Source organism: Ascaphus truei, chromosome 1 (assembly GCF_040206685.1).
Source record: "Ascaphus truei isolate aAscTru1 chromosome 1, aAscTru1.hap1, whole genome shotgun sequence".
Lineage (NCBI taxonomy): Eukaryota > Metazoa > Chordata > Amphibia > Anura > Ascaphidae > Ascaphus > Ascaphus truei.
The window spans coordinates 408,213,896-408,285,984 of NC_134483.1; the positions used below are offsets into that span (position 1 = coordinate 408,213,896).

General features: G+C 42.5%; 2 protein-coding genes and 2 long non-coding RNA genes across 8 annotated transcripts in view; 2 read left to right on the forward strand and 2 right to left on the reverse strand.

The window, feature by feature from the left end:
* Positions 1-11,969, forward strand: part of SH3D19 (SH3 domain containing 19) — a 128,821-nt gene extending 116,852 nt beyond the window's left edge. For 3 of the 4 annotated variants that reach the window (XM_075613593.1, XM_075613601.1, XM_075613609.1), the window contains 8 exons: positions 22-97; positions 1,089-1,219; positions 2,115-2,170; positions 2,627-2,835; positions 4,104-4,150; positions 5,025-5,211; positions 7,632-7,726; positions 9,794-11,969. In XM_075613593.1, coding sequence (XP_075469708.1) covers positions 22-97; positions 1,089-1,219; positions 2,115-2,170; positions 2,627-2,835; positions 4,104-4,150; positions 5,025-5,211; positions 7,632-7,726; positions 9,794-9,916 — 924 coding nt within the window. In that variant the 3' untranslated portion in view covers positions 9,917-11,969. Of the gene's footprint in view, positions 1-21; positions 98-1,088; positions 1,220-2,114; positions 2,171-2,626; positions 2,836-2,908; positions 2,990-4,103; positions 4,151-5,024; positions 5,212-7,631; positions 7,727-9,793 lie in introns of those variants that run through there. The other variant, XR_012803781.1, reaches the window with a different exon arrangement.
* Positions 11,541-13,870, reverse strand: LOC142502525 (uncharacterized). The gene is made up of 2 exons (XR_012803782.1): positions 13,208-13,870; positions 11,541-11,932 (listed from the first exon to the last, which is right to left on the reverse strand). It is a non-coding gene; the product is annotated as an uncharacterized LOC142502525 (long non-coding RNA).
* Positions 13,871-28,691: 14,821 nt separating this feature from the next.
* On the reverse strand, positions 28,692-36,261 carry RPS3A (ribosomal protein S3A). The gene is made up of 6 exons (XM_075613636.1): positions 36,107-36,261; positions 33,714-33,817; positions 31,351-31,538; positions 30,657-30,865; positions 29,506-29,615; positions 28,692-28,866 (listed from the first exon to the last, which is right to left on the reverse strand). The coding sequence occupies exons 1-6, from the start codon at positions 36,166-36,168 to the stop codon at positions 28,745-28,747; spliced, it is 795 nt and encodes a 264-aa protein (XP_075469751.1). The 5' UTR covers positions 36,169-36,261; the 3' UTR covers positions 28,692-28,744.
* Positions 35,747-55,995, forward strand: LOC142502535 (uncharacterized). 2 transcript variants are annotated; one of them, XR_012803784.1, is made up of 4 exons: positions 35,747-36,349; positions 38,710-38,877; positions 55,043-55,129; positions 55,807-55,995. It is a non-coding gene; the product is annotated as an uncharacterized LOC142502535 (long non-coding RNA). The 2 variants fall into 2 exon arrangements; XR_012803785.1 differs by having other exon boundaries at positions 35,747-35,959.
* Positions 55,996-72,089: the final 16,094 nt, after the last annotated feature.

Sequence of the window (72,089 nt, forward strand, 5' to 3'; positions counted from 1 at the left end):
TCCATATTTATTTTTTTAAAGGACTTAAACCATGTGAACACAGTGGAAGACAGCCATACAACACCTCGTGCCGTGGTGTTGCATGATTTTGCAGGAGGTAAGTACTTTGTGAGTTAATAGTTGCACACCCACCCAGCATGGGCTTGTCAGATTATTTACACATGGTTACACTAGGACCATAACCAGTAGACTTGCTTGAGTTCTTCAATCCCTTCTGTGTAATGTCACTGTTTTTTTAGCAGGACATTGCGCAAGCAAAATGTCATCTTCTCTCCTTTCCCTTGTCCTGAAAAGGGGGGTTGCCTGACAGCGAGGGCCGCTCTTCATGTGATTTGTGCTTTTCAGTGTCCAAGTTAAATAGAAAAGACAATTATTCATTCGTGTAAAAAAAATGGTCTTAAAGATTATTCAATTTCTTTAAGGAAGTCGAGCACTAACAAATAGTTCACAGTATTTTATTTTGTTTGCTTTGGTGCAAAGGATTTCCCCTTTATATATTTGGGGTTCAGTAATTGGTAAATTGATAACCAGGTGGCATATTGGTTAGTCAGCAAGAAAGCTTTGCAATTTACATAGTTACTATTAAATGATTAGAAGCGCTTCCCCTGCAATCTCTGTCTTTTAGTTAAGGCACTTTCTGGATTTTTGGGGGACAGGATCTGCCCTGTGCACTGACGGGTGAGAAGCTCACCGTGATTTAAGAAAATCGGTAACTACAAGGACGCCACAATCTTCCATACGGCAACAGAATCTGTGTGCTAAGAAAAGTGCAACTCATAGTCAGTAGAAAAATAATATTTCTAAAAACTCAGGACAAAAAGCTAAAAAGCTGGGCTTCGGAATAGGCAATAGTTCAGAATATTGTGTTTATTTTGTAGTAAAGAGCAGTATTGGGGCCCTCTGGTGCTGATAGAATGAACTACATATTAGGCCCATCTCATTTTCTGCGTGACCATGACTGAAGACGGTTATGTGATGCTGGCAAAGGGTGGTGAATTTAAATTCCTTTATGGGACTCCAAGGGTTCCAGGAACACAGAACCGCGGCAAAAAGCTTCTTTTTTTTTATTCTGTGTATACATTTTTCAGCGCATGCAGAAGATCTATGCCTGAGTTCAGGAGAGACTGTTTATCTACTGGAGAAAATAGACAGCGAGTGGTACAGAGGAAAGTGCAGGAGTAACACTGGGATATTTCCTGCCAACCATGTCAGAGTTATGGTATGTGCATCTATTTTTATAACCAAACCAAATCAGTTGTAGACCATGCTTTGAATAAGAGGATTTCTGATAATAAATAAATATATATTAAAAAAAAAAATGACAAACATACTTCACATGGTATGTATGTATCATACATATTCTTTTTTTTATATGTAAATATAATAAAGCAGGCATCCTAATCCTGCCCATTTGTCTCTTCACGGTTTTCCTTTTTTTTCAGGGTGGGAACCATGAAGTCTCCAGGGCTGGGCCACTGTATTCCAGACATACTTACCGGTAAAGGTACCAGCGTTACTACCTGGTTCTTAAATCTCCCGTGCCACGCAGGACAACAGGGAGCCACAGTTAACGATGTTGCGGCTTCCTATTGGCCTGTGGGATTTCAACCGCCATTTTGTCTTTCCAGGAGGGTACTGAACGCTGGTACGTTTACTGTTAAGTGTCTCGGGAACCAGTGCAGTTAGCTTCTGGTGTCTGAGGACACCATGATACTCACCCTTTAAAAAAAATGGTTGGGGAGGGGGGGGTTCAAGAACAGAAAATGAGCAGCTGGGATTTTCGGTTTTAAACCTTCACAGGAAGGGGACAGGATTGCCGCAGAGCTCTCACACAAGTCAAATAAAAAGGAGGGACAAAAAGAGAGGGGGAAATGTGCTGGTTTTAAGGTAGTATCACTTTGCAAATGGAATACTTTGTTGTTTGATTTCTTTTCTGTTTTTATTTCTTACTGCCGTGGCCACTCACTGAGCCCACTCGTTCCTAGGTAGTTACGCCATTTAAACTAAAAAAAAAAATCTATACTTGCAGATAAGCGAACAATGCCTGCAGAGCATGTATGGGAATTTGGGTTATTTCACTTAATTAAATACATTTTCTAAATGTGTTGATTTAGGTTGATGTTCCTGATAAGGTGCAGCAGAGGCAAACCTCTTTGACGTCCTGCACAAAGTGAGTACATTTGACAAGATAATAGCAACTTCTGAGGCATAGTTGCAGAGAGAACATCATAGCAAATACTAGTATTATTAAAAACCTGGTTTTCATGCTCTTGTGTAGTTTAACAAAATAGATGAGGCAGCAGCAAATATTCACTCCTCCAGGATAGAAAGGAAGGGAAGTATTACCGACGTGTAAGCTTTTTGGTCTATTAGATTTTTTTTAAGATGAGTAACTATTACAGAAGACACAGATTTTTGCATACTTTCTAATATGTCCTGCATGGTGTTCTCTGTGCATATTCTTATGAAATGAGGTATACTTCACATTCCTAGATCAGAATTCAGCTCTAATTCCCCCCCATCAACTTCTCAATCAAGAGATAATTAGCGCTGTTACATCATGAATGGCCAGGATAACGAGTTGATGCATCCAAGTGTAATTACTGTGTGCTTCCTTCTCTCCAAGGGGTCCGCGGTGTATGGCACGTTTCGAGTTTATAGCCGATCAGAAGAATGAACTGAGCTTCTCGGAGGGTGACGTAATCCTTCTGAAAGAATATATTAATGATGAGTGGGCCAGAGGCGAGAGCAAAGGCCACACTGGCATTTTCCCAATCAATTTTGTTGAAATAGTAGAAGATTTGCCTGCTTTTGGTCCAAATAAAATAGTTTCAGGTGATTATATAGATGTGTATAAATAATGATAGTAATAATATTTTTCCTTGTACTTGACTGACCGCGTATGCAGAGCTGTACACAGGGCCTGAGAGGATGCATTAATATGACTGCCTGGCCTTGCCCCGGAAGCAAGACAGAAAGAAAACCATCAGTAATTAATTTACCTTTTGACGTATAAAAGCAAAATAAAACAGGCTGTACCCAGGATGTATGGAAAATAGCTGAAGCGCTCAAATGCAGGATGTCACTGAAAGAACATGTTTAGTTAGCAGGATTGTAAGAATTTCTCTCTAAATTAATTTCGAAGGTGATTTTTGGCTTAAGTACCGTCACCGCATTGTCTGACTCTTGTGGCTGCATGGCTGGTATTAGACATTTTTGAGTTGAGACCGATTTAAAGAGGCAATCCAAGCGGGTGTTTTGTTTAACACCTGTTTGAAGCAGGGGATCTCCAGAGCTGAACCCCATTCATTTAATCTCCAGGGGCATCCTGATTTTGGAGATACTAGCCTCCTTAGGGGGTGCGGGTAGCGCTCTGGGCCAATAGGAAGCCATGTTAAAAAAATATATAGTGTAGTTACGACAGTTATTCTAAAACAATCCAGTGGCAATCACCAACAAGATACATGCTGGGTACATGCTGGGTACATGCTGGGTACATGCTGGGTACATGCTGGGTACATGCTGAAACATTTCAGTGACATTCTGCAGAGACTAATGGACTATCGGATTAACAGCGGTTGTCCCTGGCAGTCCCATTCAAACTGAATGGGACTGCCAGGAACCACTGCTGTGTTAATCCGATGGGCCATTAGCCTCTGCAGAAATGTCACTGAAATGTACCCAGCATGTACCTGGCGAGTTTAAGGCAAGTTTTAGAACACTTGTTGTCTGGTCTGTATATGCCCCTTGGATTACTTATTTAAGGAATACTCCTCCCAAGTAGGCCTGGTAGCCTCTTCTCTGTAATGCAGCATTCTCCTTTTGTATGGCTTCTTTTTATCGCAAGGCCCATTATACTCCGGTGCCTCTTTTTTTCACTTTTTGCGCCTCTCCCAACATCCCCCACAAAAAAAGTCTTTCATTTGTATGAAAAATCCCCAGCAACAGTTGTTACACTGAGAAGCCGCAAGAGGCAGCAGTGGGAACAATAATAGCCGAATGAGAATGATTTTAAAAGGAACCATGTGACTGTAAATTACAATAAGAGAAAAGTCCAATGTATTTCGGACGTGTGACCGTGCCATGCTTTTTTTTTTGCCTAGATGTTGGGGATTCACACAAGATTAGGTTGTCTGCACCAGCCGCACAGGTAAATTGCTTACTTCCCTTCCCATCTGTAAGGAACATATATAGTTTTACGTGTGATTCCTTGTGCTACTATCCTGTGAGTACAGTCAATAAGATTCTGAGAACCAATTGCCTTCCCGCACAGATCTTTTAGTTTCATGCCCAGATGAATTTATCCCACTGAGCCATTTATGGTTTTGAAATCCTTATTGCTCTAGGAAAAAGAATACGAGCAAAACATTATCATTCAGTCCTGGCATTCTAGAAGGGTTAATACCAGTGGACTAGTGGGTCTTTGAAGACATGATCCAAATACCCACTCACACTGAATTAATGACCAGTATAATTTAATTCTACTTGTTGGCCCTCAACGCACTAAATGGATTCAATTCCATTGGATAAAATGTTTCGGTTTAAAATGTGAAAAGTCTATATACAAAGAGTGAAGAATTCAGTTTGTACAATATTGAGGAAACGGTGGTAGAAATTGGCAAATTGTAGCTATTTTTATATACCGTGTGTGTGTGTGTATCATTTTCAATTAAGGAGTGCTAAAATGGAAGAAAATCCTAAAATAGGTTCATACTCTGAAGCTGGATATGAAATATGGGAGTAATTTGTCCTTTGCCGGAATGCTTTTCTATTTAACTACTTTCGGTGTGTGAGAAGCTAGGGATATACGCAAGTGAGCTCACTGGGGTTGTGAAATAGAAAGAAGTAGGATTTCACCTTTTAGTGTAAACGGGGAAGATGGCTGATCAGCTGTTTGTTTTAATTTCTTCAGCAAGAGGAACTTGTAATGGGGGGCAAAAGGCTACAAGACAACATAAACAAGGAGATATATCTCTTTATTGGCCCCTCGCTCACGTGTCAGCTTGTTGTCATTACTTTCACAGCAAATGAAAATGTCTGGGGAATGGTGTGATGCCCTGTATGATTACACAGCAGAGACGGAAGAAGATCTGCCCTTTAAAAGGGGCGATAAGATCCTTATAACAGAACAGCTGGATGCAGAATGGTATAAAGGACGGCTGAATGGGAGGGAAGGAATCCTGCCAGCTGCCTTTGTACAGCTCTGTTCAGGTATGATCAGTTTATAAAATGCTATAGTCGTTCCACTGGTAAAAGTAAAGTCCTCAGCTTTCACGTGACATTATCAGGTTTAGGATAGTGATTGTTGGTAAGAGTTTAAATTTTCAAATATTTGCAAGGATATGTTTTTGTTTGTTCAGGTGTAAGTCATTCAACATATGTTCTACGTTAGTTTATTTTTATATTAAAGCGGTGTTTCCCCCTAATAACCCCTCCTCTTTTTTTTTTTTTCTACATTATTGGAACCAGGGGATCCCAAGTATCGCTGGTCCAATTTTAGAGCAGTGTCTATAGCCAGTACAAAGCTATGCCTGGTAAACATGTCCTCGATGAGAAATTGGGTAGCGTTACTTATGGTGGCTATCCTACTTTGCTTTCAATACTATTTGTAAAAACAGGGTGATTGACTTATAATTTTTGGGGGGCGAATTTTTGGTTTGTTTCTTTTGAAATTAAGAATGGTTTGTTTTTTTTAGCAGAATGTTAATCAATCCTACATCCCATCGCTCCCTGTCAGAACCAAGAAATTGAAATCCTTTTCAAGTTCTTCTTATCTTGTTTACCATCTGTTTAAAAAAAAAAATGTTCAGAAAATCTGCTTATATGTTCAGTTTTGGTACGAAATATGTACATAACTCAGAATTAACCCTTAAAACGTGTCATTACCATCACTTCATTTCTGTACCAGGAGAGATAATGCGCCTTTCAGTAACTTGCTTCCCATATCTGAACTTGGCTTATAAACATAAACAGCTTCCCATATCTGAACTTGGCTTATAAACATAAACAGCTTCCCATATCTGAACTTGGCTTATAAACATAAACAGCTCCCGGGTGCTGATCGAGACCTATAGTTAAGAAAATGTAGTGAGAGGTGGCTGTGAAGTTGCATCGAAAGATTTGGATTAAGTAGTGGGTCTTAAGACGCTTATTTGTCAAGTATCTATATTTGTCCATGGCGAAATGCAGACTAAACGAGTGTGAATTAAGCTTGAAATAGAAGTTCTGTAGGTGTATTTCCTCCTTTCAAATAAAGATGGACTTTTTTTTAGTGAAGTGTAGAGTCATTGAAAAGGTTAGCCAAGTTGAAGATCACAAGCTAAATACCAGATGTGAACATATACGTCCTTGTCCCTGACAGGTGAAAGTTACTGCATTCTGAAATGACTTTCACAAAGGAAACATTACATGCAGCTCTTCATATCCTCAAACTATTTCTGCAAGCATTTCTTTCTGTGTGTCTGTATTCTGACAGCTTTGGTGTCTGATTAGACTTATCTGATGCCACGCAGAGTTTAAAAATGTGTTCCCTACATGATATTAATGCAATCATATATCACAATCTCATTATGTTTTAATAAGTGCATCATACATGAGTACAATTGTTTTAGCTGACATGGGCTGCCACCTAATTAAATGAATCAGAGGCATTAATCGTGTGCTGGGTGTTGCAGCTAATCAAGTTGAAGAATGATAGGACTAAGGGGCAGTTTACCTCATTATCGGTTTAGCTAATCCTATTCTGTTGAGGACTTTTGGTGCTCTCGTGACAGCACCTGTCTGTCTATTTAGCACAATGGAATCAAATAATGTCATTGCTAAGGGAATGGCTAAGCAGATATGGAGGGAAATGGCCCTTCATTGACTAACCAAGTAAGGTGCAATTAGGCTTCTTACGCTACAATGTCTGTGGTTTTAGGAAGACACCGGAGTTCTAAAGCCATTGTTCCACTGGTATGAACTGCTCAGAAGTGACAATAATCTACCATTTTAACAAATTGATTCTTAATTTAAGAAATGTTTGTTTGATTGATTTGAAAATGAAGGCCGTAAAATCTAAATGCAAAAAGTACAAGTTTCAGATATCATACAAAATGCAGCACCTACTTCTTACATTACAGGCTAGCAAGTTTCTCACACCGAACAAAGAAAAGAATGCAATAGCACTTCCAAAGCTGTAGTGATCTAGGGCTCAGTTCTGAATCATATTTTAGGAAAACACCATGTAAGGGTTCCACCAAAAAAGTTCCACATCTTGGTGATTCTTAATCGTGTATTTTAAGCAGTCCATTCCCAAGATATAACGAAACTCACGCACATGACTTAAAATGTCTATCACAGTATGTTCATTTTTAGCAGGAGAAATTCTCCTCCTCCACCAACTAGTAATGCACCTTTGAAATGTAATACTGTTTCACATTGTTATTTTGGGGCTTGATTGAAATAATATTAAAGAAAGGGAAATGCAGTGCATAAATCAAGTGGGCTACTGTTGTATTGTTAAAGGGAGAACTTGCTCTTCTGGTGACCACAGATTTAAAAATAGTCTGAAGTAAATACAACAAGATAATAAACCTTCTCTGCTATGTGACTTTTGATGTTTTATACAAATGTATTTTTCCATCATCTAGGATCTAAGCCACGGCAAACTCAGGGAGGGATGCCAGGAAAGGCTCGGGCCCTATACGACTTCTGTGGGGAAAATGAGGATGAACTCTCATTGAAGGTATCCTGCTAATGAAGCCCTTGTGACAGCAGAAGAATATGCATGCACAATGTGGTTAGATCTTCCAACACCTTGTTCTATATCCAGGTTCATTTCCAGTCGAACTTGATCTTCTTATAAGATTATGTGCCCTTTGTAGATTTTCACCACTGATATAGATTTTGCGGTGTGCCATCACTACTAACACCTGAAAAAGATTTGCAAACAGAAAGGGATGTACAGTAAGAGAACCTGGTGCAGAAGAAAACCCCTACCAAGCATGTCCAAATGTTGTAAAACAGGGATGCCCAAGTTCAGTTCTTGTGAGCAACCAATAGGCCAGGTGTTTAAGGCAAAACAGGAGATACAGACAACTAGAATAACTTGAATGAGCCCAAAATGTCTGTATTTCCTGCATTTTCTATGTGCAATAATTGTAACTAGAGTGGTGAATATGATCCACTTCTAGAACTTTTTGCACCTTGGTGTTAAATGTTCATATTTGCTCTTTTCTTTGTGACTTTTTCTAGATGTATTTTTGTTTTTAGTATCGTTGTTTCAGGGCAACAAATTATTGAGAGGGGAAGTATTGTAGTGGACACAAGGTAGTCTTTATCATACACTCATTGAGAAAAACAAGGTTTGAGATTTTTGCGGGTGTGTATAACAACAACAAGATTGTCTGCAGCACTCACTGGGGTATGGTATAAAAAGTATAAAATTATTAAGTAGGACAGGACAGAAATATTATGGGCGACGCCATCCATAATATTTCTGTCCTGTTTGATGTAATAAATTTATACTTTTGATATCATACCCCAGTGAGTGCTGCAGACCTTCATCTTGTTGTTATACATTATTTGGAGGTGGATGGTGATCCTGGCCCCACTGCACACACCCATATTTTCTTTGCTGCTGTTTTGAGTGCCCTGGACATTCTATTTGAGATATGTACAGTATGTATATGTGTAAATGTATGTGTGCTGTACCCCGTTATAACGCGGTGCTCGGGGTCCACATAATGAGACCGCGTTATAACCGGGATCGAGAAATGGCCGCCACGTGAGGACTTACCCAGCATCTGCAGCTCTCTCCTCTCGGCAGCTCTCCTCTCCCTGCTTCATCAGGCTGCGTGCGCGGTGCACATCTCCTTAGCTTTATTGCTAACGGACACACATAATACACACACACACACACATTGGTAGCAATTCTCTAGCTGCTACACCACAGGATTGGTGTGATGTCATTGACTATAAACAAACTTAACTGCTACTGCACAGTACTGAAAGTCAGTACTGTGCAGTAGAAGTTGTTTGTTTATAGAGTCCATTACATCACACCAATCCTATGGTATAGCAGCTAGAGAATTGCTACTAGTGTATGAAGGGTCATGGGTTCGAATCCTGTATGGTATAATTTATAAATTATTATTTTATATAATCATTGAAATGCATAAATTATAAAATAAATACAATCATTTTACCATACCATGCAGGAATCGAACCCATGACCCTTCAGCACTGTACAGTAGTACCTATAAAGTACTGTACAAAAATAACAAAAGGGATAGGCACGCCAAAAAAGAGGCCAATAAAATTAATTTTTTGCATATTTTGTGTGTGTACATTTTCAATGAATAGTTGCACCAAGTATTTATAGAAAAACAAAAAGAACGATTCCTGCGCTCCTACCAATTAGGCTAAGATAAAATTGCACTACTCACATAAGTTTATGCTTTATTTAACCCCTTCAGGGCTTTAACACTTTTTTCACTAGTCCATGGGACAATTATTACATATATATATACAGTATAGTGTAGGTACCTGCATTAAACGGGTTGCCTTGACGTGGCATGCAGGCTTACAAATGCTTTGGCCAAAGGGTTTAACCAAATACCCTTTTTCATGAGAATATTATTTTATCTTAGCCTAGGAGCGCAGGAATTGTTCTTTTTGTTTTTCTATATGTAAGGCCTATCTTTTTACCTGCAGCAAACTTCTATAGGGAGGAGCGCGGTATTATGTACAGTTTCTCCCAAGTATTTATAGTACAATGCATTTAACTTAAGTTCACCTGATTATCCTGCAGGCAGGAGACATGATATCAGCGCTGGAATCGATAGATGATGAATGGATGTGCGGTGAACTCCATGGGAGATCTGGAATATTTCCAAAGAACTTTGTTCAGATATGTTATGTCGATGAGGCTTGAGTGGCCACCTTCTCTGTACCAGCCCATATGCACATTGTGCCCTCTTATGAAATAGACTATCACCTTTGGTGCCAATTGAACTTTTTATATTTTAGGTATATTGTGTGATATTTTGCACTGTTGGTTTTTTTTTTTTTTATTATTATTATTTAGAAAACAAAACTTGTTTGTTAATGATCATGTACCCACTGTTTACCTGCTTGTTGTGTGTGAGTACTTTCAGTCCAACCAGAGATGTTAAATATACAGCAACGGCCATGTAGCATTGAGAAGGGCTTAAAGGTAAATTTACTCTCTATTGAATTTGCCAAGTAGTTGTGACTTCTGATCTAAATGACAGTGCCACCAAATGTGACCTCACCAAGGTTCTACAAATAAGTGTCAAGAAAGATGAAGGCCACGACTGAAAGTAAGCCCAATTTTGTACCTTTCTACCTATATGTGGCTAGTATCGGGTAGCAAGAGAACTTCCTGTGGACATTCGGCCTAATTTTTTTGAATGAAATCTTGTGTATTATGCAGATAAGCAAGGTTGACTTTGCATGTGTGTTCTGCATTTTTGTATTTTTTTTTATACTGCTCAACACACTGAAGACATCGCTGTTATTTTTTTTTTTTTACAGTTACAAAGTTAACACAAGTGCAGTTACATGAATCACCAAAAGAAATGTGTGTTATCATTGAGTGACAGCTGTATAACACAATCCATTTAGTGCCTGGAGATTCAAATTAAGAGTTCACTTCCCATCCACCACTTTTTGCTCCAAGAAGCCTCTGCATCTCTCCTCGTGCTTTCCTGTCCATTTTAAAGCGTGTGGATATCTCTCCCACCTTTAGTCATCCCTCCCACACCTTAGTTTGTGGTTCCTTTGCATCTCAGTTGTGGACTTCCTCTCCATCGCTCCTTTGTTGCCCTCTCCTGACCCATCCCATCCCTTCTTCAGCACACTACAGTCTGGAGTACTCCCAACATCTTTTCATGCCTGGGCTTGGGACAATGACCACGTTTTTGAGTAAGCGGGAATGTGTATGTAAAACTAAGTTTAACTACTGCTATTACAATTCTATCTACCTGAGTTGCGGAGTGCAGAAATAAAAATGTACCTTTAAAAAAGTGCATACCTGTATTTTGAATGATCATGGGGAGTATTGTTTAAATGCTTATTTTCAATATTTATACATTTATCAATAGTTCTTTTTTTTTAATATATATGCTGAACCTGTTTACTAAAAATTCGGCATCTATAAGTTCGGATTTTGAGATTGGCTAGTTATGGCCAAATGCAATGATTGCACTTAAAAGCAAACTGGTGAAATGTCTCCATTTTCACATTATTTGAATCTTCCTGAAATTTAAATGAGACATTTTCTATAGGTGGGGGACTTTCAAGCCCTTTTTGCTACAGCTGTGTACGCAATAGATACAGCCTGCAAATACTAACTCCCCAAACCCACTCCAAGCACCATGTTCTTTGACAGAGAGACAGAAACGCACTTTAAGGCCTCTGATGGCTCTTCTGAGACGGAATAAGAGGGAGAATGTGGGTAACGGATTTACAGTGAGTTTGTAATATAAAAGCATAGAATTGTAAACTTGAAGTCCAGATAGGAGAATATCAGAAGGTTATTAGGTTAACTACATTTTTAATTTTTATTTTTTAGACTGTTCGTTGGGCAATGCAAATGCATAATACATTTTCTTTAAAAGAAGTCACGTTGTGATTATAACAGTGTTCAGAACAAAACAAAAAATATAAACCTGCCAGACTTGTACATGGGTGGTGCCCAGCCTCACATTATATCACTGTACAATTATGCCTGGTAGTTTAAATCCATTGACATTTGTTAACTAATTTCTTCATCCTTTTGTACAATGTATCATGATTTCTATGTATGCTCCATTATGTATATTTCCCTCTTGTATGACTTTTGTGGGTGTGTCGCCTGTTCAAAAGAAAATCACCAGGCTTGTGGTACAGAGGTTTGGGTTTACAGGTGAATGGCTTCAAATCATTCCTGAAGAAAAAAAGACAAAAATGTTTTTTTTTTTTTTTTTTAAAGATATTTGTATGTTTTTGGCCAATCTTTAATGCATAAAATGTCAGCAAAAGTATTGTCTTTCAAATGTTATTATAATATATGTGAAATTGCAACATGAAGAATTGGAATTCAAATATTTTATTGTGTTTATCCTAAAAATTAGCAGTGTCTTCTACAACATAGAACAGTCATTCACATTATAATAGGATTCCTGAATTCCTTCCTTTCAGAATCTTTTCAACAGGTGTGTTTTTACACCTATCTAGCCCCTTTCACAAGAGAACTAAATCTATTTATGGAGAGATGGTCCATAAATGGATACTAAGAGCATGGACCTATGTGGAGGCACAGAATGAATGATGAGAATACCCAGAATCTTCTAGTACTTGCCACTTTGGGAAGCAGGATATTTGGCTTGAGGGACGTGAGCCACTTTTTCGCACTGTTCTTATGACCATTTTCTGGGGGGAGGGGGGGTTCCACCTATTTATTAGTGCTACCAAAATGTATGGAATTCCAGTTCTGGCAGTTTTAAGTAAGGAAGAAACAAATACTTTTTTTTTTAATTATTATTAATTGCAATGCATCTAGAAACAAAATCTGCAATTTTTACCTTTCTTTACCATCCGTGTTTGTTTTTTTTAATTTTTTTTTTTTTTTTTTTTTTGCAAGCTCACCAAACATGCTATACTTGTATATGTCATAACACTGAAAGGGTGTGTTGCTGCTTGTAACCAGTAAATGCAAGGCAAAAACATAACTGTAACTCACTATGGGGGTAATTCAATATACTCCAAAGCATTGACTTGAATGGGGGTTTCTGAGTATATTGAATTACATCTATATAGATTAAGCCTTTCCTGGATCTTATTTCAGCACAGTATTGGGTGATTTAGTTGTATATTTTGGCAAAAATTTAACAACAAAAAAGCCTGTTGTGTAAGGAACAGGAAAATAATGAAAGTTCTTCTGTAGTGTGTATGGAATATTATTGTGTTGTCATGCTTTTATTTACCGTAAGCCCAAAGTGATTTATTTTACTAGTTGACTTTAGTACAGTATATGTCTTGGTTAGCAGACGCAGGCAGTTGTAACACTGCCATTTACAAGTAGTAGTACTGTTCCTGATTTCAAGAAATGCTTAGGCTTTTAAACACGAGGGTAGTGCTTTTCTTAAGTAATTTGGGAAAGCTACATACAATATTTATGCTCTAAACTAAAGCAAGAATGGAGTGTACCTTCTTAACCCACCACAAGAGCCAGCACTCTAGGTGCCCTTATGACATTCAGGGGACGTCGTGTGATTATTGCTCATTTTCTGGGGGAGATCCTCTTCCATCCATTCTACAGGATGGCGCCAATGATGACACCATGCATCTGAATTCTGTGTGTGAAAACAAAATGCTCCACAAAGTAAATTGTGATTTTGTCTCAAGGTCTTCACATGGCTCTTTAAGTGTTGCACGAAACATGTTCAAAAGCTACTCTCATGTTAAAGGTACAGTTTCCCCCAATAAAGGACCCATGTTGAAAGTCAGCTTGTCGACTCTCAAAGGGCCATGGGCCCTCTGGCACTTCCATCACATGATGGTTTCTATCACTGATGATGGAAGAGGAGTAATCACCCCCCATTCATTCTCCATCAGATCTGGAACACAGGACACGATCTGTCCTTGCCAAACCAGAAGGATATTTGGACATAGCTACTGGGGCATCCAATGAGGCAGATCCCATCACATAGCTACTTCTTGGGGCAGCCAAAGGTTTAAAACAGTTGCCAACCTATTTTTTCCTTGCTGTTTTTGATTAAATAAAAATTCAGTGATCCAAAGCCTACAGGTTGTGTCCACATCAGAGCTGGTTTCCATGCAGACTATAGAGGATCTTATCAGAAAAAATGTCTCCTTAATCTTCTCAGATAAAGTTCTTTAAAGCCTATTATTTGTCACTATTAACGAGGGGCTTAGCAGCCAAATGAATTTAGACATTGGGCTCATTTTTTAAGAATACAAAACGAGGTGAAAAAAAGTCTTATTGTGAAGAAATCTAGTTTTAAAAAAAAAAAAAGTGCAGGAGAAACTGCTTCTTTTAAAGATGTGCCTGGCAAAAAAAAATGGAAGGAATTCACTCTTTGAAATACCAGTTAAGTATTATTAAAGTTAATTCATCTTGGAATAGATGTACAAAGTCAGCTCACAAACTATGGTTAAGATTGTTGTGTGGGGTATTCGTTTTTAGTTGGGATGTTTTGTGGGAGGACACTGACAATTTTGACCTGTGGATCAGTCCTCCCTCAAAGAAAGATTTATGTGTAGATTTTTGGAGGGTATGGTAAGACACAGTGAGAGCAGTTGACTCAAACGGATTGTTGCCCAGATCTATAAAAGGGTGCGGAGGCGTGGCACCCTTTTATGGATCTGGGCATATTGTTGAAGGAAAAAAAAAAAATTAAAGAGTTAGAATGCGTATTGATTTTATACTGTACCAAAGATAAACCTATGGAAATGAACGATAAGCAGACAGGAAAATGTGGGATAATTTGTGTCTTAACATTTACTTAATTAATTGTTTTGTAAACGGTTTCTCTAATTTAAAACACAAGACTAGTTTGTTTGTGGACGATAGGACTTTTGTTTAGTTTTACTAAGACTCGAATTAACCCATCAGGACTGAAAATGATTAATCTGCATGTTTGTTTAGCAAGGGCTAACTGGCGAGCCAATGTTGGGACATCTCATTGGCTTCGTCTTTGACATCTATATGTATCTCTCTTTTGGGAATTACTAGTTAGTGCAAATGTTTAACAGCCTTAGAGGGTTAAACATGTGGGCTCATGCTGTGTAATACCCCTCCCCTCACATGGTACTTGGTGACATTGACAGAAACTAAGCCATGCCCACTTTCTGCCTGGTAGTGACATCACCAGCACAGTGAGGAGAAGGTTCTGGAACGCAGGTTCCTGGAGGAGTAACAGTGGAGGAGCCTCACTGTATATAGCATATAGTATAGATATGTTCCCGTATATATAAGTAGGTAAGAATGATCTGTCCCTGTTTATTATGTTATAGTTGGGGCAAGTGTCCTTAAAGCTGCAGTTCAAGCTGCCGTTTGAAAAAAAAAAAAAAAATTTTATTCAGTATGTGCATCAATACAATCTGCACACTGACAAGTGATTAGCTAAATTGCCAATCAATCCATTCTCCTGTAATCGATCACCGAATCAGGGATTATTTAATTCACTGTTAGGGCTGCACAAGAATACCCAGAATGCAAATTTCTGTCTGGAAGATCATGTGAAAAGACAGTTACTAGATACAATTGGTGCACTGCTAGAGAGAGGGCAGGGCTCAAGAGCCAGAGCCTGTCTCAGACGGGGAGAGGGGTTTGACTTTGTAAATGGTTTCTATAGAAACAAAACTACTTGTTACATTATAATACATTAAAAATGTCTTTAAAAATTGTTTTTAAAAAAGGCTACAAGTATTTTCTCATAGTACAGAACTGATTAAAAAGAAACACATGTAGAATATTGCTTGAACTGTAGCTTTAAAGAGATTACCCACAAATATGGCCATGGTGACCACAGTAGTTCACAGCAGAGGAGGCAAATACCTTACAGAGGTCCCAATGAGAGGGAGTCCAGGACCAGATTTACAGGCAGGTCCATAGTGCCCTCAGTACCCATCTGCTGAAAAGGGGCTCATAGTGACAGAGCATAATGAACGTTATGCAGAATGCGGACAGGTCAGCTGATCCCAAGCGTCAATACCTCCCTAGGATGTCAAACGAAGGGCACCTAGTGACTACTTCTAAATTAGTACAAGCCACGTGATGAAAGGACATCGACTGATACTGCGTGGCTCGGATATATTTATATACAATGCAGAGTAATAAAGGCTCGTTTGTACTAAAAGTTTCTGGCACCCATCATTATTACACCCGCAAACACGCTAAGCCTGCGCGGATCCAGCACCTTGATAAGGTAACAGAGACTGAGCATTGCCATGTAAATACTAGTGCATGTAAACTCCTTTAGTGCCGGGCAGCAGGGTTACACACAGATCTAGTTAAAGGTATTATGCCTCCAAAGTCACAGTAGGTGAACTAAGGACAGCGGTAATAGTTTACATGTAGATGACGCCTATTTATATTGATAGAAAATAGAACAAGAAGTAGTACAACATTTTTAAATGTAACTTTTGTATGGTAGGACAAAAGCATTGGCGGGATTTTACAATCTTTATTGTCTTAGTAAAAAGCGCCAGGACCCGTGCCCGGGCAGTTCAGCCAATGAAGGCGAACCTGCCTGGTGACGTCATGGCCGCGCCCCCTGTCTTTCCCCCTGCAGCTCACTGCAGGCCAGGGAAACTTGGCTGCACGCACCGCCAGCCTGGCAGGCGAGCGGGGCTGTAGCCTTAGATGGAAACGTGAGTCACTGTGCAGAGCAAAATCAAATTGAAAGGTTACAATTAAAAAAATAAATAGAATAACCAGATATTGACCCGGCAGCAGTCCGTGCAGATTGCCAATTTTATTTATTTTTGTTTTTACCTTTTTGCTTGTTTTTAGATAGGTTATTGCCTTTTCCAAGGCTGTTTTTACGTTTAAAACCTGGTGCTTCATTCGGAAGTTATAAGCATTTGAAATATTAGTGTCCGGGAGGTGAAAATGAAGTCCTCCCCAAAGCCCAGTGCAGTCTAAAGGTTTCCACGAAAACCTCAAGCTAGAACTTAAGTCATTAAAAATATATATTTTTAACAATAAAAAAAAAAAAAAGAGCAGGATATGCTCACAGAGCAGGATATTAACAATGCAGGAGTTAAACTGGTACTGTGTATGCTTCTGTGGGATTTCAGTTTAATCTCTTGGAAATAATTTAATACAATACTGCCACCCAGAGGCTGCTCTGTAAAACAGAGACCTTAATGTCAAAACAGCTGATCTTCCTGTGTGTGTGTTGCGTTTTAAATAGCTCCTAATTCCTGTTCTATTTTGAAAACGATTTAAATGAATGAGAACCCCTAGTATTGCCAGGATCAGTGCTTTACCGAGGTGTAAAGGACAGAACTCGGCAAGATAAGGGGGGTTCTACACCAAAGGAAAAAATATGTTAATGGTAAAGTGCTCACTTTTAATGAGACTAAATTGAAATTTATGAGACGCTGATGCTAACACTCACAGAAAGTCAATGAGGTAACAGGTCTTTCTTTATATACTCCTTGAGAAAGGGCTTTTAGAGCCTGAAACACGTAGGAGGTTCTTTTTTTGTATTTTGTTTCTTTTTTTCGTTTTTATGTACAGTAGTTAAATAAACGTTTTTATTTGTTCCACACCTGGTGAGCTGAGGGTGCTTTATTCCTGGACCCTGCAGTCTCATACCAATCACTATTCTCCTGTATACTGCCTGCCGATTGGAGAGACGCACTGAGGCTGTGAGGGCACGTTATATGGGATTCTTTGCTACACCAACATTACTCGCGGAACCTACAGAGTGAGGGGAGCGATCCCAGACATACCGGAAGTGGGTGCACATACCACCAGCACTCGGGAGTTCCACAGGGTTTGAGAGAAGGAAGTAGCAGATTCGGAGTCTACAACGCCTACGCCCAAGACCGGACAGATATGCAGTGTTAACGGAGTGCTACACTACGGGATCAACAGAGGTAATACATTTTCCTCTGTCATATGCTTATCCCAGGTAGCGTTGTCCATTGGAACTCTCACCATGCACATTTCTGTCTCTGGTTACTTCACCAAGCAACACATGCTGAATCCCACATTTGAATTCTCCCTCACGTTCAACCACAGTTGTCCAATGTATCATTGACTTTATTATATATATCAATCTGCTCTCCGTTTTGAGCAGCCTTTTTCTTGGTTTCTATCTTTATATAGTTATGCCCATATGAGCAGTGTCCTAAAACACGCTATTATACCTGACTCATACATGACTCGTGTGACAATACTAAATCAATGAAGGACATCTGTGCTGGCTGTGCCAAATATGGGAAGTTGGAGTTAAATAGGAATTTTTATATATTTTAAACCAGAGACAGAACATGAAACACAGACAGAGCACAATGCACATCCAGTGAATCTTATACACGGTACAGTGCCTAAATATATATGTATAGATATCTATTAAATAAAATGGTCTTTTAGTTTAACATTTTGGCCAAAGTGTTGTAAGCCCCTGAGCCACTACACGGCAGACCACATCTCAAGGGTCCCTAACACTAATATAAATTCTTTATAACCTGTGCATTACCAGGAAGAATGATTTATAATAAATCTGTCAAAATTAGTTGCATAGTTCTAAGTCTGATAGAAGCTTTTATTAACTTGTACATTACCAGGAAAAGCACTCTGTAATAGATTTGTCACAATCACACTGCATGCAGGCAAGTTCCCCTGATAGTTGGAGATGCCATGGAGTGAGCTTTTAACCATTTAAATGTGGGAGGGAGTGAGCTTCAATTAGGTAGGAGGTTGCCACCCTCCAATCAGCCTGTACATTACCAGGAAAAGTACTCTGTATTAGATTTGTATTCGGAATTTTTATAACTTAAAAACAAAAAACAGTTAAAATATATATTTGACGGGGGGCATGGCTTGGAGAGCTGTAAAATGGCCGCTTAAGATTGGAGCTCCCTATCTAGTTTAAGTATATACATTGCCATCTCTCTAAAATTGCAGTACAACCCAAATATGAAAAGCAAATCCTGATGAGATAAGCTATGTACCGGTATCGCTCTTTTTGAATTTGGTCCAAAAATAAAAGAAACAAAGCTTGGCACCTTGAAGGCCTGTCAGGCCTAGTTGGAGCAGGGCCCACCCGTCCTTCCACCGGGACCGCAGGTGAAGCTGGTGATCTGACTGTGTCCCACATAACTACTCCCTGCTCTGGAGGTCCCGGCCGGGGGTGAGCGGGGTTGGCGGGGAGGACGTTTGGAGCCGGCGGTGTGCCCTGATGGGATGCCGTGTTACGGCTGCAATGCCCCATCAGGGAATAGTGACCCTCAGGACCTACCGTGTGCGAGCGGCAGTCTGCTGGGCGATGTGTGTACATCCTCCCCAGCAGACTTTTTCAGGAGTTGAGGGGGCGGGCTAGAGACCTCAGCTTAGGGATCGAAGTTGCAGTCTTGAAATCATTCTCAAGAATGATTTCATTGGCTGCCGAGGTCCCAGTGACGCTGCTGCAGCTTCAAAAAATGACTTGGGTTGTTTATTGAAACTGTAGCCAGCGTCAACTCCGTACTTCGGAGACAGGGCAGCTGCTACCCTGACAACCAATATTCAATTTGAATACATTGTTTCCGACGGCAGCTCGCACGTAAGCACGACCTCCCTCCGAAGCCTGCACCCTCAACGAGGCCTTAGCTGCAGGAGTTGGGTTGCGGCATTTGGGGGCGTGGTTGGGAACGTGTCATGGAGCTGGTTCGCTGACAGTTCACGTGACACGACTGCCCCAAAACATAATTTTGGGTTGTATTGGCAAAAAGTAGCAGCATCAACGTTGTACTTTGCCGCCGGTGGAGTTTTCAGTTTGAAAACTCCCGCCGAAAAACCCGAAATTGCGACGTCGCGTAGCATCCACCCTGAACTCAGCTTTAGGCGGGGCGGCCATCTTCCCCATGGAGACCCACTGGATCAGACTTGGTGGGGCGCTGGAGAGGAGGACTTTGCTTCCACCCCAGAGTCATGTCCGGTGTGGAGTTGGGGGATCCAAGCGGAGCTCCCCCGGGAAGCCTGATTTCAAATCAAGATGGCCGCCAGTGCCCAGTGAATAGGAGAAGTGCGGAGGAGTCCTTGAATCAGCCTGCCTCCTCTCCTGTTGGCAATCCCGTCATGGTACACGGCAGCGTGTCCGGTCTCTTCACTGGGGCTCGCTGGCTGGGGCTTGCTCTGGGCTGTTTGGTTGGTCTGTGAGGGACTAGAGACTGGTACACCTGTCCCAAAATCCAAAATGGCCTCCGGGATTGCACAGCGCACATAGGCTGTGTGGAGAGGAGCTTTGGGGGCCTCTCAGTGGGTGGATCTGGCACCGGTCAGGGTGAGACGTGCAGGAGGCATTTGGTGGGGCTCGGTCGCCCCCTGCTGTTGTGATTCCCAGCTTTGGGCAGCCGGTCTGGATCTAGTAGAGGAGAAAAGCTTACAAACCAGAGGTCACGTGGAGGAGGGAAAACCCAGAATAAGAGCGCAAGGAGAGAGGCTGCAAAAGTGCAAGACAGCTAAGAGCATCACACACACACATACGTAACTGGGAGATACACAGTCAGACTCTACATAAAACCCTACCAGCAACCTGGCTGCACAGTTCTAAACTATCTACCTTTCCAAGACAGAGGTGGCACAGTTCTGCAACCCCTTTAGTCCATGGTGGTAGGGAAAGCCCAGTGGTGAAGATTTATATTTAAAAAAAAAAAAAAATAAGGTTCCCTGATCAAACGAAATTCGCTTACTTCACCACTTCTTCAAATATAACACTCCAAGTAAAATTGACTCTATCAGATTTTGCAAGATACTAAAATCTCCAAGCAAAACTAAAAATACAACGGGGAAGCACACGTGGTACCGAGCAGTATGGCTGCTTAACTGACACGCTCCACTAACAACCGTGTCTCCAATCTAATTAATCCGATGCAAAAATCTACTGTTAAATATTAAAGAGGAAAAAAAAAAAAAAAAAGAGGAGGAGGTCTACTAAAGCCTGGGGATGTCTTCAAGATCTTTAAGGAGAACAACGGCCCCAGAGGTGGCAGAGATTTTTCGTACAAAAAAAAATAAAAGCCAATGTGGCCGGGGCAGATCACTCCTCCCAGTGGGAGATATAGAATCCAAATAAATCGAAAACGGAGCCTGTCAACCAGAATTCCACAAGAAAGGATATCGATGAGCCCTTCAGAAACATCAAATACTTCTTTCAAGTGGAACTAGCGGAGACCAGACAAGAGGTAGCCGAGGAGGGCTCAAGAATGGACGCATTAGGAAAAAAACTGACGAAATAATAAAAGATCAAGATACGGCCGCAAGAGACCTAGGGAATCTAAAGGCTCAAACAGCAGAGGTCTGGGAAAGACAAGAAGACTCTCAGAATAGGAGTTGGGGAATAATCTCAGGATAAGAGGGATCCCAGAGTCCATAGCGAATCCGGAGGCCTTAGTCCTTAGATGGTTTAAAATACTACTTCCAGAGAATCCAGAGGACTCCCTTGAAATCGATCGTTGTCACAGGGCCCTAAAACAAAGGCCAACAAACCAAGACAAGCCGAAAGAGGTGGTACTCCATCTGCATCATTTTAAACAAAAGAAAAACTCTGGCAGAAGTTGAGAAACACCCACAATCTGATCGATGAGAATTGATGCCTTCATGTCGTTTCTGTTTCAAGTCACTTAAAAAATTTAAAGCACCAAGACCAGATGTTTTTTCAAATATCTATTACAAAAAACTATCCACGCTACTAATCCCACATCTCCAAAAGCTTTATAATTCCATTCTCCAGGGAGCTCAGTTCCCCATAAATATGCTCCAGGCTTCAATATCAGTGATACACAAAGATGGTAAGGACCCTACATGTTGCATTAGCTATAGACCCATCTCACTTATTAACATGGACATAAAAAATATTCTCTAAAATACTAGCCATGAGATTAAATGCATATCTCCCGCCCTCATCCATAATGACCAGGTCGGCTTCATACCTGACAGACAGGCAGCAAACAATAGCTTTTTTTTTTTTTAAACAATATTCCCATGATGGTGTTAGCCCTGGATGCCGAAAAAGCGTTCAACAGAATTGACTGAACATACTTTAGAACCACATTAGAGGCATTTGGGTTAAGAGGCGCCTTTCTCACAGTTATTTTATCACTTTGCATATCCCCAGTGACTAGAGTGAGGTGTTTGGGTACGGTATCAAATTCAATTGAGATCAGAGGGTTACCCACTTTCTCCTTTGTTGTTTGCATTGTCTGTGGAGTCACTAGCAGCAACTATTAGAGCCAACATGGACATTTCAGGTGTTAATATAAGGAACTCTGAATACAAAATGTCTTTATTCGCAGGTATTTTTTTAACACTCTCTATACCTTCCCCCTAATAGTGAATGACTTTAACAAACTCCAAAGGAATATCACTCATTTTATTTGGTCAGGAAAAAGATCTAGAGTAAGCAAAAAGATTATGACACTCCCGTCAGCAAAGGGGGGATTAGCTCAGCCATGTCTGTTCTCCTATTATGAAACAGTGCAAACTAGCCACCTGGTCAATTGGCACGAGGAGGGGTCCCTGAAGAGATGGGTACAGCTTGAATCTGATCTAATGAGCCCAGTAAACTCCATCTATATTATGGTTGCCAGGGCCTAGGAGAAAGAAGATGCTTGGGATCCTTCCCGCTATATCGCATGCCCTGGGGTGCTGGAGGTCTTATGCCGCCAGGAAGAGTCTTACAGATTCTAACTCCCCACTAACATCCCTCTACGACAATCCTGAATTCACACCGGGGTAATCGAGACTAGATTTTCACCACTGGCAGAAGGTGGGAGTGACTCGCCTGAGAGATTTGAGAGGTAGAGAAGATACTAAACACATTGAGGACTTCTTTCCGGATATACCAAGCCAGAGAACGAAGACATTTTATTTCTTACAGCTTAGAGGGTTTTTCAGGAAAAAGAATCCTAGAGGGTGTTTAGGGTAATATTTGGACGTAAGGGATGAAATGTAAGGGGGGGGGCGGCATAGTTGAGAGCTTTGTAAATCAGAATTAGTATTTTGTACATAATTCTAGAGGATATGGGAAGCCACTGTAAGGATTTGTGGAGTGAAGTTAAAAAGCTGTGTGAGGTAGGTGAGCTTAGCAGCAGCATTTTGGGTGGATTAAGAGTGGGGACAGTCGCATGACAGAAGGTAAGTGAAGAGGCTGGTGTAGTAGTTGAGTTTGAATATGGAGTGTGAATTAAAATGTTGATTGCATCTTGCAATCAGCAATATAACAGGTGGAGGCAGCAGGACTTGGTGATAAAGTAGAGAGGCAAAGATGACCCCCTGGCAGTAGGTTTTGGGTGTTAACAATGCAAGGGTTACAGTGAAGAGAGGGAGAAATATTAGGAGTTATGTTATTGACATGTTGGGCTTCAGGTAGCGTTGGGACATCCAGGAAGAGAGCTGGTGCGACAAGATTGGCGACAAGGTATGGGTACCATCATCAGCGTAGACATTTATACTGAGAGACAAATAAATCTGTTAGGTCACCAAGAGAAGATGTATACAGTGAGAGGAGCAGAGAGCTTAGGAGGAAGCCTTGTGGGACCTCAAGTTAGTGGTGAGGAAGATATACCAGAGAAGGAAACACTGAAGGAGCAGTTAGAAAGGATGTAAGATTATCGTTGCTCCAACAGTAGCAGCCAAAAAGATGTCACCGTTTTGCTGCTGTTTTTGTAAGGCACCTGCCAAAACTCTCTGGAAACACCTACATCATGTAAAATAATAACTCCAGCTCCCTCTCAGCTTTGAACTATGGTTACGTTGCTCAGCCTTCTTTAACGCCGCTCTCAATTGCACTTTTGCCTGTCCCTAGCTCCCACATCTAGCCGCTCTCACTTGCACTTTTGCCTCCGTCCCTAGCTCCCACATCATCTTCCATAAAACCTCCTTCCTAATTTCTGATTCTCTACTGAAATCACCCTCATTTTGCAGTCATCAACTCCAACACCCAAACATATTCAGCAACTCTCTTCCCTATTCACTACTTACTATTACTACTGCAGCGACATATCCCCTAATCCTGATCCTAGCCACATACAAATCCCTTCTAATCCTACACACTACCCCAAAGTCTCATTTTTACCACGCACTGCCAATCGCTCCAACCTCATCCCCATTTCCTGCCTTTCTTTTCCCCTATGCACTCACTATACACTGCACAATATGTCTGCAACAAACTTACAGCAATCCATGATTTATTCATTTCCTACTCAATCTCCTAGCCATAACAGAAACCTGTCTCAACTCGAAGACCCCACCACGCCTGCTGCCCTCTCATACTATGGTGATCTCTCTCTTATCCACAACCCTAGACCCGGGAACAGGCAGGGCAATGGAGTAGGCCTCCTACATTCCCTATGCTGCACATTTCACATCATACTCCCCATTCCCCACCCCACCTTTTCTCTCATTCTTAGTCCACCTCTTTTCTCTCCTCTCCCTCCGTGTTATCTATCGCCCGCCTGGATGAACCTCTCAATTTCTTAATAACTTTGCCACCTGGCTAACTTCCTGGATGTCCCACAGTTACCTGAACATGTCCAAAACAGAACTACTAATATTTCCCTTCTTCACTGTCACCCCTACCACCACTTCCTCGTCAATAATACCGCAATCTCATTAACACCCCAAGCTCGCTGCCTAGTGGTCAGCTTCATTCCTCACATTCAATCCCTCACTAAGTCCTGCTATCTCCACTTCAGAAATATCGCTAGAATATGCAACTAAAATCTTCATTCACTCACACATCTTGTCCCACGTTAACTACTGCAACTTTTTCCTAGTTGGCATGCACCTTGTCCGCCTGTCCCAACACCAATCTATCCAAAATGCCGCTGCCAGACTCGTCTACCTCACTTGCTACTCGACATCTGCTGCTACACTATGCAAATCCCTACACTGACTTCCCATCTCTAGAATTAAATTCAAAATCCTAGCTCTGACTTACAAAGTTCTCATGAAGCTTCCCCCTAATTACATATCGGTCCTCATCTCCAAATACAACCCTAATCGCCACCTTCATTCTGCCTATTACCTCCACCTTTTTCTTCTCCCCGACTACCTCCTCACTCCCGTGCCACACCTTCTCTCTGGAATTTCCCCCCACCTTGAGACTTTTAAAAGCTCCCTGAAAACTCATCTTTTTTAATGAAGCCCATCTGGCATTCCTGTAACATACACACACCACCCCCCCCCCCCCCCTTTTTGTATCTGTGCTTGGTTTCCCCCATTGGATCGCACAGCGGAATATGATGGTGCTTTATAAATAAACAATAATAATATCTCCCTGTATTGTCTGGCTAAGAAAGATTAAATAGAGAGGCAAATAGAGAGGCAAGAACTAAATCAACCATGAAACCTGCCATTGACTTCAATGGCAATTAATGCGGGATACCGCCACTTTCCCAATGTGTTTATTTACCGGTCATTATCGATGATCTGGGTCTACATGTATGATGTGACAATGGAGTGAGGGAAAGCTGTTTGGTGACTTGTGCAAAAACATGCAGATTCCCTCAAAGATTTCATCCAAAGACTAGGTGACAAAGAATGAAATTATCTATTTTATATAAAATAAATTCACAACCACTGGTATTCCCCCCTCCCCCCCCATTTCATATCTATTTAAAAATTGGTTAGAATACTAGTTAAATATCTTTAAAAGAGGACTAAATCTATTAATATAAATGAAGTCTTAAAAAAAAAAAAAAAAAACTTCGCGTAGGATGGGCACATACGGAGGGAGGGGGTCAGTGGCATAACTAGTGCCTGCGTACATCCCGGTGGCCCAGTCACGACCCTTCCTCTGGACTTGATATTAAACCCTCCCAGCAGTTAGAGGCCCTGCGCTCTTCCTCACGGCAATGCTTGCTGGGGGACAGAGCAGGCCTCTAAGAGAGCAGTCCTGTTCCATTGACGTCAGTGTCATATGATGCTGCATCGCCATGGTGACATGCCACATGTCGCAACATCATGCCGGCACCGGACAAGGTTCGGCAGGTAAGTGAACTGCCCAGAGGCCCCTTAGACTGAAGTTACTCCAGTGGAAGGAGCGATGCTCAATGCTATGCTCACCCAGAAGTTTGTAATATTTTTCCACTGTTGGACCATTGAGTCTGACCTATTCTTGACAGTTCATCTGTAAAGGGAAAAAAATACTGCTTACTTTATTTTATTTTTTACTTTAGGTCTCCAAAATTGTGGCAGAAACTAATTCTTGCAGTCCTGAAAGAACAGCACCAATCAATAGTTGTCTGTTGTCAAAATAGATCTCCTGGCTTGCATTCACATTGCTCCACTGCATCTTTGATGGGAAGAATATGGCAAGTTGACCTACAGTAATATACCCTCCATAAATCAATGTCTAGATTTAGAAATGGAGCTCTGGTCAGCATGTATTGTGGTCAAGATGCCAAATCAGAGGTGGGAAATAAATACCTCGTTCAAGCAGCATTTTTTTTTTTTTTTTTACCACCTCTGAATCAAGGAGTCCCTTTGACTGATCCACGGTTGCTCCAACTTTGTAGACCACCCAATTACCAAGAATTGTTATTTTTTTTAATGTGCCTCTTTCAGGTAAGTAAAATAACAAATCGTGAGTAGATAAGATTGCTGCTCTAAATAAAGCATACAGTTCCACAAATGTGCATGTAACGCTGTATGAGAAAACTTGGTCACATAATGATGCAGTACTTGTGAAAAACAGCAACAAGTAGTAAAAGTACATGGCAGAAAAGCATTTTTTTTTTTTTTAATGTTATTACATGTACTGTGTACACCGCTTTTCTTTCTGTCATGCCCACTGAATGGACTATCTAATGAAGGATACATGCACACTTGTGTTGTTACATACAGGGCAGCAATGAAATATTTGTGGAAACACTGAAGGAAACTAAAACAGACAAAATCTGTTCAAGAAAAAAAAAAAAAAATGGAACTGTCTACACTTATCTTCAGCAAAGAAAGATAGGACATCCTTAGTGTTCTAAAGGGTTACTCACATAGCAAGTTAGGGCACACATTTGAGAACACTATACCACCAGCAAAAATATATTGAAATTAATATTAGTCATTCTTCACATTAAACCCCTACAATAGCCAATTGTGGGTGTTGCCATAGAAACAGAAAATAAGGCTACAGCCCCAAGCGCGCCGGAGTGTCTGGCAGCACGTGCACCCGTTTCAGCCGCGTCCTGTGCAAGGAATGGAGCAGGAGATCAGACGGGGGAGGCTCATTGGCTGAACCGCCGCTGTGACCAATGCTCAGCCGCCGCGCCCAAAAACAATCTTATCTTTGAGCCAAGGCATTCGCGCATCGCAGCTTGTGGGTGCACGCAGACGCCAAATGGGGCCCGCTGTGTGTGTAGTGCGCATGCCGTGGCCAGCGGGTACCTAGCCTAACACCATTTCCATAACAGGTTCCTAGCTTGTAATGCAATGCCCTGCTGCTGCTGGCCATCAGAGCTGGTAGGGCCACCCGGCTGCGACGCCAGCTAAGTGAAATAGTAATGTCTTGGAGACTGGAACGGGGAACATGTTCATCCAAACTCAAATATTTGAGACAGGGGAGAAATAGGGTCGCATCTTTACCAATTGGGGGGTAAACACTTTACGTTCTCTTAAGTGTCTCAGCACCTCTCCTGCCAAAATCACTCTCCTGGCTTCCTATTAAACTCTATCCTTTACAAAATTCTTAAGGCAATCCACTTCTGCTCCTCCTTACATCTCGGCCCAAATTTCTCTTGCGTTCGGCTCAAGGATGTCTTCTGTCTACCCCTTTTACCTAAAGCCCTCTCCTGCTCACTGCTCCACACATCTAGAATGATCTTCCCCTCAATATCCAACTGTATCTCAACACCTTTAAGACCTTTCTTAAAAAAACCTATTTAATAAAGCATATGGGTAGCTCCACTGGCTAATACTACACATCTCATATGCACTAACCATGACACCCTGCAGATGCACTTACCATCTTGCAGATGCACTTACCATAACACCCTTCTTTCTACTGTCCAAGTTCCTCTCACTTAACACTTCAATTGTTAGCGCTTCAGATCAGGGACGCTTTCCTATTGTTATGTCTGAAGTATAGATATATAGATATATAGATATATAGATATATAAAACTGTATGCTCATCTGCATGTCTTAGGCAGGTCTGCAACCCCGCCTTTCCCCATTATCACCCAGCATACAGCACTTCCACTGCAGCAAGGGATTCTGGGAAATGACATGCAAATGAGCAGTGTCACTTTTTGCCTCAATAACCATTTTAACATGGTTCCCTATAGGCTTAAGCTTGCTGCATGGTCACAGCTTTGAGCACAGCCAGGGTTAAGGTGCATACCCAGAAAACCACCCACAGACAGCCGTTACGACCTTGATGGGTCTCATCAGTGTGGGGTTGATTTTACTGGGAATGCAAGAGAGGCTATGGGATAGGCTAAAACATAATACTGAGTTAAGTTATGGTGAGTAAAAAAAGTGACAAAAACCCTCCACAGGAAAGCAAATATGCAAATATAACTGTATGCTCATCTGCATGTCTTAGGCAGGTCTGCAACCCCGCCTTTCCCCATTATCACCTAGCATACAGCACTTCTACTGCAGCAAGGGATTCTGGGAAATGACATGCAAATGAGCACACAGTGTCACTTTTTGCCTCAATAACCATTTTTAACATGGTTCCCTATAGGCTTAAGCTTGCTGCATGGTCACAGCTTTGAGCACATATATATCACGTGTATTACTGCTTTAACGTGCTACGTAACTGGATGGCGCTATATGGATAAAGATATACATACATGTTGACGCAATAAATTAAAAGAGAAGAATATTAACTTAAATATTTTTCCATTAAAAAAAAAAAAAAAACTGGCCAACCTACTACTTGAGACTAAACCACAGGCATGTGTGAAAGCCATCATTTCCTGATGTTGTACATGCTATAAGGAAAAGCACACAGGGCAAAAAGGTACTGTATACAAATTAGTCTTTATTTCTTTACAGGCTCTATATCAGAACGATCTCAGACAGATTCCTGTACTGGGGGTTCATACCCATCAGCACGTTCTACTTTGGCGCCAGTCTCGTCTCCTACAGGCTTTGTAGTAGTGCCACCCTCACCATGCAGTTCCATTAGTTTCCCCACTGGAAAAGAAAAGCCAAAAAAAAACAAGTGTAATCAGAAACATGGCAGCAAATATTAACTACTAAATGTTCACAAACTTTATGCAACGCTTATGCAAATCAAAAAGTAGATAAAACTAGCCAAATCTATAATCAACGAGTGAAAATACAATAACTGAGATCAGAACAATACAACTATTAATCATAGATCATTTGGGACCGCAAAACCGTTTGCGATAAATTTGTTTCCACTCAAGATTTGTGATTTGCAATAGCTATTTAGCAAGTATTTTTACAGATAAGAAAAGCCAGATATCAGAAATAAGCGCATAAAGTAGTGTTATTTTTAACCCCTTGACAGGGATCCCTCAACACACCAAAATTTAGGAATGACCTAAAACACGAATGTGAATGCAGAATACAGACAAATAGAATATGAAATGATATCACTAAACTAAAAACCGATATGGAGTTAAGAAACTGGTCATGGCTGCAACTGATTCGTGCACACATTAATTTAAATCTGTCATCCGCAATACTTCATGAGTCAATAGAAAAAACAAAACAAAAAAAAATAAGCTGCTTAGCAACCAATACCATCCATTTGGCTACATACATAAAGTATATATGCATATCCACACAAGAAAAGGTAAATCTTACGCTCAAACTTCGGCTTCTTCAGCATCTTAACCTTACGAACATATACATCATGGAGAGGATAGATGGATTGGCATGCCTTTTCAATGTCTTTGCCTACGCTGTCTGGAATCCTGGGAAGAACAAAAATGTAGATTAAATGTCAAACCCAATCACTGTGAATCAGATGAGAATTAACCACCTTAAAGTGGCATTGCCTTTGTTTTAGTAAATGCAACAGTTCCATACATTTACGACAAGGCAATTACCTAAGCTGTCCATTGATCAGCGAAGATCCTGCTTCCAGGGCACCCAATATGGCTGCTTGTTTAAAAAGAGGAAGTGCAGGGACTTCCTAAAAGTTGCTATAGTAACCCAAAGATGGTTAGCACATTAAAACAAAATAAGGGAAGAGTTAAAAAAATGGTAGCAAGTATTACCCAATACTACACAACCAATTAAATATAAAGTATTTTGAATGAAAGGCTGCAAAAATAAAACAAGAAGTGGCTCAGTGAGTAAAGACACTGACTGGCACCGAGTTTGAAGCAGGGGAACATGGTTAAATGTGTTGTGTCGGCTCCTTGTGACCTTGGGCAAGTCACTATCTCCGTGCCTCAGGCACCAAAAACAGATTGTAAGCTCCACAGGGCAGGGAACTGTGCCTGCAAAATGTCTCTGTAAAGCGCTATGTAAAACTAGCAGCGCTATATAAGACTATGCTATTAAGAAAAGCACACCAGATTGAGGTGAATGTAATAGTTTGTTTTTTATTGATCCAATAGTCACCATTAACATATACCTCACTGATAGGCAACGTAAGTGACGCTATAATTATTGGAATACGGCAACATATATCCTTCACTAGTGGGGAGGCCTGCAAACCACCACATCTAAGATGCAAATAGGGATTTCTCCAAGATGAAAATTTAGCAGTAAGTAGTATGCTTGGCCTCTCCCTTTACAAGTGTTCGAAGCTTGTACAGTAACAAGTTAACATCAAGCCCTTGCGACATTGAAGTGGGAAATACAGAATGATCTCATTGCAATAATCACATTCTCTTTTGAGACCGAATACTTAATTACTCAATCCCACAGCGCCAAACGCAACACTGATGATCTCAACTCAATGACCATTTTGCTGTGCTTACTTCACGACAAAAAAAGAAACTTACAGCTTGTTGACAACTTCCTTCAAGTCATTTGTCTGAACTTCGCGAGTCATAATTTCCATCATCTTCTTGCGAATCTGACGCACTTGTTGATGCTGGGCATAGGAGGTCTTTCTGATCTGGTTGTTGCGCTTCTTGGTGAACCCAACACAGAAGAGGCGTAGAAGGTAGCCATCTGTAGTCTTGACATCAACATGCGCTTCAATCATGGTCTAGAGAGAAGTCATAGGTTCGTTCCATTAGATCTTTAAGATATTGTCTATAACCATTTCCAGAAAAACCTCATACACTTCTACATTTCTATGAACATACGTATACATGCGCTTATGAAGTCAAAGCATAAAACGATTTCATTGCTTCAATAAAATCTGCTTACCCCTTCAATAAACAGGTTAGTGTGAAAGATTAATGTTTCCAAGAAGAATTCACACAAGTGACATTTAGCAGTGTTGCCAAGTAGACTGGTCAAATTAATATATTACTTACCAAGCAACATACCAAGAAAAAAATTTTTAGAAGGAAAATAAACTTAGGAGTGTGGTTACCCGAAGTTGACAATTCATGAATTTCAACCTAAAATCCAAGATTTCAACCCTAAAACATATCACCTACTCCGGCTTTAAGGAAACATTTGAATTAAGGTTGCACAACTACTTTTACAACCACAAAAGTTTTTTTTTATTCTAATCGCACTAACCTGCCATTTCTTGACCATGGAGCACATCTTGTCACGGGTGAGATCCATGCCATGGAAGTTGGTCAGACAGTTCTTGCCCTGAACATCTTCTGTAATCAGCTTGAATTTACGGAACGCTACTTCATCGTTCTGCAGGTCAGCAAGACTCACTTCAAACACACGGCCCTTCAGACCATCTGAAGCAATTTCTGTTTCGAGCGTGGGTAGAATAGAAAGGACAATACTTACTTATCTCAGTCACAAAAAACTGCATGCAGCATCGGCAAGCAAAATTACATAAACTCTGCACAATTAATTCAAAACATCACTGAACAGTAATAGAGTTTCGCTTCTCCTTTTCTAGGCTGATTTTCTGCCTTTTCTAGACTCGTGAAATACGTATACAAGGGTCACATTTATCTCAACTTGTACAGAACATGATAAAATAGGCAAACAAAAATAATCTAGTAATAGAATACAATATTGCCAACACAATAAGCAAGTATTGCTTCTGAAGGTCAAAGCAGACTAGAGCGAACGGTAGCTAAAGAAAAAAGGCTAAAAGCAATGCTTCTTATACGAAAGAACTCTAAAGATACATAGTAAGACAACTTCCTGATGCAATGTGACATCTCTTTTCAAGGGATGGGATCACGGATAGCTTCTTGGACCATAATTCTGTATTTGAGATAATGTGACTGAAGATCTACTTATGACTATAGATTACATTTGTATTTTGACCATTTATCTTTTGTGGCTGATGCACTTGGAAATGCTACGATAAAATTAACAGGAGTGAGACCTTTTACTAGACCAACAAATAATTTTGTTCAAAAGCTTTCAAACCTCTGTATATAAGGTATTGCTGTGGAATAACCCAGAGGTTTGAAAGCTTGGAACATTTCAACCATTTGTTGGTCCAATAAAAAGGTATCACATTACCTACCACTTCAATTTTACCCCATGGAAGGAGGGGACCAACACGGCTACTCACCCTTCTCTGTCTGTGTCATGGTAAAGTTTCTAAAAATACACTCAACACCAACACAATATGTTCAAAACTGCCTTATATTGGCAGCTACTAATTCTCTTTTGTTAAAGTCAGAACGACCCCAAAAAATAAGTAATCAAAAATCATTTGTACCTAAAAAAAAAAAACTGACACTCACGTTCAGAGGTTTTTTTTTTTTTTTTAGATTAAAACAATGGTTACATGCAAATTCACGGAAAAACATCCACATGTTCCCTGTAAATCACGTTGGTGCAAGTTTAAAAGCATGTAAATAGAAACAGGCTAAAAACATAATAAAATAGGCATATTAATGGCAATAAAAATAGAGGATTTTTTTAAATCAAATATCAAATTAGAGTTGAAAAAATTGGTGGAACAGCAGGAACCCAGAGAAAGCACCGATCAACTCAACAGAGGTAGCAAAAAATAAAAAAGGTTTATTCGAATTACATTGTTAAAAACAAAAAACAAACTAACAAAAAACAATACTCAATACTCTCTGAGAAAGGGCTGAGAGCCTGAAACATGTAGCAGATTTTGTTTATTATGTTAGTTTGTTTTTAACAATGTAATATTCAATAAACCTTTTTTATTTTTTGCTACCTCTGGTGAGTTGATCGGTGCTCTCTCTGGGTTCCTGCTGTTCCAATTTTTTCAACTCTACTGCCCCATGATTGGAGTGACGCACTTCCGCAGCGCAGGTTCCGGCAATTCGCTACGCCTCATGGGAGAACGCCGAGAGGAGACGGGCACCTCCATGTGAGCAGCCTGAAGTTTTTCCCGGACGGTCTGAGGCTTCGGTATCACCAAAGCTTCAGCACGCGGGATCCTACAAGGCTTTATCATAAGGACACAGGTATTTACCTCAATATCTTTGGACATTAAGGGATGCAGAAGCTAGAACCGAGATATTTATGCTAATGAGTTACTAAGGGTTCGGTTCAAGGCTGGCTCTAGTTTCTCTAGCTACTCTCTTATTGGGTCCATCTTTCCCTGTCAGTTCAGTCCTTCATTGTACACAATAGGTGATGTTATTTGCCCAAGAACTTATAACCTGATTTGCTGCGGATTTAGAACCATCTTTTGGATTTCATATATGTCATATACTTTTCATTTTTGGGTCTCTCGGATAATTTCTCTGTATCGCTATTTTTGGAGCTGGGAGTAGTTACCTATACAAGATTGCAAATATCACATTACTCTTGTGGTGCCAACAGGTGCGTGTGTCGGTTATAATAGCGGAGCACAGAGGGAAACAGCCATCAGGTGGCATATTTATGGACAATGTTACAAAATGTCCTCTTAGATTAAAGTAATTTCCAATCACATTATTTGCATTGGGTTCATAGGCAGCATATCAAGTATTACTTACTGGTTCCCTGTGTCCTGGTGACCAGAGTCTTCCCAAGGTTGCGGATGTTGAACATCGCTGGTGCCTTGACATCGTACCAATCCTTTTTGGAGAAGGGGTCGACACTAAAAAATATTGAATAGATATTAGATATAGCAAAAGAAAGCCTGTGTTTCTCTCAAAATAAAAAATCCCCCCTGCTAACTAGTGGACCACTTGTAAACTCGGGAGAAAATAGCAGGTGCACCTCAAAGCAATGACAAGACTTGGGGCAGAAACATCGCCATTTGAACTGTATTCTTTACAGACTGCGACAGCAAACATTAGTTTTTATGTTATTACAAGCTTACAATGGCAAATGCCCTTTCAGGAAACCCAATGTACTCTAATCTAGAAAGTTCCCATACTATATACAGCATACATATACAAAATGTTAAGCCAGCATATTACAACCTGAAAATTAACTTCTGATCAATTAAAATGATAGATTTAAACAGCCACAAAAAAAAATCTACCGATCTAAAAAGAAATTAAAATCTACTTTAGAAATTATTTAATCCTTGGCATACATGTGCTGTTTGAGCTCTAGATGTTTAAAATGCAGAAATGGCTCAAACTTTATTCCCAACTTCTATTTTTATAAATAACCCCGCTGCTACTCTAGCCATAAAACTACAAAACAGCAAATAATGCAGTCCAAGTACAGCAAACATGTAAAAGTAAATCTCTATACACAATTACATGGTAAGCTATTCAGGGCAGGGACTCCTTTTCCTAGATGTCACTTATGCCTGAAGCACTTCTTACCATTGAGTTATTAGTACTATTTTTTATTTATGATTGCCACGTGTATTACAGCTGTGAATGTACATTAATATCACTATATGAATAAAGATATACCATACATACACACACACACACACACATCCCATGGATCGAGGTAAAAGCATGTAAGTGAATCAGAAGTAGTGTATTGCACACACAAATCCAATGTTTCACTGATTTACTTACCTGCAGTGTGCTTTTACCACGCTCCATGGGGCTGGGTAAGAAGGTATAGGTTTATTTGATTACTATGTTGCGTGCACCCAGCAATATTCTTTATAGGGGTGCCTGTTTTGCGGTGTATAAATAATACATCACAAGACAAAATGCCATCCTACTACTAAATGCATGAAATAACTTTCCCTTGAAGCATCTGGCACGGGGGGAAAAAATCTGCAGTTTTCACATTTTGTAAAATCACAATATATCACTTATCATATAACACTGAATACTTTAGGGGAGTGTAAAAGCAGACCATTATAATTTCAGTTTGTCTGCCCATTAACAGATGCATTGGCACAGTAGATGGGCATCTGAACTACACTGAAATTATACACACACACACACAAATATTATTGAGGCAACAGCACTTAAATAAAAATGGAGGGCCCCTGCCTTGTATGTTGTACACAAGAGTTGCCCAAGTCAAGTCAAGATAAAATTAACACATGAAAAGGGACAAAAACGGAGTAGAAACAAGCGGCAAACTCAGAATAGCTTTCAAGTTAAAATGTAACTCTATATGTTTTATGACCATTTAAGTACAAAACTGGAGCCAACACAAATAGCCAGACGTACAGGCTTCAAATTGAGCTCCCAGGGCCCACTAACCCCGCGCAGGGAGCTCCCAGGGCCCACTAACCCCGCGCAGGGAGCTCCCAGGGCCCACTAACCCCGCGCAGGGAGCTCCCAGGGCCCACTAACCCCGCGCAGGGAGCTCCCAGGGCCCACTAACCCCGCGCAGGGAGCTCCCAGGGCCCACTAACCCCGTGCATGTGATATTTCCAATGCAATTTACAACGCGTACTATTGCAGGGGGATGATCTCGGTTAGATAGTAACCTATAGACACGTGTAACATATAACAGTACTAGGAAAGTAAGAACACATGGAGTGACACCCGGAGGCGCGCAGGCCTCAGCCAGCACCGCGCGCTGACAGGTACATGGAGCGGGCAAATTGGGCTCGAGACGACGCGTCACCGGCGTGACTGACGCGAGGCAACTTTCCCCTATCACTCGACCGAATCGGCGCGAGAGGCTTGTACGCTACGAACGGACACGGAGCGAGGACACGCGCACACAGACCGCGGCGCGAGGCGGCCACCGCTTCACACGAACCAGCTGCCTTTTCAATGGCTCGGCGCATTGGAGCGCTACACTTTTAAGTCTCCCCCGTTGTCCTGCACGGGCCGAGCTCACTGACTTCATTGATCACGGAAGCGTGAGTCCTACCAGGGGGAGGAAAGCCGCCGATATCCGTAAGACATCGGCGCCATCCGTCATCCCCGCGTGCCAGGGGAGAAGGGGACGCGCGCTAGGGACCCCGACCAACCCTCCCCGCACTGTATTTCCGACTGCCGCTACTCACATCTTCTTTTTGGCACCCTTTTTGCCTCCTTTAGTCAGCCTCTTGTTCTTGCCGACTGCCATCTTGACGTGCTGGGAGAGAAAGAGGAAGATCCTGCTCAACCACGCGAGATTTCACAGAGACAGGGAAAAGCCTGCGCTGCCTCTAGCGGCCTGATCAGCAATTACACCACGAAGTAACCTGCTGCTGCAGGCAGTGTCACAAGCAGTGATAATACCACACCGCACATACTGTACACTACAGGTATATAAAATACACTGAATTATCCAACCACTGGTAACAGTTATAAACAAACTTTCATATAAATAGAGATGTCAACAACATAACAAAGAAGATAGAACTAAAAGAGAGTTACACAGCTCCCCCTCCTCTATCGATCTCTCTGTGGGGGTACCCCAGGGCTCTGTCCTGGGACCTCTTCTCTTTTCTCTGTACACACTTTCTCTAGGTGACCTAATAACATCTTTTGGGTTCAAATATCACCTCTATGCTGATGACACACACACATTTACTTTTCAACACCTGACCTTACACCTGCTGTACAGACCAAAGTTTCTGAATGCCTCTCTGCGATATCATCCTGGGTGGCCCTCCGCCAACTTAAACTTAACATGGCAAAAACAGAGCTCCTCATACTTCCTCCCAAACCTGGCCCTGCTACCTTCTTCCACACTACTGTTGGAAGTACTATCTTTTACCCAGTAGCCCAAGCACGCTGCCAAGGGGGTCACACTCGACTCCTATCTCACATTCTCCCCTCACATTCAAAACATATCTAAAACCAGTCGCTTTTTCCTCCACAATATTACTAAAATACGCCCTTTCCTCTGTTGCTCGACTGCTAAATCTCTGACTCAGGCCCTCATTCTCTCCCATCTCGATTACTGTAACCTCCTGCTGTCCAGCCTTCCTGCCTCTCACCTGTCTCCCCTACAATCTATCCTAAATGCTGCTGCCAGAATCGTTCTACTCTTTCCTAAATCTGTCTCAGCACCTCCCCTCCTGAAATCCCTCTCCTGGCTTCCTACCAAATCCCGCATCTCGCACTCAATTCTCCTCCTCACTGTTAAAGCTTTACACTCTTCTTCCCCTTCTTACATCTCAGCCCTAATTTCTCGCTATGTACCATCCCGACTCTTGCGTTCTGCTCAAGGATGTCTTCTCTCTATCCCCTCTGTATCTAAAGCCATCTCCCTCCTTCACCCTTTGTCACTGACTGCCCCACACCTCTGGAATGCCCTTCCCCTCAATACCCGACTAGCACCCTCTCACTCCACCTTTAAGACCCACCTTAAAACACACCTGCTTAACGAAGCATATCAGTAGCTCCGCGGCTAATACTATACACCTGATACATATAGGTGCCAGCCAAACTTGAGAAAGGCAGCTTGGTCTGCCGAAACGTTGTTACTTGGCTCAACGAATAATTATTTTGCAGAAATCTGTAGTGCCCTGTTTCTCATCTGATAGCTGAGACTTGGAGTGCAGACAGTGACTCCCTGAACCAGGAGCACCGGTGAATATAAGTATTTTATCTTACTGGTGTGCGGCAAGACCATTTGTATATGCAATATAAATAAAGATATACATTATACAATTATTAGGAGGGTCTGAGAAAAACAATGACACAAATGATAATCTTTTAAAAGCTTGATCAAATCTGTTGGTTGATTCCCATTTCCATTAATGCATATGATATTTATCATATTAAATTACAAAAAAGGAAATGAAGTGTAAATCTAAATAACTATTTTCAAAATAACAATATATTTTAAAGTAAAATGTATCACAAAAATACTGACATTTTACATGTGAGACACCCTTTTAGAAATTGGTTACCACAACTGTGCCTGTCTGAATGAGCAGGGCCGCCAACAGCTTGCCCAGGACGAGGGCCGGCTGGGATGGTTGCGGGGCTCAGTGCAGGGACATGTGTGGGGCTCGGTGCAGGGACATGTGCGGGGCCTTGGCTCTTACCTTCTCCGGTGGTGTCATCTGGCAGCGTCTCCTCCCGGCATTTCCCTCTGATAAGTCCAGTCATCATGGCGCCATGAGGCGTCACTCTGTCATGGCAACACATCTCCCTATGGGAACTATTGCATCCCTGGGAGCCTCTGTGATTTGTGGCCCTGCTGCCTTCAGCTGTTGAAGCATTGGATCTGGAGCTCAACTATAACTCCCAGAAGCCCCTGCACATGTGAGAATCAGCAAGGAAAGCCATAGCAATGAGGTGGTGGGGTCCTGAAAGAGGCTGTGTAAGGAAAGCCTTAGTACCTGCTCTGGGCCGGGCCCCCCTAGGCCTCCGGGCCCAGGACAGTTGTTCTGGCGCTCCCCCACTATCGGTGTCCCTGTGGCTAAGGCATATTACATATCATACAAATGCACAGTCGCAATGTGATAGTAAAAGCGGTGTGTTGTGCCACACTTTTTTTCCCCTCATATCCACAGTACCACTTGTAATGGAAATGGCAGAAAATATTAAGTATTTTAATCAATCTGGCACACAAGAGGTTAATTTTACTTGCAAATTGTCTTAAAAATACAAGAATAATTGTTATTGACGGTCACACCACTGACCAAGCCTCGTTTAATGTCTTTTATAGGACTGCGGTTCTCTCAGGTCAAAACTTGGATTTCAAGAAATCTGGCATCACAATTCTTCACAAATCACAGCAGAAATAAACAAACCCCCTTTTTTTTGTATCTTGAAAGAGATTCCTGAAGGGGATCTGCAAATACCAGAAGGTGTGGCTAAGAAGGTTTTCCAAAAAGTGTGTAAAGTTACAAAATATTAAATCCTGGGTCTAACAGTGATTTGCAAGAACGAAGAATAGATATTTATAACAGTTGCAATGACACAAATCAAATTATACAAAGATTTACTGTATAATCTCTGATATCTGTTCTCATGCAAAAGTAGAAGTTAAGGTGTCATGTTTCATATCCAGGAAAGCATTTTAAGTATACAGACACAACAGTGAAGATGGTGTTCGTTTAAATATTACAGAAATGAAGTTATGAAGTCTTTTATATATTAAGTAAACAGAAGTGAAGAGGTTAAACTGCAAATTTCACTTGTATATTAAGGTACTACTCAACCACCCCAGTGACATGTTGAATGTAATAAGAATATTAATACAAATGAATGTAATAAGAATAATATACGTCACAATACAAAAACTATAGGGGGTAGCGTAGCTCTGATAAAAAAATACTTTTTCCAATCATCATTGAAATTGTTTGGTGCAGGATACGGAGCACAAATACTCCCAGGTTTATGCAAGAATAAAAAAGGGGGGGAAATAGTGCAACACAGCAAAAAAGCTTCAAAATATAGAGGTATAAAAAGCCAAAATGATCACACTCACATGCTATGCATTAGAATAAGGTGATGAAGAGGTAGTGACTGTAGCCTCAGTATTGCAGGTGTGGAATGGGGGCCAGAGATCCAGTGTGATATTTGACCAGAGATCCTCCGCTGATAGAAATAAGAGAAAAACTGACCATAGAACAGATATGCAATTTACTAAAACAAACAACAAAAAAAAAGACAATGCACTCACAAAGGGCGCTCTGTCTTAGGCCTCGGCTGAGGCGTGCTGCTGCTCGGCACTGAGCCCCTGCAGCCGCAATGAGAGCGGTTTTAGCAGGGGCTCGCGCACGCGTCCGCACGCTTGGGGAAGCGTGTGTCTGACGGAGTTTTGAAATTTGGCGCTCGCCGGAGCGCAGGGCCGGTCACGTGAGCGGTTCGCCCAATGAGGGCGAACCAGCTCCGTGATGTCACTGGCCCGCCCCCGACACGCCCACAGACGGCGTGCTGTGTAAGGCCAGGGAAAGCACAGCGGGGGTCTCCCGGGCTGCAGGAGGGTGCTGCTGCCGGCTATATGCTGGAAGGTAAGCAGCTCCCCCCCCACACACGTGCCCTCTGCTGCTCGCTCTCCGTGCTGCTCCTCCCCCGGTCGGTCACCCCGTCCGTCCCCCCGTTGGTCCGCCCGTCTCTCCGTCGGTCAGTCCCTCCCCCAACACACAACACACACACATATAGATACATATATATATATACACACACACACACACTTTCCCCCCCTACCTTTTGGAGGTGGGGGAAGCTCTGACAGCTCCAGCCCACTGATAGGCTCACCAGCGCACCACGTGACGTGTCAACGCTAGGGATCTCAATTCTCTTGCATCCCCTGGCGGGTGACGTGTCACAACGCGTTTCGAGCCGTGCAGGGAGGTGGGACTGGGACCGGCTCGAAAGGATACCAGGTGATGGTGAGTAACATGCACGCGGCCGCGTGCGCCGCCGGACGCAGAGGGACCCAAGCCTTAAGCATTAAGACCACTATGGGTCCAGGAACCGACACAGACGGCGCACACCAGCCTCACTCCTCTCCATGGGATGACGTCACTTCCTGAAGCATCGCTGTCACCAGGAAACTGGGGAATTGGGTGGGGGTCTTGCTACGTGTGCTTTGCTTTTTTTGGTAGTCTGGTCCTGCTCCTGCTCCACTGCCCTACGTGTTTTGTTCCATAGGAACTTCCTCAGGGGATATAATTTGTGATTGCGGTGTCCATCTTTAAATTGTCCTTAATTGACCGCAAACAGGTGCAAAATAGCAAAGTGCATACTAAAGTCCCAATTTAATACAGACTAGAAAGGAACTTTATATAAAGGATATACAATGCTACAATGATAAAGAGAAGATAATTACTAATACAGACAAGCAGAAACCAATAAACGGATCTACTAACATATTGCAGATCTTATAAGATGTGAATTCATACATCGAGCGAAAAAGAGAAATATACCGTGCACCAAATCTAAGTACTAATCTCTTTAGTGATTATTAATTAAATAGTTTTGTCCAATAGGATCAACATATAAAAATTACATAAAATGTATATAAACCGACCGTGATGGTGATAAATAAAATTAGGTGATATAATTGTGTATATTGTGTCATTAACCAAGGTCAGCATCCCCCTAGGAGGTATCCGGGGGGGGGGGAGCCCCCTATTATAGATCTGGAAGACATTATCCAGACGGGGATGCTGAACGAAGTATGAGACCAGGTTAATATGGCAAATTTAATAAATACCCCAAAAAAGATCCCCATTATCATTATCCATCTACCAGTAAAAACTGGAGAAGAGAAAGGTCCTATTCAAAAACTGAGACAGATAAGAGAGGGACAAAATATGAAGATAATAAACAAGATTCAGCCAAAACACTCCAAGACGTGATTCCGACCGACATTCCCTGGAAAGATCCCCTTTTTTAGGAGCTCTGAAGTCAAGACACTTAGGGTCGAGGGTTCCAGGAAAGTCGGAAGGGGAGACTGGGGATACTCAGAGAAGTCAGAAAATACGCCATTCACCAGAAGAGGGGGTAGGGGGACCCATGCAAAAAAGGAAAGAGCAAAAATGGGACTAAAAGTTCAAACCACCCAGGGAATTTTAAATCTGTCCTCAGTTACCCTCACAAACATCAGGAAAATGTCCTAAAAAGAGGACTGTCCTTTTCAAGATCATGTGGCCCAAATGGGTTTCAGCTTTTTACTGACTTACATAAGTTTACAAATAATCTTACATTGAAAGTGCATTTTTAAAGACATATTCTGGTTTAACATATATAACAGTCCTGGAATACCGCGGGGGCGTTACAAAGTCCGAATGGCTTGATAAGATATTCATAATGTCCGTCCCTGGTGTTAAAAACTGTTTTCCACTCACCACCCTGTCGAATTCTTACTAGGTTATAAGCTCCTCGTAAGTCTAATTTGGTGAAAATGGTGGAATCCTGGAGTCTGTCGAAAAGTTCGGTAATAAGGGGTAAAGGATACTGGTTCTTGATCGTGATTTTATTAAGTCCCTGATAATCAATCCATGGTCTGAGAGATCCATCTTTTTTCTTAACAAAGAAAAAACCTGCACCTGCAAGGGACGAGGACTTCCAGATAAAACCCCTTTGTAGAGTCTCTTGGATGTATTCTTTCATGGCTTTGGTCTCTGGAAGTGACATTGGGTAGGAACATCCTCGCGGTGGCGCCGAGCCGGCAGTAGATCGATGGGACATTCGAATGACAGGTGGGGTGGCAAAACCTCGGATTGAGCCTTGTTGAATATGTCCTGAAATTTAGAGTAAATTGTAGGTAGAAGAGAAGTTACCTGGTTGGTACTGAAAACCCGCATAGGCCTTTGGACGGCACAGAGCAGTTCTGCAGCCTGTGAGGACTCCATAGGAAAGGTTGTGCTTCTGTCCAGTCCATCCGAGGGTTATGCAATTGAAGCCATTGGAGTCCCAGAATGACGTCGATGGTACAGTAGGAGTGTGAATGACATCCAGTTGGATCCTTTCGGTAATTATAAGCGAGCCCTCACTACATCTAGACCGGCCCTCTTGACTAATAAACCTAAAGTCAAGGACACCAATAAAGAAACCATCAGATTTATTGGAAGATATAGCAGCCAATGGGGGAGTCTAAGGGATATCCTATCTAAACACTGGCACATTCTAATGGAGGACAATAATTTACAAAAAAATGTAAAACCTACTCCAAGCATGACATGTAAACGTGCCCATAACATCAAAGACCGACTGGTCCACAGTCTTTCTGTGACAAACCTACCAGAACATGGCTGGGACCTAAACCAGCTGGATCATATCGTTGTGGTAGGTGCCATACCATTGTGGTAGGTGCAAAGTCTGTGATACAGTAATGTGTACCAAAAACCTTTCAGACTCCACACATTGTAGAACATTCACCAATTAAGGAATTCATTAATTGTCTAACAATGGGAGTAATTTATCTAATCAACTGCTCATGTGGGAAACAGTATGTGGGGAAAACCCACAGACCCTTCAAAACTAGAATCCTAGAACACATAGGGTTCATCCGTAATCAACTAGATACTCCTGTTGCGAGACATGTTTTGCAGGAACATGGATGATATAGTAAAGTTCTAGAATTCACGGCAATTGAACACATTCCATGGGGCATTCGGAAAGGTGATTGGGACAAACGACTTCTCCAGAAGGAGTGCCGGTGGATACATAATCTACATACAATGGCACCGGATGGCCTAAATGAAGGTTTTCTCTATTCCTCATTTCTGTAAAGTAGAATCAATACTACCAAAACCTATAGTAGAAGATCTGGTAGCAGGTTAGATGTCTATTACACTACTATGACTTTCTAACCAGATATCCATGAACTCACTTGGTATGTAAATGACAAAACAGAGCAAATGTACAATCATGGACCCGTCCTGCTCAGACAACAAAAATATTTATCACAACCCAGGACGGTCTGAAAACAATCCCTTTATGCATACAAACACTCACCTTCATCACCAAAACACCAAAACTTTTAACGGGACTCTTACCTTAGCCCCTAACAACTCTTAACAACTATTATACTTTAAAATGAATACAGGAACAGAGAATAATAAATTCATGTGAAACTGCTAGGGATTCTTACTCGTCACATCAGATAAGACACCGTTCAAAAATCAGCTCCACGCATTACTCAAAAACAATTTAAACAGGCTGTTTGTCTAAAAAATACAGGTAGCCTTACCTTGATTCATATGAGCGCTCAGGTTTGAGTGATGGAGGAGTGATTCATCCGGGTGCTCTATTCCGATGATATTGAGTGCCTATTCGGAATGCGCCATCTGAGAAAAGCGTAAATAAAAAACACAGTCTGAGGTTATTTTGAAACAGAATAACACGTGAATTTATTCAAGTCAAGTGCACAACGGAGACAGCTTTTGAAAAAAAGCTCTAAACAATAAACACGGTATGCCATATATTTATATCCTAAATACTAAAAAGTGTCCTCCCTCAATGGGGGCTTGTGCGTCACTAATATTACCTCATTTTGTAATACATAACAATATTAAAGCCGATGTCATTTTGTAATACATAATAATATTGGATAACTGCCTGTCAGCTAAAAACCATTATGGGGTTAAATGGGATGTGCCTATTCTGCCACCTGGCACATTGTATGAGAAACAGTTTATCTTAGACTACTAACGAGGCTTTCTCATAATATCTGGCCTGTTTACACTTTCAATCTGGAAGCTGATTGGATGAGGAAAGATCAATAAAGTCAGCTAGGAGCGAAAACATTCCATTCTCTGTTTCACAAAGATTTCTTCACATAGAAAGTCACAAAGACAAGACAAGATGGCGGATTCAAACAAAATGGCTTAATCCTAATGCTGTTATGTCAGACCCCCTAATGTCTCAACTTCGTCACCTTTATGGGCGGCCCAATAATACTATATCTCATTCCTACATCACTGACCTATTAGCAATTCATTAATTATAATTGGTACGAATATTTCATGAATGTAACTATATTCGGTATAGTGTAGCTGTAATTCCTAAGACATTGGATATCAACAGAATATTATTCTTAGTTCTATCGGGAGTAGTCTACCGAATCATCTATGGAGAATTATTCCCCAATTGGTTGACAATCTGTGAGGATCGCCACTATGCTCCGCCCCTCGGACGCATCACGCGACGATGTCAGCGGTGCGCACACAGCCCAGTCTCCTCACGCATGGAGTAGTTCTGCCATGGAAGCACGCTCCCGGCGCAGTGCTGCTGCGTCCACATTTAAGGGTGATGAGCCCGCTCTGCGTGCCACCTACACGTGCGCACCGCACGACGACCAATCATAAGAGGATCATCGGCTGCCTCTCACCTGAGCCAATCTGGGCTCCTCCTATCAGTATCTAGCTATCCGGTGATGTCATCCGGACTACCTCTCCTGATTGGTGCTTTCCCCTTTAAATATCTTCCTGTTCCCTGTACACTTTGCTGAGCATAAACTAAGGTTTATGCGCTGTGCTCGCTGCTTGAAGTCTGTCTGTTTCCAGTGCTTGTCTGAGCCTGTGCCTTGACCCCTGCTTGTACCCGGACTCGTCTCTTCTCTATCTCTCAACTTCAGCTTGACTTTGGTCTCCTGCTCTCTCATCTCCTTGACCATGGCTTACGGATATCGACCATTCTTCCCTCTCCAACCCCCGTACCACAGCAAGTACCACGACATACCCAAACTCTCGTACTCTGACCCGGCTTCACGACTCTGACTGCACACTTCGGACCCAGCTCCGTGGTTGCAGGGCGGCGGTTATAGTCATCCCCACCTCAGCCCCGTGGTCTAAGTCCTGTTTGTGGTAAGCGCAGCGTGACACAATCTTATCACTATTATTACTTCATTCAACAGCTTATTAGGATTCAGCTAAAAGGGTTTCAAAGAGAATAATACAAAATGGTCTATTTCACTAATCCATGATTTATTCTTTCAATTTCAACCCTGAGGGATAAATATGGAGAGAAAAGAGTTAATATACTAAGATATCAATGAGACTGACATCAGGAGATATTTTTCAAGAATGATTTATTCATTTTAATAGTGATTCAATTCATTCTTGATACATCTTTGCAGACATCCATCCTGCAAGGATATCTATGGAGAGAAAACAGTTAAAATAAGTAATACATAAACAAAACATGTTTACATTATAAAGCCTTAGCTCACATTTTTATGAGTGTCAATATTTAATTTCAAAGGGTCTAAAGCACAAATCAATTCCCATTTTTTTATTTCTACACAATTCATTTCATTATAGTCATTCTATAACCCTGTGAAACTAATGTAAAAGGGTAAAATTAATAGAAATGAACAGCACCAATCCACTACAATACTTGGATTGGCCTACACCAATAGACACACCTACGAGAGACAGTATTTAAAGTAATTGCAGCTGCGTAGCTTTACTCCTCCCTCTGACGAAGTATGCTGAGACATACGAAACGTACGTAGGGTTTTATGACGTCACGACGATGGCGTAAACGAAGGAGGCGGCTCGATTCGGCTCCGTCCTGTACTCGGAAGTATCTCAACTAGGGAGTATCTGCTCTGAACATCATGACTAATACGGTTGTATAGCGGCGATATTTACCATTAGTATTGAGTATGGAGCATCCTTGGTCCCTACGAATATCGGGGTCACATGCCCTTGAATAAGATTTTATATGTACCGCAACACTGTGTCAAGAACCTGTTGCCTGACTGTTAGTGATTGCAAATGATCCAATCTATGCAGACAACAGGAAATATTCAGTACTCTGGTATGAGCATTATACAAATACCTTAAGTAGTCTTTAGATTCAATAGACTCTACTGATACAAGCGACAGCAGGATCAACACAGATCTTACTATCAGTATCTTGTGTTGATTCTATAGTTTTGACTTGGATATATATTTCAATCAGCTACTATTCACTATGAGCCGCCCAATCTGGGGATTTTATTATTGATATGCTATGTATATATTTTAAACGTGGTCACTGTTGATTTAGTTCATTTAGTATAAATACAACTTTATTATTTTTTGCGTCTGTGAGATAAATACTCACTCTAGTGTGTCAATTGGAAGGGAGTAATTTAACTCCTTCAGTGGGATATTGTATACCCAGACTACTATAGTCTACCTATATACTACACTCTGAGTGCAGTCATCTGGGTTCTAGTGTTAACCGAGTGTTAACTTTTGTCTCTCATATATGTCTATATCCCAGTGCACCTGAGTTTACTATTTCTGTGTATTAGGTTGAGCATTGAGTCATTCTATAAATTGGATATTTTCATTGATTAACCAAGAAAATTGGGAATTCCATTAACAAGTGAAAAAACAATGGGTCCAGTCACAGTGATAACCTTTCTAGGTATAGAATTAGATTCAGTATTAATGGAATTTAGGTTACCTGTTGAAAAAAAAAATGTACATTGCATTCTTTGATTAGTTTAGTATTATCAGCCAATAAGATTAAGTTAAAACACTTGCAAACCTTACCAGGTCATTTGAATTTTGCATACAGAGTTATGCCGGTGGCGAGGGTTTTTTGCTGGGCGGCTGTCAAGTGCTATGGTGGGTTTTAGCAGCCCCTTCCATCATATTAGACTGTCCAATTAATTAAAAGAAGATTTAAGAGTTTGTGACAGTTTTCTGGTTAATTTCACTGGTAGAGTGTTACGCCGGTGCTGCCCAGAGACCAGACCCGTCCTTTATACTGAGGTGGGGACGTATATATGCACGCACCCGCAGCAGAAGGAGCGTGTCCGGAGTGTGGTGTTTTGGCGTTGCCAGGCCAGGTGGAAATAGCCGTAGCAATACTTGCCGGTACCGGTACAAGAAGAGGCGTCGTTGTTGCCGTTAGCCAAGGTCTGGGAGAGGAGAGATCCGGAAGGTCGGAGTCCAAGCTGAGATCGAGGGGCGTGAGAAGCAGCGAGATCAAGTGAGAGCCGGGTCCAGAGCCAGAGAGTGCAGTCTGCCAAGCCGGGTCGTAACCTGAATAAACGAAGAGAAGAGAGAGCCAGCATAGGCATCCGCTAGAAGAGACTATGTCGAGCAATGTGAGAGAGGCAAGACAGGTATTATATATTGCAACTGACCAATAGGGAGCGGAGGCAGTCCTGGAGGAACCCGAGGAGTTGTCCTGGATTGGATTCTATGGTAGGCAGCCAGATGGGGAGGTTTAGGGTTAAGCAGCAGCCTGTGTAAGAGTTGGGGGCGTGGTTTCACTGCTGGTGCAGTGAATAAATTATCCTTGCCTGGCGCGCGCTCTGTAATGTCGGAGAGCGCGCGCCTGGGACCAGAGGGGGCCGCCAGAGCACTGAGTGTCCGCGGGGCGGAGGTAGCCTGTCGGGAACGACGGGGCGCCCCCCGCACAGCGGGAGCAGGTTGGGAGAGATGAGGGAGCCATCTCATGGCAGCGGGGGCATTCAGAGGTAAGGAGAGGTCGCGCTGTGAGCGCCGCGAGCCCCGCATCCTTACAGTACCCCCCCCTTCAAGGTCGGCCTCAGGACGATTTTCCCATGGCTTGGACGGGAACTTTTTTCGAAAGCGTTTGAGAAGCCCAGGTGCGTGAATGTCTTTAAGAGAAATCCATGATCTCTCCTCGGGTCCAAAGCCCCTCCAATGAACCAAGAATTGAACCTTACCTCTCGAGAGGCGGGTGTCACGATAGCTTATGACAGGTTGTAATTTACACCAAATAACTGGGTTTGAACTGAACGAGGCTTAGATATAATAAAGTATATTTATTCCTTTTGATATGTGAACACACAATATAGTACAGTAACAGACAAGAAGTACACTTACTTTGGGGATGGGGGATGAGAAGTATGTTGCATAGCAATTCTCTCGCAATCAGGTACAATCAAGATGATATCAGAAGACAATGGGGATAGGGATTACCACAGTTTATATATCTTTTGTAACCCTATCCTTAACATTAAGTACAGGTAATTGGACTTCAATTACCTGTAGCCACTCTCTAACGTGGGAACACATTTTGATACATGCCCCCCTGCTAGTTGGCACATGCGCATTAGAACTCTGGGGTCTCATTTCTGTAGCCCCACATTTGCATCAGGGATGCCAGCCAGTCTACTAAATGGAATTTCTGGCAGGATACTCTTTGTTGTAAGGTGTGAAATGGGACACTTACAGACTGCTCTGGTTAAGTCATCTCCGCCCTCATGTAAACAGTGTAGGTGATAAACCCCTTTGAACAGCACTGAAATTCTAGACATTAGGGCGCTCCCTGGCCATCTGCTGCCTTATGGCCAAAGGAATTTCCTCTGGTTCCTGTCCATACCTTGGGACACAGTATTAAAGATAAAACACAAACATATTAAAATATCCGGTTCCGTTGGGTCCAGCGGGTCCAAACTTCCCAGTTCTCAATGCCGGAACTGGGGCATCCTAGGGTCCAATTTGCGACTTGCTACGACCCTCGAAACCGGAGTTACACAAATACACCTTAAACCGTTTCCTATTTTAATACAAAAAACTCCGCTGTAAATTAAATCACGTTTTTTCACTAAATCCCCATTGAAAACAACGGGTTCCGCCGCCATAGACTTTCAATGGCAAACCGCCGCCGTTGGCGGCTATGGGAATCCGCCGCCATAGACTTTCAACGGGGCAACGCCGCCGTTGAAGTCAATGGGGTTTTTCCGCCATAGCCGGTCAATGGAGATTGGCCGCCATTGGAGTCTATGGGAAAAGTCCAGAACTTTCAAGGGGGTCCATACTCCGTCGGGTTGGTCCAAGAGGGTCAAGGATGGTTCTGCAGCGATGCCGGAGCAGTGACTACAGGTACCCCAAACCCTGGCCCTTTGGACCCTCCGGAACCGGAGATATGGATTCATGGTTTTCAGCTTTTTTCACTTAGTCATTTTCCTGAGCGGTTTCTGCCGCCGCCATTGGAACCTATGGCCCGACCCGCTCCCTCAGCATGACCCTTCTCGGGGGTCCAGGATTCGGGGACCCGGTGGTGGTCGAGTGGGGGGAGGTCTAGGAACTAGGGGCAAAAATAATTTTATTTGTAGGCGCTCTAGAACTGTTTATTCCCACGCCACTTGTCGTTGAACTTGACTGCTAAGTGATCAAAGCTCTCTTATAGAAAAAGTATCCGCTTTGCCGTTTTGCGGTTTGGACGGCAGCCAACTCGTTCCTGGAAAGCGCAGTCGAGGAATCTCCATTGAAGTCGATGGGCCCATTGACTTACAATGGGAAACCGCCGCTCCTCCTCTCGGACGCCACCTGCTGGTCTTCACAGGAAACAGGACCAAAACAGCAAATTCGCCATTGAAACGCATGGAGCTCCAATGGCGGCCTATGGGACCCTGCAAAATGGTGCCTGAAAAGGCGGGAAAATTAAACAAAGGGCTATAATCACTAAAGAACTATTAGCCCTTGTACTCCCGGATGGATCCTAGTGTGTGTGTGATGCAGACACTGAGTAAACCAGATATTACAATAAAGCATGGGAACAGGGGAATATACATTTTCATGTCATAACAAGGGTTAAATCACATTTCTGGACCTCAGCCCAGTTAACCCCTTGTCTCCCTGGTGAGGTCAGGGGATGGCCAAATGGGGTGCAACCCCTTTAATACCGGGCCACCCCCTTTCTCCCTCTACAGCGGGAATCCAGTATGGCTTGGACCTCATACTCTTCGTTGCCCTGTATGATAAATGGGTCTGGTCTCTGAGTGTGGTCCGGAAAGAGAGGACTGGAGATGAACGGCTTGAGAAGAGACGTGTGAAAAACATTAGGAATTCTCATGCTTTGAGGTAATTGAAGACGGAAGGCCACCGGGTTTACCTGCTCCATGATAGGAAATGGCCCCAGAAACCTAGGTGCCAATTTAGGGGAAGAGGTTTTGAGGTGGATATTTTTGGTAGACAACCAAACCTTGTCCCCTGGCTTGTAGTTGGGTGCAGGTCGGCGACAATGGTCAGCCTGGATTTTCGAAGTCAGGGAGTCCTTTTGAAGTGCTGATTGAAATCTAGCCCAAGAGTCCTGTAGGAGGGAGATGTGTTCATCCACAGCTGGTACTCCAGAGGAGATACTGGAAATAGGTAGGCGAGCCGGATGAAATCCGTAATTAATAAAGAAAGGCGTCTCACGAGTGGATTCATTCCTGGAGGAATTAAAAGACATACTCAGCCCAGGGAAGTAATTCCACCCAGTCATCCTGGGAGTCAGAGATAAAGCACCTTAAATACCTCGAGAGATTGATTAACCCTCTCGGTCTGCCCATTAGATTGAGGGTGATATCCTGAAGAAAAAGAGGAAGAAATGCCCAGTCTTCTGGTGAAGGTCCTCCAGAATCTCGAAACGAATTGAGAGCCACGATCCGATACGATGGATGTGGGAATGCCATGGATACGGAAAATCTCTTTGGAGAAAATATCGGCTAAGGCGGGTGAGGAGGGTAATCCTTTGAGAGGAATAAAATGTGCCATCTTAGAAACCCGATCCACCACTACTAGAATGGTGTACATGCCATTCGACCTAGGCAATTTGACAATAAAGTCCATGGATATGTGGGTAAAGGCAAAAGAAGACCATGGGATCTCTGACGAGGAATCTTATTGCGTGCACATACCGGACAGGCCCGAGTAAATTCAAGGATGGACTTGGCCATATTGGGTCACCAGAAGGTGCGACGGATGAGATCCAATGTTTTCTTGAATCCCGGATGTCCTGCCGAACGGGAAGCGTGCCCCCACTCCAGAATCTCAGGAATTAACTTGGACTCTACGTATAAGGTGTCCTTCGGTATCTCGAGATCACTAGGAAGGTGTTTTTGAGACTTGATGATTTTCTCAAGATTCTTGAATGCAGCGACCGCGATGATCTTTTGCTTGGGAAGGATAGACTCGGTAGTTTTCTCCGGTCTCTCTTCAGAAGAATATTGTCTAAAGAGAGCATCTGCCTTGACGTTCTTGGTGCCGGGAATGTACGACAAAATAAAATTAAACCTGGAGAAAAATAACGACCAGCGGGCTTGGCAGGGGCCTATGCGGCGGGCACTCTTGATGTATAAAAGATTTTTATGGTCCGTGAGGATAGTGAACGGCTCTTTTGACCACTCCAGAAGATGCCTCCATTCCTGAAGGGCCAACTTGACGGCCAAAAGTTCCCTATTGCCCACGTCATAGTTCCTCTCAGCTGGGGAAAACTTCTTAGAGAAAAAAACGCAAGGGTGAAGTTTATCCTGGGGAGAAAATCTCTGGGATAGGACAGCGCCGGCCCCGCAGTCCGAAGCGTCTACCTCTAGGGTGAAAGGGAAATTGATGTTCGGGTGTCGGAGGATGGGAGCTGAGACAAATGCTTGTTTCAATGTTTTCAAAGCCGTGACTGCCTCAGGAGACCAAGATGAAGGATCAGCTCCTTTTTGGGTCAGTGCCGTGATCGGAGCGATGATGGTGGAAAAGTTACAAATAAATTTCCGGTAATAATTGGAAAATCCTAGAAACCGCTGAATAGACTTGAGGGAGTCGGGGTGCGGCCAATCCACTACGGCTTTAAGTTTCTCTGGGTCCATGGCCAATCCCCTATTGGAAATAATATACACATGAAAGGAGGTGGTAGACTGGTGAAAAAGGCCCTTCACCATCTTGGCAAACAATCGGTTCTCTCGGAGGCGGGAGAGCACAAACTTAGTATGATATGATATGATCCTGTAGATTCTTGGGAAAGATAAGAATGTCATCCAGATAAACAATTACAAAACGGTTAAGGACATCCAGAAAGATGTCATTGATAAAGTCCTGAAAGACCGCCGGAGCATTGCATAAGCCGAAGGGCATCACAAGATATTCGTAGTCCGCTACGGGTGTTGAAGGCGGTCTTCCAATCTTCGCCCTCCCGGATGCGAATGAGATTATACGCCCCGCGAAGTTCTAGCTTGGAAAACAGGTTGGCACCTTGAAGTCTGTTGAAGAGTTCAGAGATGAGTGGGAGTGGGTAGCGGTTCTTCACCATAGTGTGGTTCAGTCCCCGGTAGTCTATACACGGTCTGAGAGTACCGTCTTTATTTTTAACCAAATAGAATCCAGCCCCTGCGGGTGAATTGGAATGCTGTATGAAGCCCCGCTTCAAGTTCTCGCGAATATATTCGTCCATGGCTTCAGTCTCAGGCAGAGAGAGGGGGTAGGATTTGGACTTGAGTAATGTGTATCCAGGTACCAAGTCTATCAGACAATCGTATGATCTGTGAGGGGATAGTAGCTCGGATTGAGTTTTGCTGAAGACATCCAGAAAATCTGTGTACGGGGCGGGTAAACCTCTAGAAGGGTTGGATGTATTAGCAATCAGTTGTGGTGGAAGTAGAGCTGGTGGAGAAGACTCCTCTGACCTTGACCTCCAGACAATGGGATCTTGGGATGTCCAATTGATGTGCGGGTTGTGCTTCTGCAACCAAGGTAAGCCAAGGGTGACCGGTGTTCCAGGAGCATGGATTACATCAAAGGCCAGGGTCGCCTTGTGGGAATGAGAAGAAAGGGTGAGGGGGCAAGTCTCCAAGGAGATGTATGCCGGGGTGAGATGAAGGCCGTCAATCCCAACCAAGGCAACGGGAGACTTCTTCCTAACGAGTGGAATCTGGTTCTGTTCAGAGAAGGTATGGTCCACGAAATTTCCTCCCGTGCCAGAATCGATCAATTCCGCTGTGGAGGTGCGGAAGGTAGGACCAGAGAGGGAGACGGGAATGGTCCATTTTTTGGGAAGTTCTTTCCTGGAAAGGGGACAAGGAGATTTAGCACCCAGGTAGGGCCCCTTCGTACTCACTGGGCTTGGTCGTTTCCCGGACATAGTGGACATTCACGGACCAGATGCTCGGAAGATCCGCAGTAGTAACATGACCCACCGGCTTGGAGAAACTGTCGTATCGGTGCCCGAGAACGATGGACTCCAAGTTGCATCGGCTCCGAAGCCTCCAGAGCGGGAAGCGGGGAGACGGCAGGTCCCGTGGTTGAAGAGAACCTGGGAAAAGGGGCTCGAAAAGGCATGAATCGGGGGTGTTGGTGCTCAGCGCGGCGCACCTGAAGACGTTGATCCACTCGAATGGCCTGGGAGATGAGTTCCTCCAGAAGTCTTGGCCTGGGTTGTGAGGCGAGTTCGTACTTCACAGAATTCGTTAAGCCACGCCAGAAGACTGAGACTAAGGCCTCCTGATCCCATCGTGTCTCGGCCGCTAGGGTCCTTAACTCCAAGGCTTACTGGGCCACGGCCCGACGTTCCTGTGAAAGCTGAAGCAAGGAGTCAGAGGCAGTCTCTTGACGTGCAGGGGTGTCGAAGACCTGTCGAAAGTCTCGTCTGAAGGCAGCATAATCTCGGGTGATTTGGGGACGTAGTTCCCAAATCAGGGAGGCCCATGCCAGCGCATTTCCCGTGAGCAGGCTGTAAACATATGCCACTTTCTTACGACCAGTGGAATACTGCTGCGGGGCCATCTCAAACTGGAAACAGCCGTAGCAATACTTGCCGGTACCGGTACAAGAAGAGGCGTCGTCTTTGCCGTTAGCCAAGGTCTGGGAGAGGAGAGATCCGGAAGGTCGGAGTCCAAGCTGAGATCGAGGGGCGTGAGAAGCAGCGAGGTCAAGTGAGAGCCGGGGTCCAGAGCCAGAGAGTGAAGTCCGCCAAGCCGTGTCGTAACCTGAATAAACGAAGAGAAGAGAGAGCCAGCATAGGCATCCGCTAGAAGAGACTATGTCGAGCAATGTGAGAGAGGCAAGACAGGTATTATATATTGCGGCTGACCAATAGGGAGCGGAGGCAGTCCTGGAGGAACACGAGGAGCTGTCCTGGATTGGATTCTATGGTAGGCAGCCAGATGGGGAGGTTTAGGGTTAAGCAGCAGCCTGTGTAAGAGTTGGGGTTGTGGTTGCTCTGCTGGTGCAGTGAATAAATTATCCTTGCCTGGCGCGCGCTCTGTAATGTCGGAGAGCGTGCGCCCGGGACCAGAGGGGGCCGCCAGAGCACTGAGTGTCCGCGGGGCGGTGTTAGTCCGTCGGGAACGACGGGGGCGCCCCACGCACAGCGGGAGCAGGTTGGGAGAGATGAGGGAGCCGTCTCACGGCAGCGGGGGCATTCAGAGGTAAGGAGGGGTCACGCTGTGAGCGCCGCAAGCCCCGCATCCTTACATAGAGCTTGTGAGGATTTTATGCCCAATTCTTTGCTCGAGTTATTTACTGATGCCGCAAGTGCGGTGGGTTTTGGGGCCTTTTTCAAAGGCCATTGGTGTGAGAGCCAAGGCCGGATTGGTGGTTTCCAGAGGCTTTAACAAAAATGTGCAGCTGTTAGAATTATTCCCCATTGTAGTTGCAGTTGAAATCTGAGGTAAATTATTGGCGAATAAGAGGGTTCATTATTGGTCAGATAATCTAGGAGTGGTTGTTGCTATTAATAATTTGTCAGCTAAGTCTCCCCCTGTGGTACGGTTACTAAGACATCTGGTTATCAGATGTTTACATTTTAGTATTTGGTTTCGGGCTAAGAATTTCCTGGGAGTTTTAAATGTTGTTGCTGACACCTTATCTCATTCACAGTGGGACGTTTTTCAGCGGACAAGGAGGGCAGCAGGTTTCCGGTTTTCTTGTGGGACGTGGTAGCGGCGAGAGCGAGTTAGTTTAACGGTCAGTGGCTTCTGCTTCTTTGTCGAGTTATTTACACGCCTGGGATGGGTGGACTCATTTTCATAATTCATTTTAAGGGTAAGATGGAATCAGATGAAGATACATTTGTTTGTTGTATTGTATCCAAAATTAAAGAGGGTGTTTCACATTCAGGGATGAGCAAGTTGTAAGCCAAATCATTTATTGAAGAATGAAACACCTGCTATCAGGACTGTTCAAAAGGTTTTAGTGTGAAGCAGTTACTAAAAAGACATAAAAAGAACAATATTGCTAAGGATGCTAGGAGACCCATTACTCCTTTGCTATTGATGACTTGGCAGTGGGAGCAGATTCAATTTGATTTTCTAATTTCAAAGCTGCACTATTTAAAGCAGCTTTTATATTACCATTTTTTTTGCAGCTTTACGTATCAGTGAATTTATGTCTGCTAATCAAAAAGGTGTAGGGGGCTTACAATACCAGGATGTTTTAGGTTAATGAGCAAGAGGTGAAAGTAGTTATCAGTAGGTAAAAAACAAAACATTATCAAGGGTGTGTGTTTATCTGTACTGAAGTTAAAGGCTAACCCGATTCCAATAAATATTACTCGTTGCCTCCAATCATTTCAAAAAAGTTCATCAACAAGATCCCAAAAGCATGACATTTATTTGTATAGATGTTGTTCTCCCAAATTCCAGAGGTGGTGATAGAACCAGAGCTATCTTACAAAAACAGACCTACTGGATCCATCGCCTAACACGTTTGGCTCCTCTTGGATTAGATAAACATTCAAGACCAGGGTGGTCACACTGAAAGGTTTCAGGCTCGCCACAAACTCATCCCAGTAACATGTTGAAAGGATTAATGTAAGGGGTGTAATGCTGAAAGACAGGTGAGCATAAATATTTTAACATTCATTTTTCATAGTTTAAACTGTAACAGTTAGTACAAATTATGTGGGAAATGTACAATATCAACAAAACAAGAGGTAACTCTCAATGTATTACTTCCTGGTAAAACATTTTTATAAAGAAAATGCAAATAGGAGTTTGTTTTGATAAATTGCTCCATTTTGTTTTTTTTTTTATTTGTGTCAAATGTAAGAAAGTGTTTCCTACATTTGATGCAAATTGTTAGCCAGAAAAGTTTACACCACTTCAGCCCTGGCAGATAATTTTGACAGAAATACAAGATAAAAAAAACGTGATACACTGAGACGCAGAGTTTGATACATCCCAGGGTTTCTCAGTTCCAGTCCTCAAGACCCCCCAAACAGGTCAGGTTTTCAGGATATCCCTGCTTCAGCACAGATGGCTCAGTCAGTCACTGCTTCAGCGTAGGTGATGCGGTCTTCGACTGAGCAACTGTTGGAACCACCTGTGATGAAGCAGGAATATCCTTATTACATGACCTGTTGTTGGCCCTTGACGACTGGATTAATTCTAGGTTAAACTATAGAATGACCAGATTCTGCCTCTCCCGTTATGCTTTGTCACCAATGATGTCATCGTGGGGAGTATGTGGGTTTAAATAGCCACACCCTCTTTCTAGAAGCAGTTCTTCAGAGTTCTAAGTGAAGTTCTCATGTATGTCCTGTAAATAGGTTTCTATGTCGTTAGCCTGCAGCTACTGTAGCTATGCTATTTAACCTTTTAGTTAATTTAACGTTTAGTAACGTGCACCTGTAGAGTGGATCAAGGAAGTTCATGTATATGGAGGAGATATACCATATGTTTCTCAAAGGGCTGCTCACTCACAGCGTGAATATATGTGAGACCGGCCCAATCGAAAGGTCCTGGAGCTTCACTGAATTCAGACAAGATACCAGTCGAAAAGGATGGAAGAGAAGTATGAAGATAAGTACCTTCTCTGGGTAGGCCCAGGACCTTCCAGAGGATGATTCCCCAAAGCGCCTATTTTTTACGTGTGTTTGGTATCATCTCGTCTTGATGTGGGTATTGGACTGTGTTGAATAAACACGCTTATGCTTTATAAAAGATTCTGGCATCCATTTTATATTCCTACTTTCATGCATGCCCAGCCTGCACCAACTTAGCACCATCTATTGATCCTGAGAGACTGAACATACAATTTAGGGAATTATCTGATGTGACCCCCTTTACAGCCAGGAAAGGGGTGTCACATACTGTACAAAGTCATCAATTACCCAGCTTTACCCTATTGAACATATTACTGACATATGTTCAATATGTTTGGATGGGAGACTGCACCTTTAACCCTCTCACCTACCTGAGGGAGGTGAACATTTTGTATCGATCAGTTCTTACTATTTATTGAGTATGTGAATACTTAAATCTTCACTAAATTATTATTTTTGATACGCGATTTCCATATTGTATGAATTTGACCAGCTGAGACAAAATCCCTACCTAGCAAACATTTATCGCCCAATTTAAACATGCAAGAGGTGTTTGATAAATCAGTATTTCTAGATATCACACTTTACCACAGGAAAAGTGCATTCTTACATTTTAATGAATAGGCCACCTTGATCCCAAACTAAACAGTAAAACTATAAAGAAAATATACTATTTGAGGTGAGAGGTGGTGGGTAAAACTAAAAATGTACATTTTAGACACTTTATTCAAATTAAAAGCCACTGGTTGCCCAGAAGTAGGTGCCTGTCAAATAAAGATGAAGACATGTCTGTGATATAATGGGAATAGCTTTGCTGTGCCACACGTCTTGTTAATAGATGCTGCAAGCATGAATCAAGACAAGAATAAATAATTCAGCATGAGATTTCACAATGTCACAGATGCTTTACCGTGGGCCAAATACAATGCGCAAAATTGTGCTGTGACTTATATGTGTTTACTGATATAAAATGTGTGCTTAAGAGACTGCAACAAGTTCATAGTGGTTTATTAATCAAGCTCCATTAGAGGTTACTGCATCCAAATGGGCGTCAACTCCCATTCAAGTCAATAGAAGTTACTGTAATGTCCATTTTGGTAATGTGGGGGATAGTACTCGTGTTAGTGTGGTGGATGCATGAAGTAGAGTCAAATTTATATGGAACAGTCATTTCTTTGGCTGAGACATACCTGATGTTTGAGATTTGAAATACTTTTTTGTTTTTGTACGTTAAAAAAATAACACATTTTGTAAATAAGTGTAAGGAAAAATATAAAACATGCAAACGTGGGAAGCAATGTAGGGGGAAGTACAAAGTAAGAAATGTAAGCATTAGAAGATTCAAAACAAAAAGGATCCTTGGATTAAAAGTTTAAGGGTGGCACCCATGTAGGGTACACATCTTAAATTATTACATAGAGAAAATGTAAGTATATCAGAGTTGATCCAAAAGGGGATCATAAAGGTTCCCTCACAGTAGAGCACTCAATGTTTAGAGTACAGTGAGTAGACTAACAATGGTCTAACAGGTAAATACTGTCGATAGGTCAAAATTAGCCTATCATGACCGGAATAGCAAGGAAGAAAAATAATAAAGTTTTATTCAAATATATGGATTAAAAACACATAAATCACATTCAAACATTAAAATAACTCCATAGTGAAGTGGCAAGATAAGCAATACAATAAGTGTCCTGATGATAATATCAAATTAATTGCTATCAGGGAGCGTCTATTATTCAGAATCAAATATTCCAGGTCTGCAGGTAAGTTTCACTCCCAGCCTAAATAGATACAATTAAAGCAGGCAAGTATCCTATATATAAGCATCAAAGATATTCTTGTTACCAACAGGTTAAATATATTCCGCTTTGTAATAATGAAGGTATATCACATAACTGTTACGCCGGTGCTGCCCGCAGACCAGACCCGTCCCCTGTGCTGAGGTGGGACGTAGGGATACACGCACCCGCAGCAAAGGGAGCGTGTCCGGAGTGTGGTGTTATTGTTGCCAGGCCAGGTAAAGTAGTGAAGACAATACTTGCCGGTACCGGTAGTAGAGAAGGAGTAGTTATTGCCGTTGCCAAGATCAGGGATGCCAGATGTCACGAAGTCCAAGTAGAGCCAAAGTCGAGAGCCAGAGGGGGTAGTCGTCCAATCCGCGTCAATACCTGAGGAGTCACTGAGAGAACAGTCAAATGCTTCCATACAGAACTATGTCGAGCGACGAGTGATGGGAAGCACAGGCATAATAAAGCTGGGCAGGCCAATGGGAAAAGGGGGCAGGCCTGGAGGACTGCAAGGAGTCCTCCCTGATAGGAGAGAGGTGTTACAGCCCAGCTGAGTGTAATCATTGATTTGCATTGAACTGTGTGATGCTTGGGGGCGACGCCTCACTGCAGAAGCAGTGGTTAAAAGTGCTCTGTTAGGCATGTGCTCTGTAAGCTGAGAATGCATGCACATAACGTCTGGGGCTGGCGTGCGTGTAGGAGGGCGTGGGCGCGCCCGGCGCTGAGCAGAGGAATCGCCGAGGGGAGTGATCCCGCGACGGCGGCAGGGGCGAGGAGCCGTGGAGGCCGGTAAGGCAGGATTGTTTTGTGTGTCCAGGGACTCCCTGCAGAGAAGGAGTGCTTTGTGTGGGAAGCGAGGAGAACGCCGATTCCTGACAGTACCCCCCTCTTCAGGAACGGCCTCAGGACGGTCCAAGAACGGTTTCTCTGGAAACTTTTTCCTGAAGGACTTAAGAAGGGCCGGGGCATGAATGTCCTTTGAAGGTACCCAGGATCTCTCTTCAGGGCCAAAGCCCTTCCACTGCACCAAGAACTGAAGCTGACCCCTGGATTTTCGAGAATCCAAAAGAGAGTGAACTTCGTATTCCTCGTTATTTTGTACAGTAATGGGATCCGGTTTACGAGTCTGATCCGGAAAGAAGTGACTGGAGATAAATGGTTTTAAGAGGGACACATGGAAGACATTGGGAATCTTCCTACTGGGTGGTAGTGTTCATTCCTCTGGACCTGGGCAACTCCACGATGAAGTCCATAGAAATGTGGGACATGGGGTGGTCGGGAACTGGAAGGGGTAACAGAAAACCCTGAGGCTTTTGACGGAGAGTCTTGCTTTGAGCGCACGTAGGGCATGCGCGGGTAAACTCCAGAATATCTTGAGACATTCTTGGCCACCAGAAATTCCGACGAATGAGATCAGTAGTCTTCTAAAAACCTGGATGACCTGCAGATTTAGAGGAGTGACCCCAAGACAGGACCTCTGGAACAAATTTGGATGGTACAAAGAGTTTGTTGTCGGGAACGACCAAGTCCTTGGGAATGCGTCTCTGGGAGTGCAAAATCTTGTCAAGATTCTTGAAAGTAGACGTGGCGAGAATCCTCTCATGTGGAAGGATAGTCTCCAACGATTCCTCTGGCCTCTCTTCAGAAGAATGTATTTGGAGAGTGCGTCTGCCTTTTCGTTCTTGGTCCCGGGGATATAGGACAGGTGAAAATCGAATCGAGAAAAAAAAAGAGCCCAACGAGCTTGTCGTGGACCAAGGCGTCGAGCGTTCTCTATGTAAAGAAGGTTCTTGTGGTCCGTGAGAATAGTAAACGGCTCTTTCGACCCCTCCAGCAGGTGTCTCCACTCTTGAAGAACCATCTTCACGGCCAGAAGTTCCCTGTTACCCACGTCATAGTTCCTCTCGGCAGACGAGAATTTCTTGGAAAAATATGCACAGGGATGTAACTTATCTTGGGACGTGGGTCTCTGAGACAGAACGGCCCCAGCGCCGCAATCAGAAGCGTTGACCTCCAGGACGAAGGGAAGTTCAATGTCGGGATGACGGAGAATAGGTGCGGATATAAAGGCTTCCTTGAGTGTCTCGAAGGCGGAGATGGCCTCGGATGACCAAGCAGAAGGATCAGCTCCTTTTTTGGTGAGCGCAGTAAGGGGTGCCACAATGGTGGAAAAACTCCATATAAACTTACGATAATAATTAGCGAAGCCTAAAAAACGTTGTATGGCCTTGAGAGAATTGGGTCTTGGCCATTCAGTGACCGCTTGAAGTTTACCGGAGTCCATCATAAACCCCTCATCGGAAATGATATACCCCAGGAACGGAGTAGAGGTCGTATGAAAGGTGCACTTTTCCAGTTTGGCATACAAATGGTGTTCCTGGAGACGGGAAAGGACGTAGGAGGTGTGGCGTATATGGTCCTGGAGATCTTTGGAAAAAATCAGGATATCATCCAAGTATACAATAACAAAAATATTGAGTACCTTACGAAAGACGTCGTTGATGAAATCCTGGAAGACAGCGGGAGCATTACATAAGCCGAAAGGCATTACCAGATATTCGTAGTGTCCACTACACGTGTTGAAGGCCGTCTTCCATTCATCCCCCTTCCTGATGCGCACCAGGTTATAGGCACCACGTAGATCCAACTTGGAAAAAATCTTGGCCCCCTGTAATTTATCAAACAGTTCGGTAATAAGGGGAAGGGGGTAACGATTTTTAATAGTGATGTGGTTTAAACCCCTGTAGTCGATGCAAGGCCTCAACGACCCATCCTTTTTCTTGACGAAGAAAAACCCAGCCCCTGCTGGGGAATTGGAGTGACGAATAAAGCCATTCTTGAGATTCTCCTGGATATATTCATCCATAGCGTGAGATTCTGGTAACGACAAGGGGTAGGTCTTGGACTTGGGTAGGGAGTAACCAGGAACTAGATCGATTGGACAATCGTAAGTCCTGTGTGGCGGCAAGAGGTCTGACTGTACCTTATTGGTTAACCCTGGCGAATTCTAGATCCACGAAGTTTCCTCCAGCTCCTGAGTCAATGAAAGCGGCGGTAGAAGTCTTGAACTTATCGCCTGAAAGGAAGACTGGAAATGTAAGTTTCTTAGGGAGTTCACCTTTAAGAAGGGGACGTGGAGACATTACACCCAGAGAGAGCCCCTCTGTACTCACTGGGTGTTCCCGTTTCCCGGACACAATGGACACTCCCGAATCCGATGTTCCATGGATCCGCAGTAGAAACACAATCCCCCGGCGTGGCGGAACTGCCGTATCGGTGTGCGGATGCGTTGTACCCCCAATTGCATTGGCTCTGGCAACTCCAGTGCAGGACGAAGAGGTGTGGTAGTACTTGAGGGAACAGGAGTGCTGCTGAGAGTACTGGAGAACGGAACTTGAAAGTTATGGAAGTGAGCGCGCTGACGCTCTGAACGGCGTACCTGGATGCGTTGATCCACTCGGACGGCCAAATCAATCAGGACCTCCAGTTGATCCGGCCTGGATTGGCGAGAGAGTTCGTCCTTGATGGGATCTGCCAGGCCTTGCCAGAATACGGAGACGAGAGCCTCTTGTCCCCAGTTAGTCTCGGCTGCTAGAGTCCGGAATTCCACAGCATACTGCGTCACCGTTCGCCGTCCCTGCGTGATCTGGAGGAGAGAAACAGATGCCATCTCCCGACGAGCGGGGGAATCGAATACCCGTTGAAACTCGGCTTTAAATGCTGGGTAAGCTTGGGTAAGGTCAGAACGTCACTCCCAAACCAGGGAAGCCCAAGCCAGGGCGTTGCCAGTGAGGAGGTTATAAATGTAGGCTACCTTCTTGCGATCGGTATTGTAGAGATGGGGGGCCATTTCAAACTGCACCTCACACTGGTTTATGAAACCCCTACAATCTTGCGGTTCACCTGCATAAGGCTTGGGAGGAGGAATCCTTACATCTGAGCTGCTAACTGCGCTTGCAGAGTGGGGGCTTACATCTGGCGGAGTCGCAGTCGGTACCCTGTCTGAGAGTACTGCGACCTGGCGTGTAAGTGCCACAATATGATCCGCCATGGCCTGGTTTTGCTGAAGCAGATTAGAGAGAAACTGCTGTAGTTCGGTCTGGTCTGCGTCTTGTGGGCTCGACATAATGTTACGCCGGTGCTGCCCGCAGACCAGACCCATCCCCTGTGCTGAGGTGGGACGTAGGGATACACGCACCCGCAGCAAAGGGAGCGTGTCCGGAGTGTGGTGTTATTGTTGCCAGGCCAGGTATAGTAGTGAAGACAATACTTGCCGGTACCGGTAGTAGAGAAGGAGTAGTTATTGCCGTTGCCAAGATCAGGGATGCCAGAAGTCACAAAGTCCAAGTAGAGCCAAAGTCGAGAGCCAGAGGGGGTAGTCGTCCAATCCGCGTCAATACCTGAGGAGTCACTGAGAGAATAGTCAAATGCTTCCATACAGAACTATGTCGAGCGACGAGTGATGGGAAGCACAGGCATAATAAAGCTGGGCAGGCCAATGGGAAAAGGGAAAAGGGAGACCAAAAAGCGCACCAGCACAAACGGAGCAGGAAGAAACCAGAACAAAAAAATGATTAAAAGGGCACTTTAATGTGGCAAAAGACCCATCCAATGCATTTCGAACGTCGCAGCGTTCTTTTTCAAGGATAAAACACAATGTGATAGATCGGCACTGAGTCGCTCTGTTATGACGTCATCAGGTTCTGATTTTTGGCGCGAAATGGCCCACAGGTAAGAGGGTATATAATGGATGTTATCACATTGTGTTTTATCCTTGAAAAAGAACGCTGCGACGTTCGAAATGCATTGGATGGGTCTTTTGCCACATTAAAGTGCCCTTTTAATCATTTTTTTGTTCTGGTTTCTTCCTGCTCCGTTTGTGCTGGTGCGCTTTTTGGTCTCCCTTTTCCCTGTATTGCATTGAGTAGCTGCACAGCCTGCCTGCCTGCCCTACCAGGATGTGAGTATTTGCATATTTTTCAGGGGAACCTGCCGATGAGACAAATGGTGAGTGGGTTGCACCACACACCACCTGTCTTCAGGAGGATAGTACCCATTATATGACACAATAGGTACTATATCAATTGTTAGTACCCTGGTACAGTGGTCTGGCTTATTATCATTTTGAGATATACCTGCATTTGAGCGCTTCAGCTATTTTCCATATTGCAATATATACAGGTTGGAGCCGCACATGCATAGGTTTTTTGGAGCTTAATCTTTGAATTTAAAAGGAAGATCCCTAATTTTTATATTTTTGTTTTTTATACACTTTTATAGTTACTTTTTTGTGGCTTCAGTACCCCCTTTGTGTTCCATTATATTGGTATGGAGGAACCAGGGGATAATATGGATGAATTAGAAGATATTTCAGATACTTATTTTTTCAACACTTGTGATGATACACAGAGAAAAAAACAAGCTTTACGTGTGTTTGATAACATTGTGGATTTGGATACCACTGACATCTCTGATCTCAAAATCCACTTTCAAAAATTGGAAAGTTTATTGATTCATAAGAACCGCTTATGGTGGGACATTATAAGCCTGGAGAACTATGCTAAATGTAAAAGGATCCCAAGAGGACTAAGGGTTAAAAAAGCCCCCTCCTTTGGTTTTCCGGATGTGGATTTTGAAAATAGATGGGTGACAGCCCTCAATGACTGCTCTTTTCGTTTGATGGAGTTAATAGTGTTTCAGAAAATGAAGGAGAAAGATCAGCTTGATATTCAAATCACAGAACTGCAAAAAAACCTATACAGTTTCAAAGGTTTAAAGGGCTTTAAGGAATTTGATGTTATTCTCTCCAAAACGGTAAAAAATGTGGAATGTGGTATTATGTCTAAAAAACAAAGTAAATATGATCGGGACAGATATGACTGTGAAAAGAACCAGGTTTACCATTGGCAGAGGATAAATTCTATTCAGGAAAGATCAAATAACAAAGATAAATCATTCATTCAGTTTAAATCTACTCCCAATAAGTCCATTTTAAAATCTAAGAATGTGGATTATCAGAGTGGCGAATCTGATGTTTCAGATGCAGAAACTGCCTCTACCTCTCATTCTGTATCTTTTGTCAATACATTTGAGAATGATGATCATCGTGGTCGTGGAGCTACATCCAGGGGGCGAGGGAGGGGTGGACGCACCTTTTGGGGTCAACCACCTAGGTCCCAGGATGCTTTTTCTTATCAAAATGTTAATCAACAGAGACAGCAACAGCAACAACCAAAATCTTTCCCTTTATTTCAAAAGGACACAAGAGAATCAGAAGAGGGAGGAGGGGGGGGAGGAGGAGGGGGCTACAGGTCCGCCTCCAAAAGGAAGAAGTTTTGAATGATATATCTAATGTTATAAATATTTCAGGAACTGCTCTCTCTCCTACAGAGTTGTCACTACTGGATAAAGGCCTAAAATTTTCACCTTCAATGAACTTTAATTTGTTCGAAACCACTATTGATGTGTATAAGTTTGTTCGGAAATTATCCTTGAAAAAGTTTTTTGACAATTTTATTCCAAATGTTACTAGATCGACCGGAGATGAGGATTCAGATGGGGGGCCATCACACGCTACCGAGAGTGATGTCCCCTCATCCGACTCTGTTCCTCCGGTATCTATTGCTTTACATACATTTAATGATTTTTGTACCCTGCAAGATATGAATGATCTTTTATCTGAACAGACGGTTGATGATGTTAATATTCCTACATTTTCTGAATGGAATTCAGGCCTAAAAAGGAGTTCTGTGTTCTACCCCACTCATGTCAAGGGTCAATTTCTGACTATGTTTGAAAATCTGGTTATAAGAGACCTTCGTCTTCTAGCTCAGGGATTTTCCCTATCCTATATAGATCATGACAATTTGAATCAAAGTGAACGTTTAGCTTTAAAATCTTTGAAAAATAATTCTGCATTGGTCATTAAGAGTGCGGACAATGGGGGTGCGGTGGTGGTGCAGGGCAGAGACGGTTACATCAGGGAGGCATTACGCCAACTGGATGATGGCCGGTCCTATCGTGTACTATCCGCCGACCCCACACCGCAATTCTTGGAGTTCCTTGTAGAACTGGTTGACTCAGGTGTTATTATGGAAGTTCTGTCGAAGGACGAGGTTAAATTCATTATTCCATCTCATCCCATTATTCCTATCTTCCACCATCTCCCAAAGATCCACAAGACATTGGTCGACCCTCCAGGTCGTCCCATTGTCTCTAGTATTGGATCTTTGGGAGATGGTCTGTCAAGATATGTTAATGGTTTTCTTCAGCCATTTGTTAGGAAATTGCCCTCATTTATATGGGACTCTGGTGATCTTCTTGATCAGATCAAAAATGTTAAATGGGGTAATGATTACCTGTGGGTAACACTTGATGTTACCTCTCTGTATTCTGTTATACAACATGACCATGGTTTGGCAGCGGTCCGCCAATTTATTGAGATACCAGAAATATCAATTTTTCAATCGGCTTTTATTTTGGACGCTATACACTTTTTACTCACGCACAACTTTTTCACATTTAATGGTAAGTTTTATTTGCAACTTATTGGCACTGCTATGGGTACAAGTTTTTCTCCTTCTTTTGCGAACTTATTTATGGGATGGTGGGAAGCACTTTTTATTTATTCGAGCACTAATTTATTTCGTCACAATATTGTTTTTTATAAAAGATTTGTGGACGACCTAATTATTATTTGGAGGGGGGATGTCACTACACTTCACACTTTTGTATCTTATCTTAATAATAATCTTTATAATCTAAGATTTACATTAAATTTTCATTTCCATCACATTGAATTTCTGGATCTACAATTATTTGTAGACATAGACAAAAAAATCCAAACGGATGTTTATAGGAAGCAAAATGCCAGGAACACCTTTCTTAGGGCGGACAGCTGCCACCCATCCCATGTCATAAAGGCCATACCAAGGGGACAGTTCCTCAGACTGAGAAGGAATTGTTCCACTATGAGTGGTTTCCTTTCTCAGTCTGAGGAGCTTACAAGGAGATTTTTGGAAAGGGGATACCCCAAATCACATTTAGCAATTGCATTTGAAAATGCATTACATACAGAGAGAGCATCATTGTTGCCCACACATCCAATTGGAGATTCTCGCCTTGCTAACAATGTTAAGACAATTGGTATTAAACAGGACTCACATGGACTGACAGAATTAAAAAACAAATGTCCTCTTTTTATTTCACAATTTAGTAAACAAAGTGGAAAAGTAAACTCTATAATTTCAAAACATTGGAATGTCTTATCCATGGACCCTGTCCTTAAAAAATATGTGGATTCTGGTCCTACTTTTGTATATCGTAGAGCGAGAACAATTGGATCTCATGTTTCACCAAGTGAACTCAAATCTTCTGGTTTCAAAAAAACTTTTATCACTAGGGGTTCCTTCAAATGTGGCTCTTGTAGTGCATGTAAACACATGAAGCCTGCCAAAAGTTTTTTCCAGTTTGCCTTGCCACCGCCACATGGTGTGAATATATTACCAAATAAGGAATTTAAGATTAACAGTTTTATAAATTGTAAAAGTCAATTTGTGATTTATCTAATAACATGTGGTTGTGGCAAGAGGTATGTGGGGAGGACGACTAGAGCCCTTAAGGTCAGGATGTTAGAGCATTTAAGGCTCATAAAATTGAGAGACACTAATCATCCAGTCTCAAAACATTTCACTGAATGTGGTCAGGGAGGAATTAATAATTTTTCCTTTTTGGGGATTGAATCAGTTATTTCTAAATCTAGAGGAGGTGATCATATCAACCTTCTGGACCGTAGGGAGGCGTATTGGATCTTCACTCTCCAAACGCACTTCCCTATGGGCTTGAACATTGACTGGCAACTAACACATTTTTTGTAAACATTTTTGTGATAGACGTATTATGGTGTAATTAGTTGGTAATACAGATTAAATAAGACAATTGTCATTATATTGGACATTATATTCTTGTCATTATAACCTTTGAACCTATGCCTTATCATGCAAATATTATGCTAATATGTAAGCTTAAATTGTTCTTTGATGTATCTTGTGGATAATACTTCATATTTTATAATGGTTGTATTTCCCTGGTTCCTATGATTTAGGTACACAATCTGTGTTATGCAGTATGTATGTGTAATATGTCTTTAAATTTACTTTTCTTGCACATTTTTTTAATCATGTCTAGAGGTTTTTATTTTTAACTTTTTTTTGTATATAACTTAGTTGCAACACAGCTAGTTTTTTAATCCACCTTGTTCATGTTTTTCCTTGATATAATAGTACCCTTTATTAAGCATTAGTTTAGTTTAATATAGCTTTATTTCGTTTAAATATGCTTGTCCAGTTAGCAGCAATGTATTTTGTTCTGCTGGAATGGTCAATAAAGCTTTGTTATTGTGTTCCTATGTTTGCCCACATCCAAAATGGCCACACTGCCTTTGGTACTTCCTTTTGCCCTTAGATCGGCACTGAATCGCTCTGTTATGACGTCATCAGGTTCTGATTTTTGGCGCGAAATGGCCCACAGGTAAGAGGGTATATAATGGATGTTATCACATTGTGTTTTATCCTTGAAAAAGAACGCTGCGACGTTCGAAATGCATTGGATGGGTCTTTTGCCACATTAAAGTGCCCTTTTAATCATTTTTTTGTTCTGGTTTCTTCCTGCTCCGTTTGTGCTGGTGCGCTTTTTGGTCTCCCTTTTCCCTGTATTGCATTGAGTAGCTGCACAGCCTGCCTGCCTGCCCTACCAGGATGTGAGTATTTGCATATTTTTCAGGGGAACCTGCCGATGAGACAAATGGTGAGTGGGTTGCACCACACACCACCTGTCTTCAGGAGGATAGTACCCATTATATGACACAATAGGTACTATATCAATTGTTAGTACCCTGGTACAGTGGTCTGGCTTATTATCATTTTGAGATATACCTGCATTTGAGCGCTTCAGCTATTTTCCATATTGCAATGGGAAAAGGGGGCAGGCCTGGAGGACTGCAAGGAGTCCTCCCTGATAGGAGAGAGGTGTTACAGCCCAGCTGAGTGTAATCATTGATTTGCATTGAACTGTGTGATGCTTGGGGGCGACGCCTCACTGCAGAAGCAGTGGTTAAAAGTGCTCTGTTAGGCGTGTGCTCTGTAAGCTGAGAATGCATGCACATAACGTCTGGGGCTGGCGTGCGTGTAGGAGGGCGTGGGCGCGCCCGGCGCTTAGCAGAGGAATCGCCGAGGGGAGTGATCCCGCGACGGCGGCAGGGGCGAGGAGCCGTGGAGGCCGGTAAGGCAGGATTGTTTTGTGTGTCCAGGGACTCCCTGCAGAGAGGGAGTGCTTTGTGTGGGAAGCGAGGAGAACGCCGATTCCTGACAATAACATAGTGAACTAATAGTTCAGGTTGTAACTGTGTTCCCACCGTGGATAAATTGTTGTTAATGGGCTTCGCTGTATCATATTCACCAGAAAAACATGTAATCTTTGCTCAGTATACCTTATTGTTGCGCAATTGGTTAGATGTAACTACCAAGATAAGGCATGCCCTAGTATATCATGGTGTTCTGTCGTGGGTATAATATCGCCGCTACAATAGGGCTTTAACCACAGCAGGTAGAACACAGTAGGGTATATAACCACAGTGGGTGAAAAACACAATAGGGTATATAACCACAGCGGGTTAAACACTGTAGGCTCCGTAGATAATACAAGCCTGGCTGGAGAGTTTTTTCTGCTGTCCCTGTGATCAAACGCTGCCACTTCTGATGACGTCACCTATGACGTCATCACGTCCCGACGATCGTTTCGCATGGGCTACACACGCTTCTTCCCCTTGAAGAAGGTTTACCTTACCTAACCACTAAACCCCCTAAAACTAACCCCCTACCCTAACCACTAAAATTAACCCCTTACCCTAACCACTAAACCCCCTAAAACTAACCCCCTACCCTAACCACTAAAACCCCTAAAACTAACCCCTACCCTAACCACTATAACCCCTAAAACTAACCCCCTACCCTAACCACTAAAACCCCTAAAACTAACCCCCTACCCTAAACACTAAAACTAACCCCCTACCCTAACCACTATAACCCCTAAAACTAACCCCCTACCCTAACCACTAAAACCCCTAAAACTAACCCCCTACCCTAACCACTATAACCCCTAAAACTAACCCCCTACCCTAACCACTAAAACCCCTAAAACTAACCCCCTACCCTAACCACTAAAACCCCTAAAACTAACCCCCTACCCTAACCACTAAAACCCCTAAAACTAACCCCCTACCCTAACCACTAAAACCCCTAAAACTTACCATGTTTTAAAACATTTTATAAATAAATGTTGGAAGCAGGTGGCAGCTCAGTGTCCAGCGGTAGATCGTCTTCGGCGGAGGGTCCATCTGCGACCAGACGCCAGCGGTCATTTGGTCACGGCGAAATGGCCACGATCACATGTCCCATTCCGCTGTTAGCACTATATAAAAAAAACATATTACTATCATATCCGAGCCATTTGTTGTTTTTATTTATTTACCTTATCCGAACTGGAGGTGAGTACCATGACAGCAGCCTTTTATCCAGGGGGAAAGTTGAAGTAAACTAATAAAAAATGGTATCATCATCACCGTCATTTATTTTTAAAGTAAATACAGGCCTTCACTTAAGGGGGCATCGCTATACTTTATAGTCAGTTTGAGAACAACTACAATTAAGTACAATTATTTAGTTACACATGAGACAGACCGGCAAAGCCAGAATTATTATTATAACGCACCAACATATTCCGTAGCGCTGTACAATAGGGCTGGAGGATGAAAGCAATACAATAGCAAACATAAACTTACATTGTAGCAGTAGGTAAGGAGGGCCTTGTGCCAAGGAGCTTACAACCTTTAAGGTATGTGGGAACATAAGGTACAAGGGGGTACATTAAATGTGCAGAAGTTATACATTCAGTTTACAGACAATTCATGGACAGTTAAAGATAATAAATGATTATGGGAATTGTAACAGAGCATCTCTAACATCATTGAACGGTAGTAAACGCCTGACGCCCTTTGGCTGCTGTCTTTGGGAAGACTTGTGTGGTCTCATATCAAGAGAGTCCTGAGGTGAAGTCATTATGAGACGCCAATGGAACGCACGGCCAGTATCCATTTTATTGTCCTCAAAGATTCTGAGACAGCAAAGACTAAAGAGTTCAGAGTCTCACAGCAACAAAAATGGAAAACAAATTGTACCATATTTACAAAAGAAAAATATCCTATTGAAAGCAATGGGACTTTTCCCTTGATAAATGTAGTGCTGGGTTTATATGTATTCATTTGCTGTGATTGTGCTTTCAGGAGACTTTCAAACATATTTGCTGAAGTATGTGACACCAGAAGAATGATCAAAGCGACCCTGCTCCTGAGATCCTCTGTAATATAGGGGACATGTATTGCTGCTTAAACAGCTGTTCTAGCATGTGGTGTTTTGTGCGAGACAAACTCCTTAATAGATTAATGACTTCATGGGGACTCTGTGACACTCTATGGAGGCAGGTGGAACATGGCCACTTTCCAAAATGGCATCAGCAAAATAAATGCACAAATGAAAATGTAAAGTTAGAGGATTGTGAAAACAGTATTGTGCAGAAGCAGACGCTATTTTTTTTGTCATGCTAAAGAGCCCAACAAGAATGAAAGGCACTAATCGGTGTCCTAATGTAACTCTGTGGGTAGTCTATGGTTAATCCATCATACATTTTTTCCATTCATTTCATTTTCAAAGCATACTTTTCCATTTTTAAACAGATTTTCCAAATAAACACCTATTCTTAGACACTGTAGAATTTATCGCATACAGTCTTCCTCGTTTCTGGGAACTTGGTAATATTCTCTTCCCTTTACAAACTGTATGGTATACGTGCTTCTAAATAACCTAATGGCAATCAACCACACCAAATAGAGCTCCTGCCATGCTCTGTGATATTGTATATATTTTACATGCTCTGTTCGTATGCCGTTGTAAATAAAGAGATGGCACATGTCAAAATGTTGGGTTGCATATAAAATGATCATAGTATGGAGACTTAATTAATCTAAAATGTCAGCTACATAATTTAATCTTGTTTCATGACAGCTGGTTAGAAAAAAAAGCACAGTATTCTGGCACCACTATGACAAAAATCCAAAGGTGAAGAAATGTACTACAGCAAACTTTGCATCTGTAATTGACATTTGTTTTTTGTGGTTTTATTTTCAGTAGGACTCAGAGCTGCCATCATCCTCAGCACAAGCTGTAGGTCAAATGTTAGAAACTTGATTATCAATTGAACA

What these genes read in the sequence shown, in the direction of transcription:
- RPS3A (XM_075613636.1), bottom strand. Translation starts at nt 36,168, where the DNA reads ATGGCAGTCGGCAAGAACAAGAGGCTGACTAAAGGAGGCAAAAAGGGT. An exon ending in CACCAGGACACAGGGAACCA is followed by an intron (nt 31,539 to 33,713) that starts GTAAGTAATACT and finishes CGCTCGAAACAG; the next exon opens with AAATTGCTTCAGATGGTCTG. An exon ending in CCATGGTCAAGAAATGGCAG is followed by an intron (nt 30,866 to 31,350) that starts GTTAGTGCGATT and finishes ACTTCTCTCTAG; the next exon opens with ACCATGATTGAAGCGCATGT.